Source organism: Gasterosteus aculeatus, chromosome 8 (assembly GCF_964276395.1).
Source record: "Gasterosteus aculeatus chromosome 8, fGasAcu3.hap1.1, whole genome shotgun sequence".
NCBI classification, from domain to species: domain Eukaryota; kingdom Metazoa; phylum Chordata; class Actinopteri; order Perciformes; family Gasterosteidae; genus Gasterosteus; species Gasterosteus aculeatus.
This window is the reverse complement of record NC_135695.1, coordinates 20,788,551-20,851,398: the sequence shown is the minus strand read 5'-3', so window position 1 is coordinate 20,851,398 and position 62,848 is coordinate 20,788,551. Positions and strand designations below refer to the sequence as shown.

General features: G+C 49.4%; 3 protein-coding genes and 2 long non-coding RNA genes across 5 annotated transcripts; 2 read left to right on the top strand and 3 right to left on the bottom strand.

Moving 5' to 3' along the window:
* Positions 1-6,091: 6,091 nt before the first annotated feature.
* zbtb11 (zinc finger and BTB domain containing 11) lies at positions 6,092-12,313 on the top strand. Its single transcript, XM_078108696.1, has 10 exons — positions 6,092-7,021; positions 7,825-8,069; positions 8,146-8,377; positions 8,459-9,411; positions 9,595-9,945; positions 10,033-10,453; positions 10,673-10,790; positions 10,892-11,050; positions 11,315-11,490; positions 11,627-12,313. Exons 1-10 carry the CDS (start codon positions 6,709-6,711, stop codon positions 12,172-12,174), a joined length of 3,516 nt encoding a protein of 1,171 aa, XP_077964822.1. The 5' UTR covers positions 6,092-6,708; the 3' UTR covers positions 12,175-12,313.
* A 331-nt stretch (positions 12,314-12,644) lies between these two features.
* On the bottom strand, positions 12,645-30,107 carry LOC120823898 (tumor protein 63). Its single transcript, XM_040184361.2, has 12 exons — positions 29,838-30,107; positions 27,029-27,286; positions 20,779-20,965; positions 20,570-20,685; positions 20,203-20,312; positions 19,986-20,110; positions 19,757-19,839; positions 19,531-19,655; positions 16,620-16,765; positions 16,093-16,237; positions 13,955-14,048; positions 12,645-13,806 (listed from the first exon to the last, which is right to left on the bottom strand). Exons 1-12 carry the CDS (start codon positions 29,880-29,882, stop codon positions 13,510-13,512), a joined length of 1,731 nt encoding a protein of 576 aa, XP_040040295.1. The 5' UTR covers positions 29,883-30,107; the 3' UTR covers positions 12,645-13,509.
* LOC144411494 (uncharacterized) lies at positions 25,844-27,128 on the top strand. Its single transcript, XR_013468681.1, has 2 exons — positions 25,844-26,364; positions 26,935-27,128. It is a non-coding gene; the product is annotated as an uncharacterized LOC144411494 (long non-coding RNA).
* Positions 30,108-33,424: 3,317 nt separating the features above from the next.
* Positions 33,425-38,910, bottom strand: LOC144411493 (tumor protein 63-like). Its single transcript, XM_078108697.1, has 3 exons — positions 38,705-38,910; positions 33,930-34,064; positions 33,425-33,844 (listed from the first exon to the last, which is right to left on the bottom strand). Exons 1-3 carry the CDS (start codon positions 38,788-38,790, stop codon positions 33,574-33,576), a joined length of 492 nt encoding a protein of 163 aa, XP_077964823.1. The 5' UTR covers positions 38,791-38,910; the 3' UTR covers positions 33,425-33,573.
* An 8,146-nt stretch (positions 38,911-47,056) lies between these two features.
* Positions 47,057-49,256, bottom strand: LOC144411344 (uncharacterized). Its single transcript, XR_013468490.1, has 3 exons — positions 49,118-49,256; positions 48,921-49,003; positions 47,057-47,938 (listed from the first exon to the last, which is right to left on the bottom strand). It is a non-coding gene; the product is annotated as an uncharacterized LOC144411344 (long non-coding RNA).
* Between the last annotated feature and the right edge of the window lie 13,592 nt (positions 49,257-62,848).

Sequence of the window (62,848 nt, the reverse complement as noted above, 5' to 3'; positions counted from 1 at the left end):
TTCTGTACCAACGCGTTACGGCACGGAAAAACAACACGTTTCTCTACAAAGTGCAGAAACAAGCCAAACTATATTTAGAGGCTCCTCCATGAACTTAGAACTGAACTACATTCGTAATTGTAATTAGAATCAATCACTTTCGTTTTTTTTGCTTTTTTCTTCTTCTGAGAACGACAAACAAAAGGCGTCCAGCAGCCTTGTTGTGCGTAACGGGTTGAGTTGTGTCTTTATTTATTTAACAACGACCCCGATGCTCTGTAATCTGAATAAGACAAAACCCTTCATCGCTCTTTTCACTTGAAACGAAGGCAGTGATCCGCTCAGTCGCCTTTCAGAATAAAAGCCTTTAAACATTGACAGGCAAGTATTTTGCATTCTTTAACCGTTATTAACACACATGATTGATTGATGTTACTGTGGCTATATTAATAATAGCGTTAATAACAAAAATGAGTCAGTGAGGTATGGGGGGGGGGGGCTCTGTATGCGATGGACTGTATTCTTTGCTGTATGGGGGCCGGTGGAGTCCCGCCCCGCCTTTGAACTGCCCCTCTGCATATGGTATGATACTAATAATACCACTGTAACCGGATCTGATCAACGTGCACACATACCAGCTCTAGACACACGAAAAAGACCTGAAATAAGAAGCTGTGCTGCAAATATTGATCTAGAAATGTCAAGTCAACATTATGAATAAAGCATGGAGCTCATGGCGCTTTTGTTTTACCGGAGCCGCAGTGTTTTCAAAGCCTCAATAAAACTTATTTATCTTTAAATAACTGCACCCTTCACGTCCCACGGTGGTCAGCACCGTCGCCTCACAGCAAGAAGGTCCTGGGTTCCACTCGGCCAGCGGCCTTTCTGTGTGGAGTCTGCGTGTTCCCCCCGTGTCTGCATGTTCTCCCTGTGTCTGCATGGTCTGCATGTTCTCCCCGTGTCTGCATGTTCTCCCTGTGTCTGCATGGTCTGCATGTTCTCCCCGTGTCTGCATGTTCTCCCCGTGTCTGCATGGTCTGCATGTTCTCCTCGTGTCTGCATGTTCTCCCCGTGTCTGCGTGTTGTCCCCGTGTCTGCGTGTTCTCCCCGTGTCTGCATGTTCTCCCCGTGTCTGCGTGTTGTCCCCGTGTCTGCATGTTCTCCCCGTGTCTGCATGTTCTCCCCGTGTCTGCATGTTCTCCCCGTGTCTGCGTGTTGTCCCCGTGTCTGCGTGTTCTCCCCGTGTCTGCATGTTCTCCCCGTGTCTGCGTGTTCTCCCCGTGTCTGCATGTTCTCCCCGTGTCTGCGTGTTGTCCCCGTGTCTGCATGTTCTCCCCGTGTCTGCATGTTCTCCCCGTGTCTGCATGTTCTCCCCGTGTCTGCGTGTTGTCCCCGTGTCTGCGTGTTCTCCCCGTGTCTGCATGTTCTCCCCGTGTCTGCGTGTTCTCCCCGTGTCTGCATGTTCTCCCCGTGTCTGCATGTTCTCCCCGTGTCTGCATGGTCTGCGTGTTCTCCCCGTGTCTGCGTGTTGAACACGTGTCTGCGTGTTCTCCCCGTGTCTGCATGTTCTCCCCGTGTCTGCGTGTTCTCCCCGTGTCTGCATGTTCTCCCCGTGTCTGCGTGTTCTCCCCGTGTCTGCGTGTTCTCCCCGTGTCTGCGCGGGTTCTTGGAGTTGGCGGATAGATTCTCTCTGCGACGCTGTGTGCAGGAAGTCTTTTGAAGATGGAAGGATGGACCCTTCACATCCTTTCTGGAAAGTTACAGCACTCTTCTTCTTCACTTCCAGTCCCGTATTAAAGTGTATTAACATAATAATAAATGATTTACCTCCAATGCAATGAGGTGGGAGTAAATGCAGTCAGTTCTTTCCAGCAGAGTCAATAAATCAGGAACCCTGAAAATACTTCTGTAAGAAACATTTTCCCGTTACGCTCCATAAATCAATTGTTTGGAGTCTCAACGAGGAGCATTTATTTTTCCTTTTAGAAGGTGATTTAAGTCAAAACTTTCAATTTGCGTGACCGTAAGCCACAAAGGGAAAATACATGTGCTTCTTATATTTCGTTGGTAAACCAAACTCCTTGAAGGCTGAAATCTGGCTTTTGGATTGAATTGGTTTTGTTCACGTTGATGGAAGCCTCCGGGTTCTCTGTGGATGATGGTGGTGATCAGTGAATTCCTCCAAGAATCTGTGGCTTTCAAACCTTCCTCAGGAACCCCGAATGACAACGAGATCACGTGACCTCCAGATGGAAACTGGTGAGGCTCAGCGATGTTTTAAAGGCTGTTAGCTGGCCAGGAGATCAGGGAAGAAGCTCCTCAGAGGATGCGTTGCAACGCGGGTCAGTTTCTGCCGGTTCCGTGGTGACTGGCCGTCGGGGCTGAGATCACCGCAGACGCGTCTTGGCGAGCGTGTGGCAGCGTGTTGGGCCGCTCTGTGTACAGTTTATGCATCTCTGCATGCAGGAGGGAGATCAGCAACCACAACGGCTTTTGGCTCAAGACAAAAAGGAAACATGTGGTAACCTGTGACCGAGAGGGAACGGCACAGATGAACTAACCCTCCGTCTCCTTTCACCCTCCCTGTCGTATTTTAAAGAACTCCTGTTCTTGGTTGCAGGATGTTCGTTGCCTCTCTGGCTCTTCGAGAAGCAACTGGACCTCACGCTCGCTCGTGCTTCCCACTGCGGTTTGAATGAAACTCGTTTTAAAACGCTCTGCTTTACGATGTAGTATTTCTCAGCCCACTTCAGCCCAATTAAAAAAAACGTTCCATTTGCCGCCAAACGAGATCCTTCCTTTTGACCTGCAAGGAGTCGTCCATGCCTTCATCTCCTCCAGGCTTGCACTTTAATCCGGCATCAGCAGGCGGAAACATTAACTGGTTCACCTTTTGAGTTGGAACTGATGAGAATGAGGTCCGGGCCCCTCGTGCCGTGGACCTCCCCTCTCCTTGAAGACTCACTTTACCCTCCTCCGGTAGAACTCCGCGGGGAGCCCTGCGCTGTGCTTACTCAGCCGACTCGTGATTACGGTGTCGGATAGTGGGCTCTGGTCGAGATTCGAAGCAAAGAACAACAGCCGACTGTCTTTCTCCCCTGCGGGTTCTGCGGGGGGGGGGGGAGGGGGGGGCGAGACGCTCAGCATTGTGGGAACCTGCCAGGTGTAAGGCGAGCTGAGGTCACCTGCTGCTTCCCGTTGGCTTTCTCACTTTCTCTGCTTGCAGGTGCGTCGCTCTCTGACTCTCCGCCTGGAACCGAACAGAATGTTTAATTTTGCTCACGGAGAGCCGGCGAGCTTAAAAACTCGCGGCCCCCCCTGTGGGATTTCTCGCGTCGGGCCGCGACGCGCTTGCGGCCGCCTTTTCGTTTCCTGGAGAACGAAAGGGGAGCCGGAGCCGGAGAGGGTCGTGGTGGATCTCCCCGGCGGAGCGAGGTCACGGTGTGAAGGATGAACAGAGGCTTGTCAGCGTGTTAATCCGCCTCTTGGCCGTCGGCCCGGCCTGGATTGAGTTTCCCCAAACAGGCTCTTCTCACACTATCGAACGCGTGTTCTTTTCTTAGTGGAAACCCAGCGTGCTCAGAGGCCTCTCGGGATGTAGGAAAGCACAGCACAACCCAATCACGTCTCTCATCTTCGCCCATTAACCGAACAAACTGTGTGTTGAGATGCGGCGATAAATCAACACCAGACGCGCTTCGTGCCCGATGGAGTATTTCGATCAACAGGTCGCTCTCGTGTCAGTGAACAAGAGCTGGAGGGATGTGTAGAGGCGGCGTGTGCTTTGTTGAGAGAGACCTGTCAATCAACACGTAGACCCGCCCTGCAGCACACCCTTGCTTCATGGTCTATTTGACTCCACGTTGACAATAATTTACTAAATGAACATCATGCTGCATTGAAGAAGACTTGAGACTGGAGATTGAGACCATGAACTCATGTTTACAATGTTTACTGAGGGGAAAAAAATCAATAGAGAAGTAAGTATTTTCTCATAGACGTCTATGGGACCAGAGGAGTCGCCCCCTGCTGGTCACTGCACAGAATGCAGCTTTAACACAGGACGTTTCGACCTCACTTGACTGAACCGGAGGTTTCCGTCTACCGCAAATCATTAAATTAGTCATATTTAATAGAACAGATGTAATGATGATAAAATACAGTGGGGGTCTGAGACCCGTTGGTTTATTCCTCAGACCCCTGAAAGCCCAGATAGCAAAATTTCATGCGACAATTATTGTCACTAAAATGTCGTTAAAGTGTATTAATGCCTGGTATTATTATCATTATTCGAACTATAAAACATTTGTAGAAGGAATAATGAGGGCGATGATCATTGTTTGAACGTAGCGTGCCATTCTAATAAATAAATCTTACTGTTGTATTATCGGCACAGGAGGAAGCTTTTAATAATGAATGATGTGATCAATAAAATCCGGGCACAAAGAGGTCTACAGTAAAAGCTTATTGTTTCCATTCTCTGGTAACTCGATTTGTAAGATCTCCTTCAGGCAAGAGTGAAAAGGGAAAACAGACTTTGCTCTGAACATAAACCTGTCTGGTTAAAATAAAAACAGAATCACAACGCAGCCAGAAACCATTAAAACGTGTACAATCTTGAAGCTATTACCTACGCAACAGAAAGGCCATCACAATTACTAAACAAAATTACTAAATACAAAACTGCTTTATATTTTTGTTAAATGTTTTAAAAGACAAACTAATCCATCACAACTGAATATAGCTCACTCCTATCAAAGTGTACTGCATTCTGTCTGATTTTGACCATAAATGTTCTTTTGATTTCCCCTCAGAAGTCCACCGGTCCCCCCCCCCCCACTCGGCCCTCTGCTCCCCCTGTGGCCCCCCACGGAGCTCATAATGGGCTTTCACAGTAAAATAAAATACCTGTGAGGTGTCAGCGTGTCTCAGACAGCATCGGCCCGGCGCGATGACGTCATTGTGCTCCCTGTTAAACGGCCCCTCTGTGCTCGGGGATGATGTCATTGGTGGCATGTGTCCAGCCGGGTGATGGAGAAGTGCTGCGTCTCGTCCTCTCCGAGGAGACAGCGGAGGACGAGACGAGTCTCTTGAGTTTGTCCTCCGACACTCAGGCAGCTTTTGTCTCCTGCGGGAGTCGGGCTCGACATCTCTCACGGCCTCCCGGCTCCGCCTCAGAGACGTTATGGCGAGATCACAGCGCTGACCTGACATGTGCACGGCTGATGAGCACGACTGGGTCTTAAAAAAGGACGGACAGTCCAACACTTTGCTTCTTTTCACTAATTAAACATGTTCTCGGGGTTTAAGGTCAGAGGCCTCCACAACAGAGATGCACGGAGACTCCAGTGAAGTGATATTTGAATTGGCATTCAGTGGAATGCAGCGGGGCGTTTGATGTCGTCTGTGGTATGTGGCACACAGACGCGCAGCAGATTGCGTGTCAGACCGAGGTACACGCAGAGTTTCGGTCAGGAAGTCTGTGGGAAACGTCGAGCTAACGGCCTCCGTATGCTGCACAGTACAACTCTGACCTCGAGATGCAAGAACGACTTTTGTGCAGAAGAGGAGACTTTCCGGGGATCGTTTAGTGAAAACAGATACCGCTGTGTGTTGGTATCTAGTTACAATGTGTTACCGTATTTGAATTGCAAAACAGACCAATTATTTTTTAGATTCAGCCGTGTATGGACGGTTTAATACAGATTTATTCTTTCCTCATACGAACACGAAGAAACAACCTCTAACATTGTGTATCACGTTACCCATTTTGTAACTGACAAAATGGGTAACTGAAAAAAATACTTTCACACAGGAAATTATTCAAAACATGTCTCACTTCACCCACGAGGTGAAAAAAAAAGCGTGTGCCAATGAAACGATGCCATCTTCATTTAATGTAGCGCTCTTTTAAAAACCGCTGTGGCACCAATGAGATCGATCTATAACATCTTCAAATGCTTTAAATAAAGAGAGGTGAAGATGTACAAAAAACAAATCCACTCTGTTAATAATCCTTAGTTTTTTTTGTTTGTGATATAATCCGCTTTATCTCTTTATAAGTAAATGGAGCCAACAAATAAACGTAGCATCTTAACCACTGCGGAAATGTTTTCATTGACTTTTTATTCTGAAAAAACTGTTGCCGGTTGAGATTTACATGCAGTTTGTCATCATTCTCAAACAAAGTCAAGATTAAAGTAATATAATAACAGCTAACAATCAACAAAATCCATTGAAAAAACTAAATAGGTAATGACGATAAAAATAAACTAATGAAAATCAAGACACGAAAAACCATAAAAATATAAAAATGAAGTTTAATGAACACATAAAAACAAATCTATGAAATACAGACATAACAAACAAAGAAATAACAAAGCAATAATATCGTGATCCGTTATGAGTAAAATCGTTCCTCTGTGGTTGAGTTTGCACGTGGCGCTCTCTCGTGGCGGACTGCCTGAAATACCCACTTCCGCCTCCGGTGACGCAGTTTCCGGTTGTGCAGCAGCCATTTTGTCTGTTCGGGCAAGTCTACCCTGACGGTTACGAACTGCAGTTCCACCTTTGGAAACCCTTTGAAATGTTGTTGTTGGCGGTTTTATTTCGCGATATCTTCCGTCACAACGCTTCCTAAATTACAATAAAAATTATAAACCGGTCCTCCGGCAGCCGAAGGGCCGCTGCACACGGAACCGGCGGAGGGAGCAGCGAAGCGGCGGTGACATGTCGAGCGGAGAGAGCTACCTGGCCATCATTCGCTATCTGACCGATGAACGGGAGCCGTACGCGCCGGGGACCCCCGGGAACACCAAGCGCAAGATCCGCAAAGCGGCCACCTGCTACGTGGTGCGGGACGGGACGCTGTTCTACCAGCGCCGGCTGAAGGGCCAGGACGACTTCACGGAGCTGCAGGTGGTGCTGCAGGACGGCCGGAGGACGGAGCTCATCAACGAGGCGCACACCGTCACCGAGGGAGGGGAGCACCTCAACCAGCAGCTCACCTGGGACACCATCTCCCGGAAGTACTGGTGGAGAGGTGGGTGACTGGGGGGGGGGGTCTTATTAACGGGGGTCATAGTTCATGTAGCAGCTCGTCGGCCTGGTGATTTGTGCAGATGTTCGACTCTAAACAAAAACATCTAATTACTTAGTATTATTACTTATTATTATTATCTATTGTAAACAACAGTGTCAAAAGTCCTACTCAACAACATGAAGCTAAAATCAAAGAGAATACCATACAAATATGTACATCTGGTAAATGTACTTAATTAAGGGCAATAAATATAGTGTAACAAACTTAAAGTCATATTTAAGCCTGTTGATCAGAGCATCTCTTTGCGTCACGCTGCCATTTAATAAAGACAATATTGCGCCTCCTGTAACTGCATTTTTTTTCTTGGAGTCAATTTTTTTTTTACGGTAATATTGCCTTAACAATATTTATATTATTTTAATATATTTATTATTAAGACTTTTTTTATTCATGGGCACATGAATAAACAATCATTATAAATTAATAAAATGTATTATTATTAATTATATAAATGATCTATGAATAATAATATTACTTGTGCACTGCTGTCTTGTTGTCTATTGTTACACTGTCTGCTGACACGCACCAACCGCCAAGACAAATTCCTTGTATGTTTGACATATTTTGGCAATAAATGTTTCCTGATTCCTGATTCCTGATAAATGATTCCTAAATGCAGACGTGGAAATCAACTTCACGATGGCTGATAAAAAAATCTGTGATTCCACAGGACGACTGCGATGTCGTCAGTTTGTGTTGTCATGGCGACTAACATGCGTCCTTTGCCCCCCCCTCCCCCCCAGGGATCCTGAAGAACGTCAAAGACCACATCAGAGAATGCCCACTGTGCCAGAGCCGCCGCGGCGCCGACGACGGCTCCGGACCACGGCCCTTCTCCAGGCCGGGGAGACGCAAGGCGGTCGCCGACGCTGAAGAGGAGGAGGAAGAAGAGGAAGAGGAGGAGGAGGGAGACGACGGCGCCTTGGTCTTCCCCGACTCGACCCGTCAGCTGAGGTCCAAGGCGAAGGCCAAGCACGAACTGGTCTTTGTACGTTTCCCTCGTCCCTTCCGCCTGTTGCAGATGTTGCCCCAGATGTGTTGTTGACGTGTGTTGACGTCTCCAGGTGGACAGTAAAGGTGAGGTCAACCAGTTCCTGCCCAAACACAGCCAGACCATGCTGGACAAACTCAACCAGCAGCGTCTCGGCAACCACTTCTGTGACATCACGCTGCTGATCGAAGGCGAGGAGCACCGCGCCCACAAGGCCGTGCTGGCGGCGTGCAGCGAGTACTTCAACGAGCTGTTTTTTGAGAAGGGCGCTGCCTCCACCCACGAGGCCGTGGTCGACCTCTCCGGTGAGGCCTCCCCCCCCCACACCCCCCAGTTCAGGAAACACAGGGCGCCGCCCCTCATTTTAACCTCCCGTCTCCCCGCAGGTTTCACCAAAGTCAGCTTCCTGCCGCTGCTCGACTTCGCCTACACGTCCGCGCTCACCTTCAACTTCTGCGTCATGGCGGACATCGCCAACCTGGCTCGCCACCTGCTGATGACGGAGGTGCTGCAGATCTGCGAGTCGGTGCACAAGCAGGTGGAGGAGCAGAAGCTGACGGTGTACCAGAGGGGCGACGTGCACACGGTGGTGTCCAGCCAGCCGGCGGCTCAGGACGGCCCGAAGGACGAGCCGGCCGCCTTCGTGGTCACCATCGAGAGCGACGGCCGGGCCTTGGTCACGCAGAGCGGCGAGCCCGTGGCCTTCCTGCCCGCGCCGGAGGAAGCCGACGGCCAGCAGCCCGTGACCGTTGTTGCCGAGGCGCAGCGCCGGGAGGCGGTGACTCTGATCGCTCACGAGCCGGGCGAGACGCTCACGCTGATCTCCGGTGGCTCGGAGGGCGACACGATGACCGTGGTCACGCACAGCGGACAGGCGGGCGCCAGCGAGTCCCTCGCCGTGGTGTCCGCCTGCCTGGCGATGGAGGAGCAGCAGCAGCAGCAGCAGCCGGCGCCGGGCTCCGACGCGGCGGTCTTCGTCATCAACGTGGACACGGACAAATCGAGTCCCTCGGAGGTCGTCAAGCTGTCGTCCCAAGCGTCGGCGACGCCCTCGGAGACGGCAGAAGCGGCTGCCGTCCCACAGAAACGTAAACGGGGACGTCCGGCTAAGGTGAAGCGGGAGGTGGAGGTGTACGTTCCTCTGGAGGAGGAAGAGCAGCCCTCTGCCGACGAAGGCCACGGAGACAAGCAGGACGCATCGGACGACCCCAAGAGGAGACGACTCCGACAGCGCTCCATCGCCGAGGGGGGCTACGCCCGTCTGCACATGGGCCTGGAGGAGGAGGAGGAGGAGGGGGGAAAGAAGGGGGCGACGTCTCCGCGAAATGCTGCTTCAAAGGTTCGTCTTCATGTTTAAATGCACAAGTCATGATAATTAGAATGAGGCCTGTTCTATTCTCACTGAGCCTGAATGCATCATAATGTAACTGAACCGCCACCGTTTAGCCGCTTGCTGCTAACGTTGCTAGCTCTCCTCATTGGTTTCTCCACACTGTGACACGTCTTCCCGTGATGTGTTCAGGCGCCTTTTAGGACGGGTAAAAGGGGACGACCTCCAAAGCAGCCGGCGGAGGCTCAAGGCGAAGCTCAGCCTGAGCCGGAGGCGGAGCCCGAACGGGGGGCGGAGCCCGAGTCCTGCGCGGCGGAAGGCGAGACGCCAGCAGAGATTGCTGCGAACGAAGCAGGACCAACGGGGGCGGAGCCAGAGACGGCCGGGGTCATGCTGCAGCAGCATCAGCAGCAGGAGGAGGCGGCGGCGGCGGACGGCGACGGAGAGCACAAGTGCGCGAGGTGCGGCGCGTCCTTCCAGCGACGCTTCTCCCTCATCATGCACATGCTCAAACACGAGAAGGCTCGCGGCTACAAGTGCAGCGTGAGTACCGGTGCTCAACGTCACACAAAACAACATTGCTTTGGAGAAATGGAGGATCTACATTTTATATTTTGTATGTTTTTATAGCTCTGCAGCAAGGAGTTCCAGTACGCCGCCTCGCTCCGAGCCCACCTGGCCCGGCACAAGCAGCAGAGCAGCCAGCGGCCGCCCGCAGCCGCCAAGGCCCCCGCCGGGCCCGGCGCCGAGAACCAGCCGCGCAGCGACCTGGACGGCAGGGCGACGGCGGCGGCGCAGACGAAGCGCGAGTTTGTGTGCGACATCTGCGGCAAGACGCTGCCGAAGCTCTACTCCCTGAGGATCCACATGCTGAACCACACGGGCGTCCGGCCGCACGCCTGCAAGGTCTGCGGGAAGACCTTCGCCCACAAGCACAGCCTGAAGATGCACCGCGCGCTGCACGACATCACCAAGCAGTTCCAGTGCGAGCACTGCGGCAAGTCCTTCGTGAGCAAGCGCAGCATGGAGGAGCACACCAGCCTGCACACAGGTCAGACCCGGCCTGGGGGGGGGGTCCAGTCCAAAGTCTCAGAGCTCATCCACGGTCTTACAAACGTGTCCGTGGGTTTGAAGTTTAGATCGAGTGGCCAATCAGATAACGTAGACCTCCTCCTCCCACGACTAGTGAGCATATATACATATATATATATATATGTATATATGTATATGTTTTTACTCGTCATGCTAACCCGTCACGATGCCTCCCCAGGTGAGTCGAAGTATCTCTGCAACACCTGCGGAGCGACTTTCCATCGAGCCTCGGCTCTGAGCAAACACCTGAAGAAGCACGTGCCCAAACCCGACGTCCGCCCGTTCGCCTGCACTCAGTGAGTAGCCCCCCCTCCCTCCCCTCTGCGTGTCCATTGCCATTCTAGCGTTGACACCCCCTCCCCCCTGTAACCTCCCCTCTCCCTCCCTCCCTCCGCAGGTGTGACAGGAGGTTCTACGAGGCCAAAGACCTGCAGCAGCACATGAACAAGCACATGGGTCTGAAGCCCTTCCAGTGCCAGGTGTGCGGGAAGTGCTACAGCTGGAAGAAGGACTGGTACTCGCACGTCAAGTCCCACAGCGTGGCCGAGCCCTTCAAGTGAGTCCCTGCGCTGCCGTTACCGCGGTGACCATTGGTTTGGTAAAGGGAAGGGGGGGGGGTTGTCACACCAATCAGTGTTTTGATCAACAGGAGGGAAAGCTAATAGCGCTAGCTGTAACGTTAGCTGTAACGATAGCAGCACCGCTAGCGGCTCAGCAACTGAGGTCCAGTTCAGTTACGTCATGATGCGTTCAGGCTCTGCTCTGTGCAAATGTCGAATGGACAAGGCGACAGCCCCCACGTCCCCCCGTGTGTCCTCAGGTGTAACGTGTGCGGGAAGGAGTTCTTCGAGAAGTCTCTGTTCCGGAGGCACGTGAAGAAGGCCACGCACGGCAAGAAGGGCCGCGTGAAGCAGAACCTGGAGCGGGAGTGCGAGCAGTGCGGCAGGAAGTTCACCCAGCTGAGGGAGTACCGGCGCCACGTCAACAACCACCAGGGTAAAGCCCCCTCGCCCGCTCACATTTCCTGAGTTGCCATAGCGACGGTTTGCAAAGTACGGTAATATTTATCACATTCAGAGAAGAACTGGATTGTTAAAGCGTCCCCCTCCCTCACTCCCCCCCCCCCCACCAGGAGTGAAGCCCTTCGAGTGCCTGACGTGCGGCGTGGCGTGGGCCGACGCCCGCTCCCTGAAGCGCCACGTGCGCACGCACACGGGCGAGCGCCCCTACGTGTGCCCCATGTGCCAGGAGGCGCACATCGACGCGCGCACGCTGCGCAAGCACATGGCCAAGTTCCACAGCGACAACCTGCCGGGGAAGATCATGCTGGAGAAGGACACGCTGCAGTTCCACAACCAGGGCACGCAGGTGGAGCACGCCGTCAGCATCATGGCCTCGGAGCTGCCGCCGGAGCTGCGCCCGGCCCAGCCGCCCGCCTCCACGGAGGAGATCGAGACGGTGCTGGTCACGGACGAGACGGTGGAGGCGATGCAGGCGGTGGCGGTGGAGGTGGCGGGCGACGGCTCGGCGGCGGCGGCGACGCTGTCGGACCAGGGCATCATGCAGGTGGTGAACTACGTCCTGGCTCAGCAGGGCCTCGCCGACCCCAAGGCGGAGGAAACCCACGAGGTCATCCAGACCATGGAGGTGGAGGTGGGCCACGTGGCCGAGGTCGAGTGAGAAACACGCTGACCGGCGTGTAAAATGTTACAGCATGTAAAAAAAAAAAAAAAAAAGACATTTCTCCCCTTCTGTGAATGTAAATATACGAGAATCACCGGAGGAGTTCTGAATAAATAAATAAATAGATTCAACAAAAGATTCATGATGACTCAGAGGAATAAAAAGCAAAAAATACTCAACTATTCTTTCTGGCTCGATGGGTTTACTGCGTACAATAAGCAGCTAACACGTATATGTACACTATATTTGTGTAAGTCTTTCATTTTATATATATTATATGAATACCATCGTAAAAAATGGTAATAGCAACAATTATAGAAATATAATTCCTGTCATTGCTGTATGCAATACGTTAATGTACTAATGATAATGACACCAGCTTATTAGACTCCATCCACACCATTCATGCATCGAAGTAATTAAATGAGACCACACATGAAAGGATTTGACACAAAGGACCATGAACATGCGATACAGCAATATGGATATTTATTCAGATCTATATCAAAACACCCTCAGCATATTGCGACATATTTACAAAACATTGTACAAAAATATGAAAATGCAGAAGGCCTCCGCCGCCAGTTGACCGATCGGTGATCAATACACTTATACACCGGGCAGACTCGAGTAATATTCACATCGGGGTGATTCGTTCATGTTCTTTAGGGAGACTTTAAAAACAAAAAAAGGATCTATACATATTTATATACATTTCTATCAGCGTTTGGCCAGTTATCAAATGAAACACGAACGTCAGTCAAACATTTTACTGTGGAACACTGGGTGAGCGTCAGGCCTTTATACACACATATATATACACACGTACACTCATATATGTATGTGTATATATGTAGAATCATCACATGAATGACCATCTGTCTCTGGGGAAAAAAAAGCAAAATATAGAAGCAGAAAAACAAGAACATAATACTTTGAACAGCAAACGTTTGAAATGTTTACAATCAATGGTGACTTTTTTTTTAAACCAGTGTGGTCGACCACCTGAGGCAGTGTCGCGCGTTAAAGAGGCCCATAGCAGAAATACAAGCCCGAATAACAACAAGTCAACAAAAAAAAAAGCCCTCCAGTCACGGGAATGGATCATTTCTTAAGTGCTCTCAAGAAACCGTTTTTAAGAGAACAACAATTTAAAAAATAAGTAAAATAAGTGCACTCCTCATCGGTATCTGCACTCATACCGGGGTGAGAGAAATGTTCCGACAGCAGGCGTGAAATGACAGACGGGGGAGGGGGGAGGGGCGTGGTTGGTGGTGGTGGTGGTGGGCGGGGTAAAGGGGGGGCGGTGGGTGGGTGGGTGGGGTCGTCCCGTCACTCCCCCTCCTCCTTGATGCGCTGCTGCTTGTTGCGGCGGGAATCCAGGTCGAAGGAGAAGTCGGACCACTCGTCGCGCGGCGGGAAGGAGATGGTCTGGCGCAGCGTGAAGCGCACGGCGTCGATGACGCGCTCGCCCCGCGCCTCGGAGGAGCCCATGCTGACGGTGGAGGCCCCGCTGGTGGTGCGCACTATGTGGGGAGGAGGGGAAAAGTCCATGGCCTGCCGGTGCTCCATGATGCCCTTCCAGATGACGTGCTGGAACTCGGCGGGGAGCTTCATCCTGGACAGGTCCTATTGGTGAGGGGGGGGGGGGGGGGGGGGGCGGAGCGTTAATATCGGCGAGTTGGGGTGGGTGGAGGTTGGGGCGGGGGTCGGGGGCCGGTGCCACTCTTCCTCCCTAACCCATCAAATGACTGTTGTTGGATAGGCAAGGGCTCACCTCCATGTTATAGTTCTCGATCTGGTAGATGTTGGTTAGGCCCTGTGCTGTGAAGTAGTCCAAGCAGCCTGCGCAGCCCAACCGTATAAGGAAGCTGCAGGAGGAAGAGGAGGAAGACGAAGGTCAGGACGGGCAGCCGGCAAACGCGCATCAACACGCATCAACGCGCCCCGCTTGAGAGGCTGCTCTCGCGGGACGGTTTGACCAGTAAAACACGAAATGTGCCGTCTGTTTGGAATCTGGTGGACATGTGATGGTATTAACGCACGCTAATTCCTGTCCAGCAAACAGGACTCTGGGATTGAAGGAGCAGTGTGTGGGATTTAGAGCCTGGGAAGCAGGAGTTAGCGAGGAGTTGGGTTGGTCCCTTCTGGGCTACGGTGGGAGCGCGTCGAATCCGACCGCTGCCTGTTCCTTCAGCCAGCTGACCAGCGTGTTGCCGGACTTGATTGAGGAAGATCCACTCAAATCTTTTAGTAGGACGAGCCAACGACTCTCAGCTGAGCACCAATGCAAACACGGCCCCCTTCATCCAACACGCTGGCCCTTTAAGTCGATCCCCCCTACATCCAACCGATCCCCCCTACATCCAACACGCTGGCCCTTTAAGTCGAGCCCCCTTCATCCAACACGCTGGCCCTTTAAGTCGAGCCCCCTTCATCCAACACGCTGGCCCTTTAAGTTGATCCCCCCTGCATCCAACACGCTGGCCCTTTAAGTCGATCCCCCCTTCATCCAACACGCTGGCCCTTTAAGTCGAGTCTCCCTACATCCAACAGCTGGCCCTTTAAGTCGAGCCCCCTTCATCCAACACGCTGGCCCTTTAAGTCGAGCCCCCTTCATCCAACACGCTGGCCCTTTAAGTCGAGCCCCCTTCATCCAACACGCTGGCCCTTTAAGTCAAGCCCCCTTCATCCAACATGCTGGCCCTTTAAGTCGAGCCCCCTTCATCCAACACGCTGGCCCTTTAAGTCGATCCCCCCTTCATCCAACACGCTGGCCCTTTAAGTCGAGTCTCCCTACATCCAACAGCTGGCCCTTTAAGTCGAGCCCCCTTCATCCAACACGCTGGCCCTTTAAGTCGAGCCCCCTTCATCCAACACGCTGGCCCTTTAAGTCGAGCCCCCTTCATCCAACACGCTGGCCCTTTAAGTCGATCCCCCCTTCATCCAACACGCTGGCCCTTTAAGTCGATCCCTCCTACATCCAACACGCTGGCCCTTTAAGTCGAGCCGCCCCTACATCCAACACGCCGGCCCTTTAAGTCGATCCCTCCTACTTCCAACACGCTGGCCCTTTAAGTCAAGCCCCCTTCATCCAACACGCTGGCCCTTTAAGTTGAGCCCCTCTACATCCAACACGCTGGCCCTTTAAGTTGAGCCCCCTTCATCCAACACGCTGGCCCTTTAAGTTGAGCCCCCTTCAACCAACACGCTGGCCCTTTATGTTGAGCCCCCCTACATTCAACACGCTGGCCTTTAAGCCGAGCCACCCCTAAATCCAACATGCTGGCCCTTTAAGTCGATCCCTTTTACGTCCAACACGCTGGCCCTTTAAGTTGAGCCACCCTACATCCAACACGCTGGCCCTTTAAGTCGATCCCTCCTACATCCAACATGCTGGCCCTTTAAGTTGAGCCCCCCTATATCCAACACACTGGCCCTTTAAGTCGATCCCTTTTACATCCAACAAGCTGGCCCTTTAAGTCGATGCCTTTTACATCCAACAAGCTGGCCCTTTAAGTCGATCCCTCCTACATCCAACACGCTGGCCCTTTAAGTCGAGCCGCCCCTACATCCAACATGCTGGCCCTTTAAGTTGAGCCCCCCTACATCCAACACACTGGCCCTTTAAGTCTATCCCTCCTACATCCAACACGCTGGCGCTTTAAGTTGAGCCCCCTTCATCCAACAAGCTGGCGCTTTAAGTTGAGCCCCCTTCATCCAACAAGCTGGCACTTTAAGTTGAGCCCCCTTCATCCAACAAGCTGGCGCTTTAAGTTGAGCCCCCTTCATCCAACACGCTGGCCCTTTAAGCCGCGTATATTTTAACCACATTTCCTTGACTCTCTGTAACCCTCTGGGTCGTGTGACTGCTCTGACGGGTGCGGATGTGTCCACTGTGGTTTGCTGAGGTACCTGGAGATGCTGCTGTCCATTGGGTATGGAGGAGGGGGGGTACAGTGGGAGGAAGGCACCAGGGGGAGCTGAGACTGCAGGGCGTGAGTGGGGCTCAGTGAACTCATGTCGTTCATGGGGATGTGAGAGCCCATCATGGGAGTCACTGAGGAGACAAGAGGAGCCTTCAGGTACCACTCGGGGGTTTAGAGAGCACGCAACGTCAACACATGGATGGGGGGGAGGTGTGTGTGTGTGTGGGGGGGAGTAGCGACATGCAGAGGTTACTCAGAACATGACACATGATGCATCACAACAGGTCCTGCAGGACAGTCAGAGAGTCTCACAGGGATCACATTCGTTTATAGGAGGTGCTCTATGTGTGTGTGTGTGAGGCGTTCAGGGTCCCCTCCTGCCTGCACGGACATGCAACCTTTAAGCGGACAAAATGAGCCCAGAAGGGACCAGGTGATGGTGAGGGGGAGGAGTGAGGGCTCAGGGGGCGTGGCCTAAGACAGACAGGAAGACGGAGGAAGCAGCTCACTTACTGTCAGTCAGACCTCCTCCCATGCTGGAGGGGGTCAGCGTGTTCCTCTGCTGGGGGTTGATCAGCTGACTGACCGACGGAAGCTTGTTCACCTTCCCGTGAGGAGGAGAGCAGGAGCCGTAGGAGGGCTGAGACTGCATGGAGGTCCTGCACCCAGAGAGGAGGGGGGAGGAGAGGAGGTCACGCGGCGTTAGCTCCGTAGTATCATCACGTTGAGTTATTAACAGATGAGAAGGAGGGGGGGGGGTGCAGATGAGGAGAGGAGGAGATGAGCAGGAGCCGTAAGAGGGCCGAGACTGCATGGAGGTTATGCGCCCACAGAGGAGGAGGAGGAGGAGGAGGAGGAGGAGGAGGAGGAGGAGGAGGAGGAGGAGGAGATAATGCTAATGCATTATTACGTCAGTGTGAGAGGAGGAGATGTGAGGAGAGGAAGAGGAGAGAGGGGGAAAGAGGAATAGAGAGGAAATGGGAGGAGAAATAACAGGACAGTGGAGGAAGAGGAGGAAGAGGAGGAGGTGACACTGCAATGTTTTATAAAATCAATGATTCATGAGTGAAAGTAGTAATAATAAATAAGAATAATGTGACGGTCAAACAGACTCATGTTTCAATAATGGGAAACTATAATAATAATTCATTGATTACGTTCTGACGGACGGGTTCGTCTATTCAACACTTTTTATTGAGAAAACAAAACACAAACTGTCCTGCAGTGACTTTTTATAAAGCATGACCCGCATGAAAAACAATAACAATCCACAATAATCAATCAGTCCAGGAGCAGATCCATCAAACTGATCAACGGCCGACGTCATCAATGAGAAACTGTTCTGTTCGTGGACAAAGAACTCATGCAGACGAAACCATAAACCAACGAAGAAGAGGTGTCCCTACAGTCTCTGACACCAACAAAGAAGAGTGTACAGTCTGACACCAGCGAAGAAGAGAAGGCCCAATCCCCCACAGACCCCTCTTGTTGGGCCCCAGTCTCTACGGTCCCCAGACACCAACGAAGAAGAGCCAGTCTTAGTCCCAGAAGGCAGGAATGGAGACGGGAAGAAGGGGAGCTGACTAAGGGGAGACATGGAGGAGGTCCATGTGGACTCAGAGGAGGAGGAGCAGGAGGAGGAATGTGGAGCAGAGATTCAGGAGGTGCTGCAGCGCCGCCTCGGTTCTCCTGCTGCTTCCACGGGATGACCAAGACGGACTTTTGTCAGACTGCAGGGAGGAAAGAGGAGGAGGTGAGGAGGGAGAAGGAGGAGGAAGCGGAGATGAGAGCAGTTGGAGGAGGGTGAGGATGACGATATGGACCGGAGGGGAGGAGGAAGTGGGAGAGGAGAGAGAAGAGGTGAAGAGAGGAGAGGAGGACGTGGAGCATGATGATACGAGGAGGAGGAGCAGAGGAGGAAGAGGAGGTGCGGGGTCCTCGCAGAGGGTCAGAGCAGAGATGAAGAGTCAGAGATGACGTCAGCGGTTTAGAATCCGTGTTGTTACCGATGAGGCCAGGAGGAGGCGCTGTCCTGCCACAGATCTCAGGTCAGTGTTTAAATGCGCTCATTCGTCATTTAGTTCTAGTTTTCCTCTGCAGATAAATCACATTTATTGACGACTTTGTCCATTTGAGTCTGTAGGTGTCTCCTAAATTCACCAAAGGTTACTGCTACATGATGCCTTATATTCATATTTAAATGTCAGTAATCAAAACGCTGATATCTACCAGTGACACGTTTCATTCGCAGTGTCTCCTGTTATCAGATCAACTAACCCACTGAAACCCGATTAATTAAATATCTGCTAAATGCTCGTTTACATCAACATTCGATGCTCGGCGGGAAACAAAACAGTAAATGAGACGCTGTGCCTCCTAATGGGAAACGCGAACATAACAACAATTATCATCACCGCCTGACAAACTATCACTTAAACACATCTCCTCCTCACAATGAAGTGGGCGTTTTAATTGGACGAGGATGAGGAGCGGACTTTGTGCTGTTGTTGTTCAAAAACCTGGCAAGGCACTCGAAGGCGTCGCCGTCGGCGTTTGAGAGCTTCACCTTAACAGAGCTGCGTCACCGCGGGAGAGAGAAAACACACCGCTCAAAACCTCCCAGCATGCACCAGCTCCGAGCTGTCCATCACTGAAGCACAAATCTCCTTTCAGAACCAGGAGATAACGTCCGGTTCTGAAGAGTGAGGTCAACGATTCGTGTCTTGGAAGCGGCATTCTGTGCAGTGACCAGCAGGGGGCGACTCCTCTGCTCCCATAGACGTCTATGAGGAAATGACTCTACTTCTCTGTAGTGACCAGCAGGGGGCGACTCCTCTGCTCCCATAGACGTCTATGAGGAAATGACTCTACTTCTCTGTAGTGACCAGCAGGGGGCGACTCCTCTGCTCCCATAGACGTCTATGAGGAAATGACTCTACTTCTCTGTAGTGACCAGCAGGGGGCGACTCCTCTGCTCCCATAGACGTCTATGAGGAAATGACTCTACTTCTCTGTAGTGACCAGCAGGGGGCGACTCCTCTGCTCCCATAGACGTCTATGAGGAAATGACTCTACTTCTCTCTTTATTGATTTATTGATTTACTCTCTCGATTTATTCCCTCAGTAAACATTGTAAACATGAGTTTATGGTCTCAGTCTCTAGTTTCACGTCTTCTTCAACACAGCGTGATGTTCATCTAGTAAATTATATCTACCAGAGACGTACACGGCGTCTCTACATCCCTCCTCATTCCTGCAAAAACACCACGATTCCAACGGCCAACATGCCGAGCTCGAGGCTTCAAAAGGTCCAACGAGAGACGCCGTGAAGACAACGACTATATGCTGGACCCAGGAGACGGACCTGGACGGGGGAACCTGGAGATGTCCCCCATGAAGACGATGAAGGATGAACCATACTCACTGTTTCTGAAGCAGGTTCTGCTGCTGCTGCCGGTACGACTCAATGGTGTGCTGAGGCAGGAACTGCATGAGCTCCAGAGACTCTTTGATCTTCACCAGGATCTCATAAATCTCCCGTCCTTTGATCTGGGGGAGGAGGAGACGGCGGCGCCGGGGTCAGCGGCGCTCAAACGTTTGGCGAGTGTTAAAAAACCCCCTAAAAAAACGTCGTCGGAGGGACAACTCACCGGGAGACAGAAGACCTCCTCGTCCGTGGAGCGTCTCTTCTTGATGGTGGACATCGGGATGCCGTGAGACACCTGGCGGAAGCCTGAGAGGAGGTGAGAGAGAGAGGGAGGAGGGTGAGTCCAGCCGGTCATGTGATCACAGGGGATCGGAAACCAGTGAGCGAGGGCGAGCGGGTGAGAGAAAGAGCCCACCGGCACCTTCACCACCGCCGCCGCCCCGGGGACGTACCGTCGCCGCCCTTGGTGGCGTCCGTCACGTGCTGCTTGCGGATGCCGTCCTCGTCGGCCTTGCGGTCTCGGCCGGGGCAGGCGCAGATCCGGGCCTCGAAGCACCGACGGCCGAGTACCTGTCCGCTTTGAGGACAGAAAGACAGGGAGGTAAGACGCAACCCAGGGATTAGAAACCCGCGGTGGGACGTGGGGTGCGAGGACGGCGCGTCTCTTACTCTCTGGTCTCCAGGGTGACGATGATGAGGATGGGGCGTCGGTTCATCCCGCCCACGCAGCTGGAGTTGCACATGAAGTTGTACAAGATGGTGGTGAACTCTGTCCCGACCTGAGGGAGGAGGACGGGGACGGTGAGACGCGTCAGCGGAGGGACGGACAGGCGACGGGTTGACCCCGGTTCAGATCCCGTTTTTTCTGTCTCTTTCATTGAGACAGAATACAAACACAACTACCAACTAACGTTCACTGGACCTCTTCCTCCCGCTGTGATTGGCTGAGCGGATGAAACCGCGAGGCCCCGCCCTCTAAAAGACGAGCAACTGAGCTGAAGCTAAAAGCGTCCTCAGGGGACAGCGGGACGCTCACCTGAGGCGGTTCATAGGGAACCAGGACACTCTGTCTCCCAGTGATGGAGTCCTCCACGTACTGGGCGTGGTTGTTTCCCTCCACGCGGATCAGGTGACTGGGAGGAGCAATCTGACCTGGAAGCAGCGACCGATGTCAATAAAAAAACGACCCCCACGATTCCCCCCCGGAGACACAACGCCGTCCTCCTTCCCAACAGTGACACTGACCGTCGTTGAACTCGCGGCTGAGCTCGTGGTTCGGGCAGCGCTTCACCACCTCCGTCACGTGCTCCGCCTTCTTGTAGACGGGCATGGCCCGGATGACGGCGCCCTGCGGCGGGTTGGTCAGCACTTTGATCTGGATGGGGCAGGTCTTGGCGATCTGGCAGTACAGCTTCTTGAGGTCCGTGGAGTACTGGGGGAGAGGGAGAAAGGCGTCAGACGCGGTGAACAGCTGCCGCCCGGAGCGCAGGGCTGTGATTAGCACGTCCGTAAAGACGCCGGCGTGGAACCGCGGCCTCTGGGGCTTCCTTTGAGGGCCGTAAAGTGGACCCTCCGGCCGCAATTACACCGGGGGCCTGGCTTTCATCTCCCGGCCTGCCTCTCATCACGGGGGGGCCCCCGCGGGGTCCGTCTCCAGCGCCCTTCTGTCCCCCCAAATAAACCCCTCGAATGACACCTTCTTCAGCTCGGGGCTCAACGAGCAGGAGACCACCTCAGGTTCTGGTTCTGAGATGAACCGGTGTTTCCTCTCCAGCTAACCCACGGACAGCAGGCGGAGAGCCGTGTCAACGCTCCATAGACGATCGAATTCGTGCTGTAGCTTTTGTCCACGTCGTGGAGAGACAAGACAAGTTCTTCATGTCCTGATCGAGGGTGAAGACCAGAAGAGATTTTCACTAAACTGAAGACTTGTTTTGTCTCCCAAACAAGTCTTCTTTCAGACCAAAATATAGAAGACGTTTACTTCAATAATTCCCATAAATTAACGGTAAAGTTTATACCGATTATCTTTTATAATAACTATAAAAGTCTTCGTCTTCACGTAGTGATGAATCTTTAATTCTTTGACCCTCTTCAGCTGAAGTGTCTTCAACATGTCGGTCGTGTGACTAAACTCACTAAAATGAGGAGCTCCTACTTTACATTACGTTACTTTACTTTACATTACATTACTTTACATTACATGACATGTCATTTAGCTGACCCTTTTATCATAAGCGACTTACAATAAGTGCATTTCAACCATACAGATACAAACCCAGAAGAACAAGAAACAAGAAAAGTGCCATTTCATTAAATAAGCAATAAACTTGCTATAGAAAGACACTCCTCGTGAAAAGAATTTTCCTTAATACAAGAGACCAACAGGGAGGTCCTGTGATTATATCGATGCGGTCATATGTTCTTTTGATCTGCACTGTGAAGGCGGCGGCCATGTTTAGATGCTTTAAGGACGCGTTCCCGTCACACGATGTGATGCTTTGAGACATTGAACTGACTGTTGTCTGAAATCAAAGCAGCTTCGGGAAAGAAAAGAAAAGCCTAAGATGGATGGTTGGAGCTGCTCCTAACCTGATACCCCGTGTGCCTCCGTCACTCAGCTAAATGAGGTGGAGACGAGCACAGAGAGGAGGAGGAGGAGGAGCAGGAGGAGGTGAAGACGCTCAGCAACAGGCTGCTTTAAGGCAGAATCAGAGATCTAATCAGAGAAGAGAGGTTTGTTTAGATCATAATCCTACAGTCACACACACACACACACACACACACACACACACACACACACGACTCCCTCCCAACCCTCGGGGTACAAACTTTAAACACACACTCAGCTATGCGCTGCTGGAGCGTTCAGGGCGGAGGACAGCGGGTTGACTGATGGGATTCAGTGGCTCACACAGGGCGCGGTGCGTTCAGGTGTTAACATGTAATTATGAGCCTTTCATTGGTCACAATGTGAACTGCAAACACTCGGCGGCACAATGCGGAGCCGCTCCATCACACAACCGCCCGAAAGCGTGTTTGCAGGGAAAACACGCACGTGACTAGGCGAGGGGGAGGAGGAGGCGAACCCCCGACCCCCCGACCCCCCCCACGGCTGCAGGACGTCCTCCTATTAATGCCTCCACTGCCGTGCATGTGTGCGTGGCCACTTTCCAACACGCACAAAACACACACACTTCCCGTGCGCCGCAGGTCGGGGCAGGCCCGGCGCTGTGGCGTTCCTCCGCGGCTGACAGGCGCTGCGGGCGCATGCTCCAGTCAAGTCCCGACAAACACGGAGGGCCTTAAACAAGCGCCGTTTGGCGCCTCCGGTCTTGTCCTCTTCATTCCTGGCGTGTCCCGTCACGCCCGGAGCTTCTCCCTGATCTGTCTCATTCAACAGTTGCTTCACTCGGAGGACGGAGGTGAGACACCTGCCCCTGGTGCAACGCCGAGGCGGAGGGGAGGAGCGCGACCTTTTCTGCGAGGGCGGTGACACCTGAACACCGACGGGCCGAGAGTCAAACACGCGGGTTTAACCCCCTGAATCCCCCCCCCCCGGCGAGGGTTTAGGGAGCGTTCTGTCTCTGTGACCTTGATTTTCACTGCAATGTAAAAGTGCTGCAGAAAAACGATTTTACAAACATCGGGAGACGATGGATTCTAACGTGTTTCACACACTGAGGAGAGTCTGTCTCAATGGATCCTCGCTCAGGAGCTCTTTTTTAACATAATCTGTCTTTATTTGGGGGCGGGATTTTAAACAAAACTTCACTCTCACAATCCGGGCTGCGTTTCGGTGACTTTCGGTCAGAAATCCCACGTGACGCGTTCGCGGATCGCCTGATAGGTGGATCTGTGATGAAGATGAAGGCTGTTAGAGCCCAGGATATTAGTTATTAGTTCAGCACCTGATGTCTGCACGCAAACATAACACGCGGTCGGTTTGAGAGCTGAGAGACGATGACGTTCTCACATCTTCGCTTCTCTATTTACACAACTGCAGCGCGTCGCGGTGAATCACTGCTGCTGCTCTCAGATCACACAGCTATTTTTTTTTTTTTTTCCACCTCGACGATGAAGATCTCCTCCTCAGCCCGGCTCATAAAAAAAAAAAAAAAAGAAGGAAAAGAAGGAGAATAAATTCCCCCGTGCGGCTCTCAGGGCTCCGTCTCCCGGGCGAGTCGGGACAGGCGCTCTGACACAAACAAGTCTCGGCTCCATCTCGTGAGGCGTGGGACGGGCCCGCAGATGTTCCAGCGACAAGCTGCGTCTTGCCGCCTTTCGCTGGAACACTCTTCTCTTTGAGCAATGCAAATGCTCTCCTCCTCCTCCTCCTCCTCCTCCACCTCCACCTCCACCTCCACCCCCTCCTGCGGCGCAATGTGAGATGCGACCACGGAGCTTAAGTCTGTGAAAAAGACGGAGCCCACTCTCAGAGCAACGGGTTCAGCCGAGAGCCACACGCTATTTACACGAGCATTATCTGCAGGCCCTCCATCCATTACTGTAATCCCTGCTGCTCTGACATTCCTCTGCACACACACACACACACACACACACACACACACAACTTCAGAAGCACAACAGAAGCATGGATGCATGCGCTGCGTTCAGAGGGAGTTCACAGAGAAGAAGGAGTGCCCACGAGGAAGCCGGGTGGGAGCAGCCTTCTGGGAAATGCTGAGCGTGTGCGTGTGTGTCACTCTCGTCCCAGACAGGAAGAGGTTAAGGTGTGGGCTGCAGATTAGGTGTGTCTCAATCTGAGACAGTCATCAGAAAAGCAACTGTCCACTAAGTCCTGAGGAGGATCCTGCAGGTCTCCAAAAAAGATCCGTGCACAGGGAGACGTCCGACCAGCTGACCGTCAGAACATTAGAACGCCAGAGAAGGAGACCACAAGTCCACCAGACCACCAGAGGACCAGACCACCAGAGGACCAGACCACCAGAGGACCAGACCACTAGAGGACCAGTCCACCAGAGGACCAGTCCACCAGAGGACCAGTCCACCAGAGGACCAGTCCACCAGCGGCTCACATCCTGGAGTTTTGGCACAGATCTGCACGGATTAGATGAGGGACCTTCTGAGTGGAACCCACAGAGGAGTCTTTCCGGGACAAAGTGAAATGTCTTCAGCGGGCGAAAGGACCGAAATAACAGTCAGATGTTGTTTGGCTTCTTTTGAATGTTTTTATAATATAATAAAAAACAGCTCCACCATTAACACAAAAGTCTAGAAGGCCGTGATTTCCAGATAATTTAAAACCAAATCAATAAGAGATGAAGAAGTTTCAACTAAAAAAAACCTGCATCAACATCCAATATAGATTTTATAACTTATATTTACTGTATATATTTACTGTGTATATATATATATATATATATATATATTTCTTCACTATTTCTTTCCTTTCAGACATGAATTCTTTTTGTAATCATGCAGAATTATTACCTCTGTTTAAGTTAATATCATAAACGTGCGACGCAGGTTCATTTACAACCACTTTAGGTGTTGTTGTGTTTGAACATGCAAATGAGGCCTGATGTTGTGGTAACTTTTTTGGCAAAGACCACAGAGGTGAGAAAGCACGCGTGGTAACGAATAGCCATCTACTGGTCTCCATGTGGAGTCGGACCCATCCAACCAGTCTTGCGTCATGTGTTGTGACGAGGCGTGCCGCTCACCCGCCCGCACTTCGCACAAACACTTTTGGGACGCTGCAAATGAGCGGGACGCGTGAGGCGGTGTGGGAAGTGAGCGAGTGTCACGATCCCACAGTCAGGGTGTCCCGGAGGAATCCGTTGGGACGGTCCATCACGCCCCGACTTCACCTCACCCGGCGTATGTCACTTTACTTCGCTTCGAGTCACTTGACTTCCCTTAACTCCACCCATTTCAACTCGACTTCACTTCCCTCCACCTCACTACGGTGGCTTCGTTCAATATGAATGAATCAAATATCAGATCTTCAGTGTTGAGCAATTTCTTTACATTTAAGAGTTTATTTTATTTCTTGATGTGGATATAAATCGTTTTTTTTTTTTACCGCTTTGTTTCTGCTAAATTACCGTTTTTATCTGTCTTTTTCGTTTTAATGCTTCTTTTTTTAATTATTTACTATTTGCTTGTTATCGTTTTTAAATGTTCTAGTAAATTTATACAGTTAGTCACCTGTCTTGAGTGGGCGTCGGCCTCCTGTGTGACATCTTATCTGGATTTTATGCAGATTTTATCTTAAGTTTGTAAAAAAAATATTTAAAGACGAGACCAGGTACTAAATAAATGAATAAATGACGTAATCAGCAGCATGTGAATCAAGAACGAAAGTGAACCTGTCCTCTTTGCCACGGCGACGGCTTTGATTGACACAACAACAGCAGCCTTGCTCTATTTAACGAGGCGGAGGAGGGGGAGGCGGAGGAGCCGGGTAACGGAGCGGCACGCGGTGACGTCTCCTCCGTCACCAACAGAACTCAGACGAGATCCCCGGCAGAGATTTCCACAGTCTGTCAGCACTCGGACACGCGAGACTCGGATGTGAGGTGAACTCATCCGTCACGCGGCCGGCCTGACGGAGCTCAGGTGTGCCACATCTGGAAAGAGTCCAGAGTCCACACGAGAAGACGTCTGTCGGGGGGACGGCGGCCCGAGGACCGCGTCCCGCTCTCTGAAGCCTCGCGGCTCAGGTGACGCCGCGAGGCCAAGTTGTGCAACCCGAAGGTTACTTCCTCCTCCCTTCCCTCCAAAACCGGCCAACGGGATTCTTGCATTGGATGTTGGATTACTACAGAAGACAATCTGCACATCAAACCAACGGTTATCTAACAGGTTCTGTTCACTCGTATTATGTTCACGGGTTAAAGGAACCCGAGCGCGGTCACACGACTTCACGTCCTCACTAAAGCCGCTAAAAACGCCACGTTAAAGGTCAAAGGCTTCGCATTCACCCACAACACAGTTGTTTGTGCACTTTATTTTTAACTTTTATTTTAAATTTTAATCAATTCATGAAAAAAATAGTAAATTGTCTATTCTATATCCCCCTCATTGGCTTATATTTTATTTAAATTGTACATTTGTAAACATTTTCTTGCACAATGTTGTCTTATCTGTCTTACTGTTTGATGTCACGCACCAACCACCATGTCAAATTCCTCGTATGTCTGACATATTTTGGAAATAAATGTTTCCTGAAAAGCCGGAGTTCATGAACAAACATGGCGGTTCACAGCGTGACGAGCCGTATTATTCACTAGTTCACAAGTTCCTTGCAGACCGTTAAAATGTCTCGTATTAGATTAAAAAACAACAACAATTTCCCTCGGATTCCCCAGTTTTTGTAAAGTTTTCCGATCTAAAACATCAGGCGGCTTCTGGCCGCCATCTTTTCCCACACAGACTGCACGTTGGGAGATTAACTAAAGACTCCTCGCATCCCACCGGAAAACACGCCGCCACTTCCTGCGGGACTCGGGCCGGCGGCCTTTCTTACCGTCCAGGTGGCCGACTTGGCCGTGCTCGACTGCTGGAAGGACACGTCGAAGGCGTGCGTCCCGGCGTAGTCGGTGTTGGACGGGATGGCCGGCGAGGGGGAGAGGGCGTCGAAGGTGGAGCTGGGCTGGGCGTAGGGCGAGGGGGCGGTCACGCTGTTCTGGGCGTGGTCGTTGTTGTAGGGGCTGGTGGAGGTGGAGCCTCCGTTCTGGATGCTTTGGTCCATGCTGTTCAGGAGCCCCAGGTTGGTGTACTGGGACTGTGGACAGAGATCGATAGACAGTTCTGTGTTGTTTAAAGGAAGGAAAAATGCCGCAAGCAACCGCATTTGATGATTGTTTCTGCTGTTTTCTGCATACGTGTGTTTGTCCCTTCAAAATAAACATGGACCGAAAAACAGGAGACTAATGTTTCATGTAAAATAACGGCCGTCACAGAAAGAACGTTTTTAGTTTGGGCCCGTGAGTATTACAGGAGAACTCATGAAAGCACGACAGGATATTGAAGACGGAACCAAAACAAAGGTCCACGTTTAGTGGTTGAAGGTCCAAATATTCAACTGTCGTCTGGAACTGTCAGACTTTTAGTTTGAAAAAGTTAAAAAAGTTAAAGTCGGTAAATCAGCACAAAATGAAACAAACCGTCATTAAAATAATGACTGAGCTTTAGATAAAAAAAGATGCATTTCTTTTTGTTTGACCACATCGAAACAGGATCCACCATCACGCTTCTCCATACAGGAAGTGAAAAGCTGCTGGTGTTTGAGGTCCAACGCGTCGACTCTCTTTTACGATTCCGTCTCTACAAAGGGATTTATTTACTTTTCCACGGCAGAGGCGTCACGTTTTGGACCTGGTCTCTTTATTAATTGCCATGTTCCTTCCTACAGAGCTCCCGCTCAGCTGTTACTGGCGTGACTGGTTTTACTGGCAGATCTCAATTTGTCTGTTTGCATATTCTATTGTAATTTACGAGTAATGCTTTTGCTTTGTGTTTATTGTAATGAACCAACCGGATTGACACATGCATGTAAACCCCGTGAACATGGTTTGTACATAGTTATAAATCTCATGGCTGCAGAGTCTCAGAGGAGGAAAACAGTTTAAAACATTTTACTGAAAATAACAGTTAAAACTGGTATTTGTTTATTCTGGCAGCGTGAATGAAAGACGTGAGTTCCTTATTGGTGGTATTTTCCTGTGTATGTGTGAGGCGTCGCCCCCCCGTCCCCCCACTACCTGATGTCGGTGACAGGCACCAATTATCAACGTAAACTTATCATGATAAAGACAGACAGCAGCACGAAGGCCTCTGGTGGGCTGAATGAATAAGAAAGAGGAGGGCGCCTGAACTCATCACGTCTCCGTGTTTAATTGAGTGGAAGTGGGATTTATCAGCTTTCAGTCTCCTTTCATCACGTCTCATTCTGCTGACTGTTCACCTTCTCCTGAAGTCACCGATAACCTTTCGCTTTGACACGTTCAAGTTGTTCTGAGGACTCAAAGCAAAGAAGCAGCGTTCAGTCCGAATGCAAAATATTATTTAAAAGTGAAAAAGTGAGAATCGCTGATGAATTAATTCACAATAATCCAAATATCCTCAGGTCTCCTGATCGAAACAACGCAGTCCTGATAGAACCTGGACTGAGGGGGCCACACACAACATCTGGTTGGGGGGGCACAGATCACCTTGTTGGGGGGGGCGCAGATCACCTTGTTGGGGGGGCCGCACTGCCTCTCTGGTGAGTGCCGAGAGGCCTGGAGGGTCTCTGGGGCTCATTGTCCACAGAGGAGCAGCGTGGGGGACTGATGAGTGACAATGGGGGTCGGGGGTGTATGTGGGAGCGGGTGGGGGTACACCCCCACCTTATCCCTGCTGGGGAGGGCAGCGGAGGTGATTGTATCTACATCAACACACCTTTAAAGCAATTAGGATCGAGGACTAAACAGCAGCGGCTCCCAGTAGACTGGGGAAGGGATGCGGGGGGGGGGGGTGAGGGGGGATAAGGGGGCAACCCGACACCACTTAAAGACCCCCCCCCTCCCCCCTCCCACCCCCAAACAACTTAAAAGACAGGGACCTGACACACCTGCTATCTGCAACCTGCAATCTATCAGCGCTCGGCCTCATTCATCCGTCGGTGAAAACACGAGACCACAAAGAAAAAACTTCCACCAAAGTCGAAACGTCAGTAAAATCCCGTGAAACGTTCCTGATTATTTAAACACGAAGGTCCAATGAGGAAGAACAAATCAATCCAAAGTCACAGCAGTTCAATGTTGACCAACAAAGGTTTCTTTTTAAATAAAGATCACGGAAACACAGCCTTTGTTTTCCAATATATGTGTTAGTACATTGAATGCAGATTAAGGGATTATAATTGTTCTTTTCATTATTTATAGATTATTTAGTGAGAAAATCTCCAACTTCCACGTCCATGAATCACTAAATGCTTATTTATCTAATCCTGCATACGATGCTTTTCATTCCTTAAATGTCTCGTCCACCAAAGGAAACAACGCTCAGCGCAGAGAATCAAAACCTTCCAAAGTCAGACGACAAATAAATCAGATTTTCTCCCTCGACAACAGTCAGAAAAAAAACAAATCACATCAGCTGACTCGGATCCAGAGGGACACTCGGGATTCGGATCCTCCAGATGTTTACATTCCCCTGCTTTCACACAGATGTTCACGCAACCACTCGGTTCTGCTCCTCAATCTGCGTCCGAGGCCCCTGAGTGGGGCGAGACCCGGGTCCCTGGGGTCGGGGGGCGGGGGGGGGGGGGGGGTGTCTGGTCCCGGTCTTACCTCGCTGTAGGACGTGGTGCTGGGCCCGGTCTCCAGGTACAACATGTTGGCGCTGAGGTTGAGCAGAGCTGCTGCTGTTTGCTCCACTGGCTCCAGGATTCCACAGATGTCTTCCCCTCGCTGAAGGACCGACGTGGACTACAGACACGGGGGGGGGGGACCAGCAGAAGCTTCTATGGGGATCTATGGGAGGCCCTATATACCTGGAGGAGAGGGGAGGGGACTAAGGAGCTACCTGTCTAACACTTGAGTCCACACCCTACTGCAGGAGAAGACGTCTCCTCGGCCGTCCTCTGGAGCAGCAGGCGTCCTCCTCCTCCTCCTCCTCCTCCTCCTCCTCCTCCACCTCCACCACCTCCTCCGAGGAGCAGCAGCAGCTACTGCGGCTCTTTGCTCTATTTTCTTTCTCTCGCGGCACGAAATACAAGGATGCAGACGGAGCATATCGAATCGATACGTATCTTCCTCTCGCGGCGGCGACCTTTCATCGCTTCACCTCTTTGTTTCTAATTAACGAGCGTTGGATTTCGGGCCGATTTTGTCTCCACGTGAGGCGCGACGTCTACATACATAAATAATTAGTCGTAAATGCAGAGAGAGAGAAACCCAGTAGTAGGAACCCTGGCTAGAGGACTAGCTGCTAGGTCGCATAACAATGCCCCCCCCCCCCCCCCCCCCCCGCCCTGCAGACACATTGTATCCATCAGAGATGAATGATGTCGCTCTGTTGTGGAAACACGCGCTGTGTGTAGCGAGCGTGACGGCGGCCGGCTCACAACACTCGTCGCGCTGATTCCGGCGCAGAGGAACCGGGATTTACGACAAATGACGGACGGCCTCCCGCGGACTTCCAGCGTGAACGTTGCTTCAGACACGAAGTGAAAGTAGATGGTCATGCAGGAGCTTTGCAGGCGTGAACCTGAAGGCACCACGCTCAGCTGCACCAGGAGCCCCCCCAAACGCGGGGCCAGGAGGGAGGGGGGGGGGGGGGGGGGATGCGACCCACGATAATGGGACCACACCCGGGTGAGGCCCCCGGGGGCCCCTGAAAAACCACGGGTTTGATAATCAACACTTTGAAGAGCAGTAATTAGTTCAATCAACAAGCCGCTCGCTGCGCTAAAACTACGGCGACATGAAGAAGAAGTTAGAGAGTCCGTGTGTCCCTCACCTGTCTGTCTGTCACCTGCCTGTCTGTGTGCCTGTCTGTCCTCCATCGGGACAGACGGGGCCTTAAGAGCTTCCAGAGGACAATGAGTGAACCGTGGTGTTTGTTTGTGAAACAACAATCATCCCTTGGCTTTAGTCCTATAAGTCCAGCGGTTACCGTGGGAACGGGTCTCAGCTTTATAAACCCGACGAAGCACTGAGTCCCCGAAAGAGGATTTACATAAGTTGTTCCCTTCAGAGAGAATGATTATTTAGTATCGAGTGTCAGGATGATGAAACTAAATCTACAGACGCAAACAGACAAAGTAGTGGAAAGAACATTGTCAGTTATTTTCTCCCACTTTTTGCTGATATGAATATTATGGGATGCATCATCACTGAGGATCAGGAAATGTCCTCAAACATACAATCGGATATAATTTGGTTGTTTCTTAAAAATAACAATAAATAACTTATACATTGTTAAGTGGTTCAAGTCCCGACTGCCCCATGTGGAAGTGTCCCTGAGCAAGACACCTCACCCCTAATTGCTCCCCGGGCAAAAATGTAAAATGCCATGTGTCAATAATACAATGTAAGTCGCTTTGGATAAAAAGGGTCAGCTAAATGACCTGAAATGTAATGTAATGTTTATTTCAAGCATTAACATATGCAATAAACGATTAAATTAGAGCCTTAAAAATAAAGACTTTATTTAGAACAATAACAAGAGGAATACGTTATTTTAACAGTAAATATCAATATTTGTTCTCTCGACTTTTTGAACAAATTAAATCTCAATCCTCCGTCTATTTTAAGCTGTTTTTCTGCATTCTTCCTCTTTGTCACGACCATTTGTTGGTGTAATTATAAATATATTTTGGTCAAAAATGTCGTGAGCAAAAGGTCCTATCGTGGAGTTTTGTGTGAAAGAATATTAATCTTCAAAAGACGTGCTGCTCACTTGGTAAGAAAACCCAACATATGTACATATCTTCACTAAATGTATTGTGTCGTTGTCGTTTAACTCATTTCAGCAAAGTCAGATGTTTAATTGAATCAATATCGTTGACTGACGAGACGAAAGCGGTCGGGCCTCCGCGTGGTGATCAATCCCTCCTCGCTACGCCTTAAATCACTCCTCGACCTGCTGGAGGCAAACGGGTGGAGCTCCGCACACAAAAGAACGCACGTTCGAATCTCACGTGTTTAATGACTCGACTTCAGATTAAATGCGGGCCGGTTCCTAGAAAATCATACAAGTCTTGCTTGTTTTTCCAAACTGTGTTTAACGCCTTCAGCTCCTTAAAGTCTCCGTGGAAACATCTAAAAAGATAAAAACTGAAAAAGAAGAAGAAAAAGGAAACTTTCCATGGTGATTCGCACCATTGAAGCTGACCCGTTGATGCAGAGGTTCTGGGATCCGACCCGCTCCTCGATCGGCTGAGTGTGTCAGTGTGTCTGTGTGAGCGGCGATGAAGATGAAGATGGCTGTGATTCTTTAACTCATGACCCGGGGGCATTGATCGGAGCGCGGATCAGCTGATCCCGTGTCTGTGGCCACCCTGTTTTTGGGTGGGTTATAGTGTTCCTGCTGCCTCTATTTCAGCTGCATTCCTCCATGTTACCCCCCCCCCCCCCCCCTCACGCCCCCCCACAGAGAGAGAGAGGATGGTTCTGATAGATGAGAGCAGGTGCTGCGTTCTGCAGCCGCCCTGCAGCTACAGGAAGAAAAAAAAAGGAATTTCAGATTAAACATAAACCCTCCACAATACAAACCAGCCCCTCGGGGCAGAAAACAGGGAGCTGCTTCCTAATGACTCATGAAAGAGGCACACCTCCACCTGGGTGGAGCAAGCGGGGGGGGGGGGGGGGGGGGATGATTCGCCCACCTTCTCTGTTCATCAACAGATTAATGATGGTGACTGGCAGCGAGGTCTTTGCGGCCCGAGCTGCTGGCGTGCCAATCGGTGACACGCCTCTCTGAGAGGGGGGGGGGGGGGGGCATTAATCACCCGGTTCACGAGAGCACCCCCCCCCCCCCCCCGCCCCCAGGGAAACACGCGTACTGATTCCTCTCTGGATGGACAGCAGCGTTCCATCGGCGGGAGGAGACTTCGTCCTGACGCTCGTTCGTTTTACTCAAATACACAAAGTACACAAAACTACACAAAATGAACTCCGCCCGCAGCACCTCCAGGTGCACTGGACGCCACGCGAGACGCCGGCAGCTTTTAAAATCACAGTCAGAGACAATTCAACGGCAAGGTTTTCTCCACCCGGGAGGAGCTTTCAACAGTCACGAGTCACACAAACAACCCGGTCGTGGTTTAAAAATCAGTGTTTTGTCAATAAGTATTTGAGAAGCGTCAAAAAAAACTCATCCGGGAGAAAAATACTCAAGTCGGCCCTTTTCTAAGTCCCGCCCCTAAATGGCAGACTGCCCAATCCCAGCTCCGCCCGGTTCTGCTCCTCATCGAGGTGAGGCTGCATTAACTGTTGCTAGCACGGCTATGCTACGCTAGCTGCTTTCAGGATCTCCAGCTGATTGGCTGGTTCATTTTTTTCACAGGTCTTCATGTTTTTTTCATGCAAATTCACCCGTCTGTCTTTTGTTTAGTTTGCCAGAAAATACGCCTACATGTCCATTCACGGTTTTCACTTGACGGCCGTATGAAGCGCGTGAGGACGCGAGCAGTTTCCCCCCCCCCCGACGCGGCGCCGTACTCACAGCGAGCGGGTCGTCCGGTTGGCGCATGAAGCAGTCCATGCTGATCTGGATGGTGTTCGCCGCCGAGCCGCCGGCCGCACCGTCCCTGAAGTTCAGCTCGATGGGCTGGACTGAGTGGAGGGAGGACCTGAAGACCGGCACATGGACACATGGTTACCCCTGTGTGTGTCTGGGGGGTGGAGGGGGTGGAGGGGGGCGGATGGGTCACTCACTGGTCCAGCATGTCGAACAGCTGGTTGAAGACGTCCTGGCTGAAGAGGTCGCCCGTCTGTGCCGACTGGTTCTGGGACGCTGCAGAGAGGAAGGAGCTGTCCCTGCGGGACAGACGAGACGAAGCGTCCCTCAGTCTGCAGGGGGACACACAGACACACACCCAGACCTTCGTTTGACCCCAGACATGATACTGTCGATCATTCATGCAGCTCGTGGTGAAAACAGGCTGGAAGTTGAAGCCGAGTGGTTTGATCCATTTGGAATTGCGCCGATCAATTAACGTTTTATTGTGGACGCACTGAGGAAGACGGCTGATGGAGGAATCAAAGCATCAGGACCTTCATCCAGGAGGCCAGGGTTCATGTCCTGCTCAGGCACACAGGATGTCTCATCTGAACGGAATGAAGGTTTTAATGCCAGAAGTGCATTTGTTTCCATAGCGACGATCACATTGTTCTATCAGAACAAAAACAAAAAAACTTTCTTCACGCGTGAAATGATCATTGAAATGCAAACATCTCGTGTCCTCAAACAGGACTCTTTTACCACCTTTTCATATAGTTTTTATAGAATTAGGTCCCAGGTGGTCCACCTGAAAGGGGCGGGACTTCACCTCCCTGTTGGCATTTTCAAAAAGCAGCAGAACTATTTTAATGGGCAGGTTCAAAAGTTGCCACGTCAGCAGACATTCAGCCGGCTAAGCTGTGGCCACCCAGCCGGATGAGGAGGAGAGGTGGAGGTGGTGGAGGTGGAGGAGGAGGAGTCCCGCCAGCAGCCATTCATGAAGAGCACCTCCATTGTGAAGAAGTCAGGCTGCATAATACCGATTATTTGTCCGACACGGAGAGGAGATTCTGCAGTCTGGGGGTGTGTGGTGCTGGGGGGGGGGGGGTCTGACCTGCTCCCCCCTGAAACCTGACGCCTCCTGCAGAGCCCGGCTATTGTTCCCGCTGAAGTGGCGCACGCTGCAGTCTGAGATGTGGAATTCCCCCCTCGGTCTACATGATACGCGGACTGCAGCTCCTGGTATGTGAGCAGCATCTGAAGCCGCCACTATTCTGGGGTCTGGAATTCCCCTCCTGCGTGTGATGAAGGGTATTAATACCTGACTTACAAACACATTTCTAGTGAAGTTATGGGGCAGGAAGTCGTGAGGGAGTGTCACTTCTAAGGATGTTAAATATTCAGCTCATGGAGCCGCCCCCCCCCCCCCCCCCCCGGCTCCCGACAACATCACACATGCAAACACACTCGGGGTGAACGGAAGTAGAAACTTGCATAAAGCGTCTTTCCTCCAGATGTGCCGCTCGATATCTCATTAAACGTTCAGGATCAAAAGAAAAAAAATGAATTCTTTGAATGAAGTCGAAGCGGTCGCATGAAAACAGCAGATGTGGCAGAATAAGTGGACAGATGTTCAGTTTTGACTGATTCAAAAGTCCATCGACGTTCAACTAATGAGAGACAAAGTGATTTAGGCATGTTTTTAAATCATAAAGGGGGGGTCGAAGTGTTTGCAATAAAGTGAAGAGATTAATTTTCATTCTTTGAGATCAAAGCAATTACATGAATAACGAAAAATTAAAATAAAAAATTAGATATGTAGAAGCTCAAGGGAGCAACGATGTGAAATGTTCTATAATTAGAAAAAGTATGTTTTTAAGTAGTTTCTCTCACAAAGGTTTTGCTTCACTATAAAGCGAAGAAACAACATTAAACCAAAGAAATGAACCAACTAAAAAGAAGCAGCACAGCGTGTGTACATCAATTAAAGGTGTAACAGAGAAAGGTTCTCAGTACTCATTAAGTATTCATAATATATTGTTTGTTTGATGCAATTCATGCACAAATAATAAGAAAAATAAATAAGGTTTATTAGACATTTTTCACACATTTTCTTCTGTCCCTTTTTAGATATCACACTAGTGTATCTAGTGTGACGTAGATATCACACGTCACACTAATATAAAAGTAAGTCTAAAAGTAAGCATCTCAGCAGAATGAAGATGGTCTGACAGATAATAACTAATTAATTAATTAAAACAAAGTAACGCAAACCAACACGGGGTAAAAGTGGTGAATGTGTAGCTGCTGTGTGTTTTTCTCACAAGTGTGTATTCGGCCTAAAGAAGAGACCTCTGGCCGCTTGTGTTTTATGATCTCCGCCCCGTGTTTGGTTACTCCGAGCTCCTCCGTCAGCCCGAGGCTGCTGCTCCACCTCCACTTAAGAGAGCGAGCAGCGCCTGCAGACGAGGGCCGGGGTCAGAGGTCAACTCTAAACAGGGAGGGCCATTGTCTCCCGGCAGGTTGGCCACGGCGGCCGATGAAAACGCGATCAAAACAAACAGGCGAGCCGATTTGCCGCTCGTCTCCGGTTTCACCAGCGAGTCACCTGTTCAGAGGCCGCACGCAGGCTCCGCCCCCTCCGCTCCTCCTTAACCATCACTCTACGGAACAAGGGTCCAGAGCCAAACCCCCCGGGGCGACACACACGCACACACCTACACACACACATTCTTCTGAGGAATGTGAAGAAAAACAAGCAAAAGATAATAAATAAAATCCAGAAGCAGAAGAGAAGGAATTCTTCCTCTCATCAATATATCTCACTATTTAGTCCTAGTTATTATTAGTTTACAATGATCAAACTACGAGGACGGCGTTACTTTAATATTATTTGATAGTAATGAGTAGAATATAATCAAGCAGGTAATAGTTGTTTGATTTAGTGAACCGGATAACGATCCCGTGTTATCTTTTGTCCTAATAAGAAATAAACTGAATGTATAATCTCCTCATCTTCATCAGATTATCAGATTCAGAATCCTTTTATGGTCACGTGTGTTACACATAGAGGAATTTGACTTGATTAATTGCTGCAATATAAGAATAAAATATAATAAAATAAGGTAAAATGAGATACAAATAATATGAAATTAAAACCATATGAACAGATACGATAAGTAGGTTAAAACTAGGGCTGTTAATAGATTAAAACAAATGAATTATTAATCACACATTTGGAAATTTGCGATTAATAAATGTTGTTGTTACAATGTTGATGTTAATGAATGGGTTTTTTTTCTAAAGACTAAATCTTAAAAATAATCACTTTTAGAATCTGTATTTTAGACACTGTTCTTTATTTGTTAATGTTATTTTAAACACAAAACTACACACATTTGATTATCTTGGAGGCAGAATTCCACCTGGTGGATCATGTTGAACTAGCGACTCTCCCTGTTGTCCTCGTGCACTTTGCTCTCAACTCTCCATCATTTAACGGCTGTGTTTGAAGAGCCAACAATCTCCCACATTTAGCCAGAACGCCTTCAAACCACCGTCTTTTAGGGACACAGTGGTGGTCCTCTGCAGACTGCAAGGTAACGTTAGATGTTGAGATGGACGTAGCATAGCAGCTAGCTTAGCCTAGCAGCGAGCTTAGCCTAGCAGTGCTTTAAGTGGTCAGTTGGCCACTCACCCCCCTTCTGTTTGACACGTGGAGGAATCCCTGAGCACAGTTCTCCGCTGTATGTTTTACTTGTAAAAATGTAAAAAGCTCTTTCCATCTTGAGCTACCGTCTTGCTCTGTTGTGTCTAACTGACTGCAGCTAGCGGCCGTTTCGTTTCCGCGATCAACTTCCGGTTTACTTCCGGTCTACCGGACGTTAACTACGCTAAAATATTTTGTCGCATTAATCTCAGCCACATTAATTGCATGGATTAACGCGTTTATATTGACAGCCCGAGCTCTAACGCGTACGTATGTTTTTCTCACCCTGTTTCCATGGTGAGAAAAAATACAAAGTATCAATGGACTCGGACAAGATCAGGACGGTTATTGATTTGCAGATATTATTTGACATTTCTGACTTTATCTGCATGAAACACTGTCTGTCTGCATTAAAAATGTTATTAGAGACTGCTTCATGATATATTAACCTATTAAATATGTTATTAGAGACTGCTTCATGCTTTATTAACCTATTAAAGATGTTATTAGAGACTGCTTCATGATATATTAACCTATTAAATATGTTATTAGAGACTGCTTCATGCTTTATTAACCTATTAAAGATGTTATTAGAGACTGCTTCATGATATATTAACCTATTAAATATGTTATTAGAGACTGCTTCATGCTTTATTAACCTATTAAAGATGTTATTAGAGACTGCTTCATGCTTTATTAACCTATTAAAGATGTTATTAGAGACTGCTTCATGATATATTAACCTATTAAAGATGTTATTAGAGACTGCTTCATGCTTTATTAACCTATTAAAGATGTTATTAGAGACTGGTTCATGATATATTAACCAATTAAAGATCTTATTAGAGACTGCTTCATGATATATTAACCTATTAAAGATGTTATTAGAGACTGCTTCATGCTTTATTAACCTATTAAAGATGTTATTAGAGACTGCTTCATGCTTTATTAACCTATTAAAGATGTTATTAGAGACTGCTTCATGATATATTAACCTATTAAAGATGTTATTAGAGACTCAGCTTCATGATTTCCTGTATTAAAGATGTTATTAGAGACTCAGCTTCATGCTTTATTAACCTATTAAAGATGTTATTAGAGACTCAGCATCATGATTTCCTAAATTAAAGATGTTATTAGACACTTTCCTTCACGGTTTATTAAATTATTAAAGATGTTATTAAAGGCTCAGCTGCATAATTGTATTTATTTAAGATGCTATTAAAGACACTGGCTCAGGCGTCAAATACAGCCCTCATGCATAACGTGGTCCTCACTCACCGGTGGAAGGGGAACTCGGGGTGACGCTGCACCGCTCGGTCAGGAGAATTCATGTTGTCACGGCGAGCTTCTCTCCCGCTTGTCATCAACCCACACGCGCGACAGTCACAGAGTAAATAAATAAATACATAAATAGAAATAAATAGAGGTGTGGGATAAAGTGACGGAGGCTGCAGAGTGGAGAATAGATGGATGGGACTTCTTCTTCTCCTTCTTCTGGCCTACAGGTGGGAGGAGCTTGTGTGGCGTTCTGACCAATCAGCTGCAGCTGAGCCAGGTGTCACTCTCTCTCTCTCAGTAACGGAGATATTGTACATCTACTACATGTGAGACCACGAGATGTTTAACACACCTACACACACACACACACACACACACACACACACCTAGAGCGCTCGGAGCCGGACTGCAGATGAATATCCTGGCTGAAATAAAGGCGGGGTCACAGCGGGGCGTGGGGGGGTCGGGGGGGTCATAAATAGCCGTGTTGTATCCAGGCAACAGGAGCCCACAAAGCTGCACTCCTGTACTCTTAATGAAGGCTTACAGCGGCCGACGGTTCGATTTCCCTCACACCCGTCTGCTCAAAGCCCTCACAGTTGTTTTCATGTTGAAACAAACATCTCTGGAGAGCTTGAATGTTAATTGAATTAATTGAATCCATTGAACCGTTCACTCATGCGTTTGTAAGGCACATTTAAAAACAGTTCCGGCGGGACATAAATCTCACGCCGACGGAGACGTGACGCGATGGATCAAACAGAGTAGGGGCACAAATGACGAAGTCGGAGGATTCATCCTCTGAAGTACATGAATGAGCAAAACCACCATGAAGTTCTGAGGTCTGAGGAAGCGGCGTGTCAATCTTTGATTGACAGAAGGTCATTTGGGACGACTAGTTCTGTCCCTGAGAGAGACGAGGACTCGTTTGACACGTCCAGCATTTGTTGCTGTTAAAGAAACGTTCAGTATGAGGTTCAAGATGACCGAACATCAAACGTATTCTTTGATTCTCGCGTTTATTCCACTTGAATCAAGATAAGCCGAAAAAGCTAGTGCGCTTTTAAAACCCTGACTTATTTTCATTTACAAACGCAACGTGAAATAAAACACACTTTTTCCAACATCGATGTTTCACTAAAACGTCACAGACTTGAGTTTCACACTAAATCTCATAATTTGCCGAATTTTCTGCTCAAAAACCGTGTTTAAAATATACACCTGTCCCTGTGAAAGTCACTTCTTAATCAACTCGCTCTCTGGAATAAAGTTCACCTGTAAAACACGAACTCAGCGCGTATTAAACGTAATTATCATGTAGTTGACACATCACAAAGGACAAAGTGACCTCAGGACGTCTTCATGCGAGACACTCGGGGAGACATCTGAAACCCTGACATCACTGATTACTGCTGTTACTTCACCGGACACGCATTTGTGTGTGTCTGCGTGTGTGTGTGTGTGTGTGTGTGTGTGTGTGTTAAAGAAAACTCTGCGCTGATTATTCTCACAATGCTCTGATTTAATATGTATTTATATATTTAACGTGTGTGTGAGTGACGGAACCAACGGCAGCTGGCGAAGAAAACGTTTTGTCGGTGTCACTCACCCTGTGTGTGTGTGTGTGTGTGTGTGTGTGTGTGTGTGTGTTAGTGTGTGTTCTACTTGGTGACTAATGCAGGGGAAATCCAGATGAGTCCAAGCTGCCCGTGTCCGGTGCAGCGTCCGTGTAATTTACAGCCTGAAACTGCCCGGCAACCGGACATTGTTCACAACACGCCGTCTATTTAAACCCCCCCCCTCTCCCTTCCACCCCCCCGTGACCCCCTCACCCCGATGGGTCGGGCGGGATCGTCCAGAGAACCAAAGAACGACGCCTCCCTGGAGGAGTCTCAAACCAGCCGAACCAGTATCTCCTGACTTTTTATTATAATATCTTCGCTCCCAGACAATTAGAGGACGGTTCCCACGCTGTGATTCAGCCTCGCGTCGGTTGTCGCGGTGACTTTTCCCGCCCCCCCCCAAAAAAATTGGCCCGCGGCCACAAGAAAAGAACACCGAGGCAGAAGACATTTATTCATCGTTAGTATGTAAGTTAACAATCGAGGCCTCCTGGTGAAAGTCCTGTTTGTTTGACCTCGTCCCTGCGTGGACTCTCAATTTACACCTCGTCTAACAAAGCCTTTGCGTCTAAATCCTCACGCAGACCCCTAAAGGTTCCTTTCCGGTATCGAACCTGTGAAAGCCGGCGGCGGGGGGGGAGGGTCGGGGGGCGCGCGAAGACGTCTGGACGCAGGTAAGCCGCGGGACACGTGGGATTTCAGACTAAACAAAAACATGAAAACCCGGTGGATTAAGTCCCGCCCCCGCGTCGCACCGGGAGCGTAAACACCAGCAAAGCCCCCCGACCAGCAGATCAGAGGAGACGGACCTCCAGACCCTCAATCACCGCTGAGCCGCCCTGCTTTCATGTCGACGTTAAAGCGCACAATAGAACCCGCCGACGATAACGACCAGATAACGATCGGGGGGGCTGAAGCGCTCGTCACGGCGGGGTCAGGAGGTGATGTCCTGATCGCTGTGATGACGTTTTATTCTGGAGGGGGGGGGGGGGGGGCAGCTGTTTCCTGCTTCAGCACTACGCCGAGGTAACACAATCTTTCACTTTCAGACTTTCACAGATATTTAGTTCATGATGTACAAGTTGTGGAGCGATGTTTTGGCAACCACACCGCCGGTATCCCGGCAACACGCCGACAGGGTGATTGGTCTGTCCCCCCCCCCCCCCACCCGTCAAAAAGCATGTGTGCGTGGGACGAGGTGAGGCCTGGGAGGGAAGCTCAAACCCCCCCCCCCCCCCCCCTCCCACTCTTGAGCTCCACGTGTAACCGAGGAGACGGCTGGACGTGTCTTTTGTCACCGGAGAGGCTTTAAAAATAAAACACGCCGTCCGTGTTCTGATGCTACGCTGAAAGAAGATATTCCAGGAACATTTCCACCGAGTCTCCGCTGAGAAGATGGAGTCGGCTCAAACAATTACAACAAACGCAGTGTTTCACCGAGGAGAGAAGACGGCGCACCTCCGCTTGAACCCTCCGAGAACGCAGCGCCGCCGCCACCGCCACCAATCGGGCCGCGACCTTGACTTTATTAGCCGCGAGGTGACGTGACGCCGCGCTTCTAATTGAGCGGCTTAGAGAATCGTCGCGGCGATGAGCGCATGCGAAAGCCGATCGGGGGTCGAGTGCCCGGTGTCGGGTGGACCGGGATCCAGAGGGGTCGCGTCACCGCAGGTCTCCGTGGCCTGGCGAGGTGTCGGGGTAGGGCGGAGGGGGCGTTGGCGTTAACGCCCTGGAGGTTCTCGTCTCTCTGCGGCTGTATCTGAGCAGAACCGGGTCCACGGCGTATGTAAACGACCCGATCCGGTCTGATGCCCTTCACACCTGATGATTAAATACATAGTTTAACCATCAAAGTGAAAGTTTCACTGACCATTGTTATCCACCAATTAACAGTAAAACATGAGATCATTTATTTCTTCTGGTAATGACACAATGTGAACAACCAGTTAGCATCTCGGTCAACAGGAAGAGAGCGGCTGCCAACGTTAGCAGTAACGTTACTGTTAACGTTACTGCTAACGTTAGCAGCAACACTCTTTTTCTCCCCTTATTATTTTAATTGTGTGTTATATGAAGAAAGAAACCCTGTGCATGACTGCAACAAAGTAGAAGTACACCATATTCTTTATTATAACCAGTGTTGGGAGTAACGCGTTACAAAGGAACGCATTACTGTAATTCCACTACTTTTAGCGGTAACGAGCATGTAGCATGAAGTATTTTTTTAAATAAATTAACGCAGTTACGATTACTGAAATTGAAATGAGTTTGTTACTCGCGTTACTCTGTTTTGTGACGTGAAGCGGAGGGCCAGCAAATAGTAAGTAAATAGCTGCCTGTCAGCACAAAATAGTTGTGGCCACCAAACGTTGTGCGTCACAGAATAGTCGCCGTACGTGCACGTAAACAGCATCGCGTCGCTCACGACGAAAGAGCGCAGGATGCTGCAGGCGCCGCTCCACGCAAACAACCACGGCGCCACTTTACACGGACTGCAGTGCAGCCGATGAACCGGGCAGAGCTGAATAGATCGATCGCTCGCTGTGTTGAAGATGAGATGCATCCTGTCAACTGTCGAGTCCGTTGCCTTCAGGCAAACGCCTGAAACAGTTATTTTGTATTACGTTAAGTATTAAAAAGGACTTTTGTACTACTGCTTGATTTGAAGGCCTGTTGCCCTGTTGATTACAATAAATGGGTCTAAAAAATATGTTTATTGTGTTTGACTGTTCAGTACTATTTATATTCATTACATTTAAAAAGCAGACATAAAAGTTACTTAAAAGTTACTTTCCAGAGTAACTCATTACTTTTGATACACAGTAACTGGTAAGTAATTCAATTACCGTTAAAAGAAGTAACTAGTAACTGTAATATATAATATAATAATACTCATTTTCAGTAACTTGCCCAACACTGATTATAACATATTTACTCGTTGTGTTAGACCTCAAACAGAAGGTGTGAGCGTCACACAATGAAGTCTGTGTCACAGTCAGTGTGATTGACAGCTGATTCAGCTGTATATTATTGTATATGTATATTATTGTATATGTGGATGTATATCATTGTGTTTGTGTATGTATATTATTGTATATGTGTCTGTATTATGAAGCGGTCCATTGGATCTCATAGTTTCACTTTATGGACATGCAGAGAACCAGGTGTACCTGGGAAAAAGTTACTCTCGTTTACAATCACATTTTCAATCACATAAATAATAGTCAGAAAAAAGAAAAAGAAAAAGTGTGTTTCTTTGCCTGCACGACACACACACACACACACACACACACACACACACACACACACACACACACACACACACACACACACTGTTGTTTTTACTTTGTAATGCAAGAAGTTCCTTTTTACCAAGCAGGGAAACAACCGTGCTGGAGGTGGCAGGACAGGTTTGCGGAGCCCCGGGGGCCTTCGGCTGCTGGTCCCTCCTCACTTGGCCCCCGCAGCCCTGCTGCTGCACATCAACCATGCAAGGTATGTTTAACCCCGAGGGACGTTCTCACGCTGCGGGCCCGATGTGGAAACCAAAACCCTCAAGTTTGAAGTGAATGCATCTGCATGTGATCTTTTATCAGTTTTACCCTCCATTGGTCTCCGGGAGCAGAAACAACAGTGGAATGGCTGGAAAATGTGATGGATGTGTCATCAGCTTTTCCATGTAACCCACAGACAGACGGCATATAAATCCTTTTTTCAGCCTCACCCCATTCTGACACACACGCACACACACACACACACACACACACACACACACACACACACCCTCAGGTACACTGCAGCGTGAGAGGACGGCAAAGAGCTCAACCGTGAGCTGAACTTGGATGATTCAAGTGCCAAATTTATTGTAAGGTGATTCTGTGGAGAACGCAACACACACACACACACACACACACGCACACACGCACACGCACTAACAGACACAAACACACACACGCACACACACAGTGTTCGTCACAGAGAGTCATGGACACAAAGGAGAGAAGCTCATCTTTCATCATGCGAGGCCACTGAAAACACGGAGCTATCAAAACAGTCAGAAGAGGAACGGACGGATTTCAGCGCCGAGAGGAAACTCAAACCGCTGTTAGACCGGGTCAGAGCCCAGTTAGACCGGGCTAGACCGGGTCAGACCCGGGTTAGACCGGGCTAGACCGGGTCAGATCCCAGTTAGACCGGGCTAGACCAGGTCAGACCCGGGTAAGAGCAGAGATAGCAGAAAGTGCCTCGGCCCAGTCAGTGGACTGAAGAATGAGTGACCAACAGGAAGTGTCACAGTGCCACCAGCAGGTCCTGAGACCAAAGGACAGAAACAACACACACTCACTGCAATTTTAGTCTTTAATAAAAAATATATATATACATTTGACAACTTTGTTTGTTTGCAGCTATATATTGTCATCCATAAATCTCCTGCAGGAGCTCTTACATCCACCAAACTTTACAAATGGATTTTTTTTTACATGTCTATTGGCAGTTGAACTCATCACCGTTTGCCATCGATTTGAGCCTCCTCCTCCTCCTCCTCCTCACGTTGAGTTTAAGGTCATGTTGGGTCCGTTGAAGGTCATCTGCTGAAACCGGACCCGACACTCACACCCACAGAAGAAGGACACAAGAAGAAGGGCGGGGGGGTGGGGGGGGTCCCGGACATCACATTCTTTCCGCTGGCTGGGGGCAGTGGGGGTCAGGCCGGGGGAGCGCTGACATCTCAACCCTTTCTCATACACGGGGCTCCGGGGGCCCCGCTCACACTGCTGTGATTAACATTCTCAGAGGATAATGACACTGTTTGGACACTCAGCTCATGAGCATGTCAAGTTCTGAAGAGCGGGTCGGTTCTAATGATCTGGTCGGTTCTAATGATCTGGTCGGTTGTAATGAGCGGGAGGTTTGGTTCTGGTGACGTAGAACAGACTTCGTAGAATATAATTACAAACCAATGTGAATTATATCTGGGACATAAATCAAACACTACGTGCTCAACTGCAGCAACAACTTTCTAATGATGGGCATCGGATTGCAGACACCTTCATGTGTGTGCGTATGGGATTTTAATATGAATGTTATTAGTGTGTGTGTGTGTTTGTGTACATGTCTGAGCCTCCAGCACGCAGACGCCCCTCGAGCCGCTTGTCATCAGCGATTAGTGCCGACCGCTCGACGGGCTGCCGGAAAACCGGGAGGGGGACGATTGACACGGCAACGCAGACTATCTAACGCGGCAATGCAGACTATCTAACGCAGACCATCTAAACACAGCAACGCAGACTATCTAACGCAGCAACGCAGACTATCTAACGCAGACTATCTAACGCACACTATCTAACACGGCAACGCAGACTATCTAAACAAGGCAACGCAGACGATCTAACGCAGCAACGCAGACTATCTAACGCAGCAACGCCGACAATCTAAACACGGCAACGCAGACTATCTAATGCAGCAACGCAGACCATCTAACACGGCAATGCAGGCCATCTAACGCAGACTATCTAACACGGCAATGCAGACTATTTAACGCAGACTAACACGGCAACGCAGACCATCTTACGCAGACTATCTAACGTGGCAATGCAGACTATCTAACGCAGCAACGCACATTATCTAACGCAGACTATCTAACACGGCAATGCAGACTATCTTGCAGACTATCTTACGCAGACTATCTAACGTAGCAATGCAGACTATCTAACGCAGACTATCTAACACGGAAACGCTGACTATCTAACGCAGACTCTCTAACACGGCAATGCAGACTATCTTACGCAGACTATCTAACGTGGCAATGCAGACTATCTAACGCAGACTATCTAACACGGAAACGCAGACTATCTTACGCAGACTATCTAACGTGGCAATGCAGACTATCTAACGCAGACTATCTAACGTGGCAACACAGACTATCTAACGCAGCAACGCACATTATCTAACGCAGACTATCTAACACGGCAATGCAGACTATCTTACGCAGACTATCTAACGTGGCAATGCAGACTATCTAACGCAGACTATCTAACACGGAAACGCAGACTATCTAACGCAGACTATCTAACACGGAAACGCAGACTATCTAACGCAGACTCTCTAACGCAGACTATTTAACACGGCAACGCGGAGCAACGTAGACTCACCCTCTCAAACTATCTGACATGTGCAGCGGAGAGTGACGCTCCTCCGGTGTTGAGTTCATGCCAGTTCGGGTGATTTTCATACTTAAAGAACGAGCTGCATGTCCGGACTGGAGCTCAATCAGCACACTTGACATTCGGAATGGAACATTGCTGGAGATGTTTATTGAAGTAATAATATAACACTCAGGGGCGAAGTCTGTATCAATGAGACCTTTTAACTCTGTGATTCATGTGATTAGACATTTAAATCAGGTTATATGAGTTTTACACCAAGTATTTATACTGTATAATACAAATAAACAAATATGTTTTATTTCCTGTAAATGCGGGAAATAAAACATATTTGTTTATTCGTCTTTTTTTTGTATTAACACAAGACACTGAAGGATTCACGGTACTCATAGTTTAATGTTTTCTGTTAGAATTTAACTTTAACATTAAAACTTACCAGGAGGAATCTGGTTAATCCGCCCGGGATGAGCCCGGGATTTGTGTTCTTTGAATACATGACAAAATAAAACTATCGATGGAAACAGTATTTATTGCTGCTCCGATTTAAAGTCAGATGAAGGTTGCACATTTCCTGGATGTCTCTCTCTCTTTCCTGGGTGTGTTTGAGTGTTCTGCATAGTTTGGGCCGAGGGGGCGGGTGGGGGGGGGTTTGGATCTGACCGATCTCCAAGTGCCCCAGAGAACACGGTCCAGACACAACAGTGACAGCTGGGAGGGGGGGGGGGGTGGGGGTAAATAAAAACACCATCTCTCAACCGGCCAGTAGCCAACACATCGGCAGAAAGTACACGTGAACACGCACACACACACACATGCACTCTGAAAGGGCAACAGATGCCACAGAATAAAATAAAAGCCCGTTAGCAACCAGCATTCCTCTGGCAGGTGGAACAGTGTTTACCAGACAAACACAGATGTGGCAGAGAGGAAAGTGGTGCCTTGAGGTGTCCCGTGGTCCAAGGCTGGCGCGTCTACGTGCGCTCTGAAGGTATTCCAGAGACAGATAAGGGGTCTGGGGGGGGCTCAGCGTGCCACACCGGGAGTGTCTCCTAGAATCTGTCTTATGTTACTCGCCCCGAGCATCCCAGGCAGCTCTGGTGGTTACCGGGGGACGACCGGGGGTCACAGAGGCTGATCCCTCTTTCCATCACATTCCACTCCGGGGCAGCGAGAGAGGCGTTGAGCAAAACAACCGCTTGGACCTGTCAAGCGCCACTTCCGGCGTGACCTTGACCTGCGACGGAACCGCTTGTGGCGAGAGGTCTCTCCCCGCCGGGGCTCCTCTCACAACTCCTCCAATACCAAAGAAAATACCCGGGGAGGAGACTTGATTTGCTGGCTAATCCATTTATCTTTCCACTACTGCATCGCAACTTGTTGTATCGCAGCGTTCTCGTCATCGCAGCGTGCACGTTGTGGTTGCCTAGTAACGACTGGGCAACCATGAACTGCGGAGGAAGTTCAGGAAGAGGCACCCTATTATCACGCTGGTAGACACCTGTCAATCACAAGCTAGCCCCGCCCTAAAGTATTCCCTTACTGTCTGTATGACTCTAAATGGACCAAAATGTATTAAATGAACATGAAACCGGAGACTGAGACCATACACTCATGTTTACAATGTTTACTGAGAGTCATTTCCTCATAGACGTCTATGGGAGCAGAGGAGTCGCCCCCTGCTGGTCACTACAGAGAAGTAGAGTCATTTCCTCATAGACGTCTATGGGAGCAGAGGAGTCGCCCCCTGCTGGTCACTACAGAGAAGTAGAGTCATTTCCTCATAGACGTCTATGGGAGCAGAGGAGTCGCCCCCTGCTGGTCACTACAGAGAAGTAGAGTCATTTCCTCATAGACGTCTATGGGAGCAGAGGAGTCGCCCCCTGCTGGTCACTACAGAGAAGTAGAGTCATTTCCTCATAGACGTCTATGGGAGCAGAGGAGTCGCCCCCTGCTGGTCACTACAGAGAAGTAGAGTCATTTCCTCATAGACGTCTATGGGAGCAGAGGAGTCGCCCCCTGCTGGTCACTACAGAGAAGTAGAGTCATTTCCTCATAGACGTCTATGGGAGCAGAGGAGTCGCCCCCTGCTGGTCACTACAGAGAAGTAGAGTCATTTCCTCATAGACGTCTATGGGAGCAGAGGAGTCGCCCCCTGCTGGTCACTACAGAGAAGTAGAGTCATTTCCTCATAGACGTCTATGGGAGCAGAGGAGTCGCCCCCTGCTGGTCACTACAGAGAATGCAGCTTCGGCACATGAAGCAATGAACTCACTTTAAAGAACAGGAGGTCACAGACTGGGCGGTTTGTATAAAACAATAAAAGAGTCAGGGCTGCAGTTTTCTAAGGGTCATTTGTCCACTTAAAATGTTCACCTACTTCACAAACATATTTATCTTCACTAAAACCTGAATATTTTTAACACTTCTTACCAGCAGCAGCCACTCAGTGTCAGATGTTTCACGTCGAAGTGTGTTTCCCCCACAAGCTTTCAGTCTGATTCTCACCGTGGAAGCTTTGGAGAGAAAACCTTTCTTCATGAATTCAAGGTGGAGAACGGCTGAAGCCCAGAAGGTTGTTATGTGCCGAATTATTCATTTAAAGAGGTGTCTTGTTGGTGTGTGTGTACCTGTCTCAGGCGTGTCTACTTTACGAGGACCAGTTGATCAGTTTGATCTCCTTCAGCATGCTGGATAATAATTGGAGTGAAGCACAGGCCGTATTTTCTAGCCCGCAGCGCTAACTTACCTGTGCAGAGAGGAATGCAATGATTAGCTGGGAGAGTCATTTATCTTCTGAGACCATGTGACCAGGAGAGTTCAGCCCTCTTATAACAAGTTAGGTGTGCTCACGATCAGCTTTACTCACTAAAGTAAATCCTAGAGCGGACAATACGCACCTTTAACAACGAACCAAAACCAGAGGGAAGACTTTATTAAATAAGACAAAGCACCAGAGAAGTCATTTGCCTTTGTTTGAGGAGCTTTTAAACTCTGTTTTCAGTGCTCCGTCACCTGCTCCTCCTCCATGATGAAGGTCACTGTGCTGAGACCGCTAAACATCTGGGCTTCACGAGAGGAGTTACATTCACTTGTCGAGTATCATGGCGCAAAACAAAGGGCGGCGCAAAACAAAAATACAGTTGTAGCCCGTTGGTGACACGACACGTGCGCGACACACTGAGCCCGAAGAAAACAACGGGACGACATTCCTGTGGCGGCTGCGTCGAGGTTGCATCGTCAGGAATGTAAACAGCCGCAAAAAAAAAAAAACGGTCCTCTGGGCAGAGAAAACACTGCGTCTGAGCTCCAAGCATCGCCATGGAAACGCATTCGTCCCGCCGTCCCATCGTCTCATGCACTCATGAACACATCTGGGACCAGACTCAGAGAGCTTCAGGAACGCTTCTGAGGTCGGCAGCACACCCGCTGGGCCTCGCGCACGTCCTGCAGCCTCGGACTGAAGTTCTGCTCCGACGGGACACGAACATCTCACGAGGTGCGGCGTTATTAGCGTATATAATCGGCCTTTCGTTCCGATTCGAGAATCAAAAAGATGACAAGGAAAGCGCTCGGCTTTGAGTCGGCGGGGCGACGTTCATGAGGTGCCTTCGGGGGGCCGTGGGGCTCATCTACACCCGTCCCCCTCAACGTCTCCCTACGAGCTGAAGAGCAGAAAGATGGAGGGGCCCGGCTGCTTCTCCCTTTGGCTGCAGGCCAGAGGAGCATCTTCATCCAGCACTGAAAACAAGTCCTCACTCTCGGGAGGAAGCATGTTAACCCCCCCTCACACCCCCGGGTCATGATACGCGATACCAAAGGTGCTGAACTTCACTACATACTTGAGCTGGTGGGATAACAGCTGCATGATTGCTACTTAACCCTGCTTCCTGAAGACAAGTCCTCAGAGGAGCCGAGGGAGCGAGGGCTGGGGGCTGATTTATAGGCCGAGTATAAAAAGGCTGCCGTGTGTGTGTGTGTGTGTGTGTGTGTCGCTCTGCAGGATCCTGGTACCACTGAGGAGGTAGAACCAGAACATCCGACGTGAATTAGTTCTGATAGTTTGTAAGGTCAGCTTTTGGTGTTGATGTTTTTATAATCTATTTAACGCATTGACTCTTTTTCACTAGACGGAGGGAAAAAGATCAGCGGAAAAAAATGTGTTTCCAGACAGCAGATATAAGCTCTGTAATATGTTTATGGAAACAGGATGTCGCGTAACTGTGGAGAGAGGAGGGGGAATTTCTTTTTGTCGTTATTTCTTTCACTTTGAACAGCTTCCTCCTTCAGTCTGCGGCGATCAACACCGATGAAGAGTCATCATCGTCTTCCTCAGCAGATGAGGATTGCTTCACTCCGTTTTCTCTTCCTGCTGACTCGTCTGTGATGAAATCCCTCTTTCGCAAACGCTCCATGTGCTCAGGTTATGAAACGCAGGTTGTAAAAGTCCTCTGAAGCCTGAAATAAAGACAAGACTTTGACATCTGTGCACTTTGACTGATGGGGATCCAGATGTGCGTGGGAGGATCTCATTGATTTCACCTCAAAGATATCTGCTCCGGTAAATCTCCATGACTCAGTTTGTGTTTCATTTAGTGATAATTGTGATAAAAGTGTGTCCGTGACCGTCAGAGAACACACCTCCACCTGACTCATCCGCCCGGGCGCAGCGTCAGATATTTCATCACAGTGGTTCTAATGAAAAGTTTTCCACAAGCACGGAGCTGTCGTTTAATGCGCAACGTCTCCAGGGGGGACGTTCTCGCTGAAGTAACATTAAGCCTCTCTGAAAAACAATATTTGAATATTCTGGCTGAACAGGAATTCACGACCGGTTTGAACTAAACGGGTAAACAACTCGCAGCCGGAAAAACCTGCAGGGACGCTTCGGTTTAACGACACAAACAATTCAGTTAGTAGTTTGATCGAAACATCGAAAACATTCAGGGCCTTCAGGCTGCATCGCACACACACACACACACACACACACACACACGCACACACTTCAGTCCTGCATCCGTCCATCTTCAAACCGCTTATCCTGCACACGGGGTCTCTGGGGGGGCTGCAGTCAATCCCAGCCACGGGGGGGAGAACATGGAGACGCCACACAGGAAGGCCGCCGGGCCGAGTGGAACCCGGGACCTCCTGCGCGGACCACCGCACCTCAGTCCTGCGTGTTTCAGTTCAAACGAAAAACTGAGCCGCGAACTGTAACTGTGAAACCTGTGACCTGCTCCAGATGTGTGGACGCACAAACATCTGGCCGTCAGGTGGGGCTTCGGAGACACGTGCAATCAGGAGGTATCAGAGTCTGGCAACGGCCGTGGGATAAATAATGCAAACAGGTGAGGTGGAGCATCAGAAGCATGAATCAGGATGTCCCACCGGGCCGCGTGTCACCGCGTGTCACCGTGTGTCACCTTGTGCGCCACCAACCGGGTCCGAGAGCGCTTCCCGCCGAGCGGAATCGAACCCCCGGGGCTAAACATTAGCGGCGCGGCTGTCGGTGTGTGCCGGCGGCAGCGATTGGGTGTCTTCACAACACTTCCCGTCCGGCCCTGTTTACACAATCCTGCAGGACCACAATGCTGCCGCACAACCGCCTCCCGACACACACACACACACACACACGCACACGCACACAAACAGCGGGCACAAAGAGAGTAAAAGAGTGATTATGTTTCAGCGGGGTTACGTTTGTACACACTGCCCTTTGTGCCCGCGCTGGGTGTATAAACGGGGATAAAAAAACAGCTTTGGTGAATTCCTCAGGTAAGCTGTCGCTGCGAGAGGGACCGGCCCAAACAGGCACGCGGGGCTGGGCCCGGCCGCCAGAGGCCCTCGAAGCCTTCAGAGGTGTGAGCCGTGGGTTTGGACTTTCACTGCACCTCCACGGAGAGAAACGCCTCGGTGTGCGTGTGTGCCTTTCATTCGCTTGTGTCAAAGGAAAAGAAAACGTCCCACAAAGGAAGACGGAGGGAGTCCTGACCTTCACACACGCACACACACACACACACACACACACGCACACGCACACGCATGAAAGACTGTAGTCTGAGCAGGAAAAAGAGAATTCCTCTCCGGGCTTTCAGGCACTTATAAGTCAACACACAAGACAAATATGGAGGCCGGGTCCAGTTGTCACGGCGAGTGTCCCACATTGTCTCCTGGAGCGAACAAACAGATGTGGTCCGATTGCTCAATAGAGCCGGCGGGTTTGTCAGCCATCCATCCGTGGATCCATCCCGCCGGTGAAAGGGCAGGAACAGGGTGGAGCAACACAAAGGACGGAGCTGGTTATTCACCCACTGGCTCGCTCTCTTGGCAGAGTATCGGGCCTCCATCTTCTTTTTGCCGGTCTGGCAAATGAGGTTCAGCATTCGGTGAAATACTTATCTGGTTTTAGCACACTGAAACATGCAAGTTAAGAGACAAATACATCGATAAGAAGAATCCTCTAGTTGGTTGTGATCCGGGGGTCATGTGATCACGTCTCCAGGTCTGCGTGAAAGAATCGTGCAAATCAAACCCGTTTTTCCCGTCATCCAATCAGACAAAACAAAGCGATGACATCGATTGTCTGGCTGAAGATAATAAACTCATAGTAGCAAAAATAAATCTCACTTCAAGATCACAAAACAACAACGTTTTTAATTCCGCGTTCCATAGTTTCTCAAAAAAGCGCCGGAGGAGGCTCCTCCCTCTCGTTGAGGCACTTCCTGTCCAAGTTGGTTGCTCTTCAGTTGTGGAGACAGGTCCTAAAGTGAAGAATCCTTCCTGTCTTCTGCGCTTCAGGTGCATCATGGGAAACCCAAGATCTGGTCAGGTCCTTGTAGAACTCCGTGATGGATTTATGAAACCTGCAGGAAACAAAACGCTCCTATTCACACTTCAGATTTCCTCTGTGGGCTTTTTGTGAGATTTGTTGAAGGAGGGAAAACATCTCAAGAGGATCCATGGTGGCCAGAGGAGGAAGATGAAGAGGATGAAGAGGATGACGAGGACGATGTGTGACTGCCCTCTGCTGTGTGATTGGGAGCAGCTGTAGCTTTTCTGGAGGTGTGGTCACAAAGCAAAAGACCGAAACATCAAATCACTGATAAACAAGAAGAAGTGAGATCATGATGAAGGTTTCAAAGTGGTTGCATCCAGAATTCATACATATTTCTGAAAATTGCTGCTGTAAAAAGCTCATTATTCATATTTCCTTTCTCATCTCCTTATGAGGACAAACCTGTCACATCTTATCACATCACAAGACACGTTTCTCATCTAATCACAAGGACACACTTGTCTCATCTCATGAAGACACAATAAAATATTAATCCTTCACCGAACAACAGTGTAAATACAATTCCAACCACAAATCAATGAAAAAAGTGATCAATAACTGATGACAGTGTGAGAGCAGAGGAGCTCTGCTGCCCCCTGGTGGACAGAGCGCCTCATCGCAGCTAGTGTGCAGAGAACGAGACACACAATAATTTAGCTGACGCTTTTATCCAAAGTGACTTGGACAAGTTACAATAAGTGCATTTCAACCATAAATACACAAGCTCAAAAGAACAAGAAACAAGAAAGTGCAATTTCTTCAAGTAAGTCAATTTACAACTTGCTATAGATAAGAGACATTAGAATGGAGTCAATCCCAGACAACTTCAGGCGAGAGACAAGAGTACAGCCAATCCCAGGGCTGCCACACGACACACAACCTTTCACACTCACCTACAGGCAATTCAGAGTCCCCAATCAACCCAGAACACGTCTTTGGACTGTGGGAGGAAGCCGGAGAACCCGGACAGAACCCTCCACACAGAGAGGCTGCTGGGCGGAGTGGAACCCGGGACCTGCCTGCCGGGAGGCCACGGTGCTGAGCACCACCACACCACCGCGCCAGACAGTTATGCAACTATAAAATAAACAATAACCACAACAAACAAACATCATAAAGCAAAAAGAAACAATGACGAGCTAGTAAATACACAACACGTAATCTGTCATATTTGACAGATTTATGTTAAATCAAATATCACTGACATATTAACATACTGAATGGAGTCCTCTAATTGAATCAGAGGTTCTAATGAGGGAAATGATCTTCTCCTTGTAGCAACGCTCTCTAGACAGTTTACAGGCGTTTCCATGGCGACAGAGTGAGTCAGTTGTTGCCGGTGAAGCGTCTTAAAGACCAGGGGTCCGTTTAAGTGAAAACAGGGTAAACCAACTCAGACATTAGGGTTTGACTCGGAGTTTGTTAAACCTCCTACTTGAAATGGACCCCTGCTGCATGTGTGTGTGTGTGTGTGTGTGTGTGTGTGTGTGTGTGTGTGTGTGTGTGTGTGTGTGTGTGTGTGTTTGTGTACTGTGGGGACTGATACATATTAGTCTATAAAGGGTTTGTGTTTGATCTGAGTCCATGCTGAACACACACATACACTCAATACACACACACACACACACCTCTACATTACACACAAACAATGTGTAATGTTTGTCTCATCAAAGAGACTTTGAGTATGAAATAAATGTAGTGAGTCTGAGAGGAAGCGTAAGCGAGCAGGCCAACAGGTCATCCCCCCCTTCACCCCCTCAGGTAAACACCGTCAGGCCAGAAGGAATATGTACAGTATATGTGCACAGCATATGTATGTCTATGTGTTTGTGTGTTTCATCAGATCAAAACACAAACCCCTAATATCCATCAGCCCCACAGTACACACACACACACACACACACACACACACACAAACTGCGTCCTCCCTCTCCAACTGTTTCCTTTCTGTCCTTTCGTCTCCTCTGCGTCTCATTGGTCCGATCGGTCTCGCTGGCAGCCAATCAGCTCTCAGCGTGGGGATGGTGCGCTTCATCCCGGGAGGGGTCCACTGCCGGGAAGAGACGGGAGGAGACGAGCATCACCTCCTCCTTCCCCTCCGCTCGATGTTTCCCGGAAGTGTGTGTGTGTGTGTGTGTGTGTGTGTGTGTGCGTGTGTGCGTGTGTGTGTGTGTGTGCGTGTGTGTGTGAGTGTTTTGTGTGTTTTTCTATTGGAAGTGTCCGTGCACTGATCCTCTCTCTGCAGACCTTTGACCCCCCTGATGTATTTAACTGTGATTTAGTTGAAGAAGGTGAGACAGGTGAGACAGGTGAGACAGGCGAGGGAGAAGCCGACCAATCAGAGGAGGTTTTGTTCGACACGAGGCCCTGGAGGAGGTTGGGGAAGTGGGTCAAACACACCTTTACCTTTGCTGGTTGTTTAATCGATTGATTCACAAAACAGGTCTATATGTGTTCACATGTTTCTATTATAGTACGTAGATCTATAGAACTAGAGGCTGGCTGAGGCGCTGCAGTGCACCAGCAGGTGGCGCTGTAACCTCCCAGGTCAACTGGTTGTTATGAAGACGAGCAGACATGAGTCACAGACAGACAGAGGGACGGACAGCTGTCTCCTGACTCATCTCTCGTCTCAGACACTTTCTCCTCACTCGGGTCTTTTTTCTGCTGAGTTCAGAGTGACTCGTCACAACACGACTGAGGACTTTTTCCTGCCTCGCGACCTTCACACGCTTTTGTTTAACGGTTTTCATTTGGATCTTTTTTCCGTTGACTCCAAACTTTTTACGACGATCACTTTTTTATTTTATCGTTTACTTCAGACTGAAACTAAAACGACATCAACCACCACTACTGCTAAAAACGCAGTTATCATCCTCCTGCTGTTTTTAATCTGCATAACTACAACCACTACGACCTCAGCGCTGTGAGGTCACGCGGCCTCTCCTCGCGTCGTCCGTCTCTCGTCTCTCGTCTTACTGGAATCGTTCTGTTATCAACTTTCAGTGCGTTTTCTGCACTTTTTGCATTTCGTGGCGTCTCCCGTTTCCCCCTCGTTCCTCCGCCTCAGCACCTTCTCCTTTCACCATCTGTGCTTTGTGCCCCGACAGCAGAGACGCAGGAGACGCTCTGTTTGTCCGTCCAGCACTCTGTCCCACGTCTCGCGGAGGGAAAGGAGTGCACTTGTACAATAGAGTGTTAGAAAGATATGAACAGGTGCAAAGAGAATGTAAAATGTGCAAGAAAGATACTTAAATGCACTAAAAAAAAAAGTGAAGTTGGACAAAAGATATTAAAATGTGCTAACGCGCCCTTGTCCCCAGAGGTTGAACCGTTGTTGTCTCCCTGTTCCCGTCAGCCACGTCCCTCTCAGCTGAGAGAAGAGGAAGTGGCGGCGCGGAGGCCTGAAGGAGGTCACGCTGTTCCTGGCGGAGGAGCTGTCATCTCGCCACATTCCTGAGGGAGGGGGGAAGAGAAAGTGAGAGTCTTCTGATCACACGGACGGGTTCCTGGTCTCCGATCTGATCCCAGGCCAGTGGTTCCGTGCTCACCGGGCCGTTTGACAAGGGTTTTTGACGAGGGACACATCCACATGAGGACAAAAGTCCTGATGCACATGGGGACAAAAGTCCTGATGCACATGTAAAAAGTACAACACTGGTATAACAGGTTGTCTTCGTCCTCTTCTTATTTTCTGTTTTGATAAAACAGCAGTCATGGCCATCACATGACATCCATACTCACACACACACACACACACACACTCACACTCAAACACATGGTGATGGCATGCTTAGTCATCAGCATTAGATACCACATGGCAGCCTGGCGGGCGATGATGATGATGATGATGATCTCCATCAGGTTCAGGCCTCTCAGGAGGCTGCAGGGCTCCTTCACCTGCTGCCAGGGGTCCGTTTCAAGAAGCGGGTTTAGTGGAAACTCAGAGTTTGTGAACCCTGAGATGATGGAAACTCTGGCTTGTCTGTTTCACAAAGGGAGGTGAATAAAGCTCAGGCTCTGTCTCCATGGTAACTAAAGCTCAGGCTCAGTCTCCATGGTAACTGAAGCTCAGGCTCAGTCTTCATGGTAACTGAAGCTCAGGCTCAGTCTTCATGGTAACTGAAGCTCAGGCTCAGTCTCCATGGTGACTAAAGCTCAGGCTCAGTCTCCATGGTGACTAAAGCTCAGGCTCAGTCTCCATGGTAACTGAAGCTCAGGCTCAGTCTTCATGGTAACTGAAGCTCAGGCTCAGTCTCCATGGTAACTGAAGCTCAGGCTCAGTCTTCATGGTAACTGAAGCTCAGGCTCAGTCTTCATGGTAACTGAAGCTCAGGCTCAGTCTCCATGGTGACTAAAGCTCAGGCTCAGTCTCCATGGTAACTAAAGCTCAGGCTCAGTCTCCATGGTAACTGAAGCTCAGGCTCAGTCTCCATGGTAACTGAAGCTCAGGCTCAGTCTCCATGGTAACTGAGCCTGTGAACATCATCTGGTCGGGAGCAGGTTTTAGTTAGTCTGTATCCGGCGGATTTTAGTGCAGTTTCCACATATGGACAAGATAAGGTTACGTTAAAGTCTAGTGTTTAGTGTTTTCTGGGACATGTCACGTCCTTTTCTGGACGATCCTGTTGATGAAGAAGCGGTTTTACTTCGCAGGAGAGAATATTGAGGCCCTGATTAGATGTATTGTCATTTCCAGATAACTGCTTGTTTGAACGGTATCGTTTTTCTTCACAGTCCATCAAATATGTACATGACCTCACCCGTCCTCATATGAGTAACGTCCCCCATCGTGGACATGCTCTCACATACGGGCACATTCTTCGTGTAGTATTACGTTTTTTTCCTTTACAACATTCTAATATCAGTAAAGCTGCTGCATGCAGAGCCGTGAGGAACGTGTGCGTCGCTCTGAAACGTCTTTTAAACCTTTTTGTTCCCTGGACACAAACCAAATTAAAGTTCCACAGGATGCACCTGAATAAAACACATTATAGGTCCAATACCAGTGAACCAGTTTTTACCAGCAATATTATTCTAAATATGAGGGGGAATCACTAAAACGTATGGATTAGGATTATCATTAAATATTAACTAACAACACTGTGTTGGAACATACACAGTTTTTTTTCATTCTAATTACGGGTTCAGACTCGCCTTACTTGCTTGCATTAATATTCTCAGCTCAATAGGGGTGAATATGTTGTTCGTGGTGGTTGCCGTGGTGAATCGCAGTATCGTGGCTCCATTCATGCTGCCTTCACACTGTGGTGCTGCACGCGCTCAACTCAGCGTCGGCCTACTCCGACCGGACCACCTGTAAACCCAACTCTTCTGACTCTGACCCTGGTGAGCACGCGAGTCGCCGTTGATCAACACAACGACTAAACAACAACAACAACAAATAATGCATCCCACCCTGCGATGTCACGTGCGGCTCACCTGCGCCTCCGGTGCGACGGGCGCCGTGTGCCTGACGTGGGTCGCGACCTCGCGGGTCGCCGTGTGCCAGGCAGGCCGAGTGCACGGGTGTGGGGAATGGTATGTTCTCGGGGGTTAATTACACGCGTGTGATTCTGCAGAGCCGCCAGAGGAGCGTCGGGGACGTGAGGTGAGGAATGTCCGCAGAGGAACCGGAGGAGCCGGTTTCCTTCTAACCTCCTCCTGGCGGAACGTGGTCTGGGTCACAGTGAAGACCGGCAGACTATTTATGTGGAGCAATGAGCCGTGAATGAAATATGGAACAAGCAGAAAGTAGAACGATGTCAGCGAAACCTGCTGCACCCTCTGTAATACGCCGTAATACACACTCACCACACAATGATTTGCTAAAGACAACAAAGTTTAATTTCATCACGAGAGGGAGGAAATACTTTGATTATTTATTTCAGTGATTGAAGTATTGAAACCAGCCAATAAAAGTCGTAAAGTGGAGTTACTTCGTTGAAAGTTACTTCAGTAAAAGTTACTTGAACGTAAAAGTGTCAAACTGTATCAAAGGTACTTCTAATAAAACCTCTTTTAATATTTGATACATTAATGTGTTCATCACCTTAATATTGAATTTGAATGACAGATCATACCTTCACATGTATGTCAGCGTGTCCTCGCTCTCTGTGGGCGTGTCCTCGCTCTCTGTGGGCGTGTCCTCATACAGCGACGTCCGTCATTACAGTTAATGACGTTTAATCGTCTCACCGTTCCACACAAAACATACCGATCTATTCTGGGGACGAGGAGGAAGCTGAAGAGAGACACACTTGGCTGCTGCACAGAGACACGCGTCTGGCATGTGGACGATGTAGTGCAACAGGGACGGGGGACACCGTGTATTATAGGTCAGGACGCTTCGCCACAGGAGCCGAGAGCTGAGAGCCATGAGAGACAGATCTAAGAGGGACACGAGAGACATGAGAAAGACATGAAAGGACATGAAACCAGCCGATTAAAAGTCTTAAATTCACCAAGTTACTTAAACGAAAAAGTGTCAAATTTGATCAAAAGTTCTTCTACTGCAGAACAAAACCTCTTATAATAATTGATACATTAACGTGTTCATCACCTTATTATTGAATTTGAATGACATCATATGATCTTCACATGTGGGTCAGCGTGTCCTCGTACAGTGACGTCTTCCCAACCATCCGCACTGTTAATGACTTTTAATCGTCTCACCCTTCCACAGAAAACAAAATGATCTCTTCCGAGACGAGAAGGAAGACACGTGTCTGGTATGTGGACGATGTAGTGCAACGGGGACGGAGGACACCGTGTATTATAGGTCAGGACGCTTCACGGGAAACTGTCTCTGCCAGAGCGATGCACCGCGTCACCTGACCTAAAAAAAGGATTCGTCACCACGGAATTTCCCGTCAAACAAAGACATATGAGAGACATGAGGGGACATGAGAGACCACGCTCGCATGCTGATCCCAGGTCAGTCTGAACTGTCCGGGGGCCAAGACACTTTACCAAAAGCAGAATCACACACAGACATGGATGCTGAATCAGCAGAAGGCCGTCAAGGAGGAGGACTAATGATGACGAAGACGGGAGGAGGAGGAGGAGGAGGTCAGGGCTCCGCAGGAGGTCACAGCAGGAGTCAGACTGTGGGAACAGGACACACACACACACACACACACTTACGCACTCAGAGGTGTGAAGTCTGGTTTTGGGGTTTGGGTGCGTTCAGGTGCTGCTGGAGTTTGTAGCTGTTGGTTTTAACACTCTAGGTGTTCCTCCAGCTCTCACCCACCTGCTGCTCGCTGGTTTTACTGAGAGACACTCTGCTCCCACCATTGATACGACACAAGTTGTTTCAAGTAAGCTGCCGCTGACGATGAGGATGACGAAGAGCGGACGCGAGGACGAAACTGGACTCTAAAAGAGTGTGGCTCAACTTTGAAGGGTTGGAAGACATATCAGAGAGGGTCTGTCTCCCTGTGGGGACACCGCGTCCCTGGTGTGTCGGCTCAGATCGTCCCACACTGTGAGACGTCGCGGACGACGTTGGGACACAATAACGAGACACATTCTGTCCTTGAGGTGTTTTTAACATCACAATATCATTTTAATCATGGACCACTAGAAGGTCACATGGCCTCCATGACCCAGTCAGACACGTCTGTGTGTGTGTGTGTGTGTGTGTGTGTGTGTGTTTTAGAGGTGTGAAGCTGCAGGAGGACAGTGTGAGAACTTTGTGCTTGACCAGTTCCTCATCAGCCGTGGGGTCAAAGGTGACACGTCCTTGTTTTCATTCGTCACCTCATTTAATGGCGCACGCAGACACACACACACACACACACACACACACGCACGCACACACACACACACACACACTGAATCGACGCGCTGACTGAAGATCCTCTCACGCTGAAGACCTGCAGGTGTCAACGCTGGGCGATTAGACTCCTGGTGGATTCGGGTGATATCGGTAGACGTTAATGGGTGGAGGTGGAGGTGAATGGATGACAGGAGCTCTGAGGAGAAAAGAGGAACTTTAAAGTCTCCAACAAGCAGCTGCAGCGTCTGAAACGCTCATTAGCAGCAGGACGACCCAGAATGCACTGCTCTTCTGACTATGAGAATTCATGCACCAGTTAGATCCAAAGTTCTGCAGCACACACACACACACACACACACACACACACACACAGACTATAGGACTATGCAAGACTTTTATATTAGATTTAGAGAAAATGTTCTTATTTATTTACAGTTTTTTTCTCTTCTGTCTGAATCTCAGCTGCTGAGGTGTTAAAACCTGACACGTCTCCCCTCAACACCCCCCCCCACCTCCCTGGTATACAACCCAGCGGGGTGGGGGAATTACACCTAACTATATTTAAAGTTAAAAAAACACTGAATCAACTTTCATTATTTTAGAAAAAGATGAATGGTCACTAAATGAACGTAATAATATTTTTTATCTATAAAGCTCCTAAAGTGCCACCGTCCCAGCAGTGGTGAGTTCACTGTCACCACGAATGTGGAGAAAAAGGTGAAACCCCAGAGGTCAATGTGTGCAGATATAAATATAATTATAACAGAAAACACCCAACACAACCTACTTTAATAAAATCCAATCTTCATTTTGTTGGTTTAGTGCACTTTGCTTCTATGTGACGTCGTGTGTGTGGTTGTGGACTTTCCTTTGTGGTGGTTTGATGGACAGCTGCTGGCGGTCGAGGGTTTGAGTCCGTCCTGCGGCAGGTGCGAAAAAGTGACACGTCGGACTGTGAGAACGCCTCGGCCTGCTGGTCAGACACCTGGAGGTCAAAGTTCAACTTCCTGCACCGCGACCTGTGAGCCGGAAGGACGCTCAGAGAGACATCAGCTGTCGAGAGCAGGAGGACTAAAAGCAACGTTAGCATGCTAACAGCCTTTTGAGAACACATTAGCATTACTCTGTTAGCTCGATAGCATGCTAGCATGTGTTAGCATTTTTGGACTGTACAAAATCAACTGAATTTTTGTTTTCTTATACATTTATGTCGCTGTGATGAAGACACACCGACTTGTTAAAAGAACACGTTATGACATCACTGGTGTTTCCCGGGGGATGACGTCAGCAGCGTCACGGCAACCAGTGACGGCCCTTTTGCTGTGGGAGGTGTGTGTGTGTGTGTGTGAGTGTGTGTTACGTGCAGTGCATGTTTCATCAGCAAGCACTTAAGAATGACACTTACTGCTATTAATCCTACTGCTACTACCAATACTACGTACTACTACCACTACTACTACGTACTACTACTACTACTACTACGTACTACTACTACTACACCAGTCCTGCAGTCTTCACTGAAGCTGGTCTTATTTAATGATCTCTGCGTCCCTCATTGATGCTGACCTCCCACACCGTTACCGTGACGACCAGCATCTCGCCGGCCGGGTGTGTGACTGATTGTGTGTGTGTGTGTGTGTGTGTGTGTGTGTGTGTGTGTGTGAGGCCGGGGGGGCGGCTTTCTGCAGCTTCTTTCTATTCACTATGCAGCAGAATAGCTTAAAGTGACATTTCACTATATTT

Excerpts from the sequence above, each read along its gene's own strand:
- zbtb11 (XM_078108696.1), top strand. The coding sequence starts at position 6,709 with ATGTCGAGCGGAGAGAGCTACCTGGCCATCATTCGCTATCTGACCGAT. Across the intron at positions 8,070-8,145 it reads CCAAGCACGAACTGGTCTTT|GTGGACAGTAAAGGTGAGGT; the intron begins GTACGTTTCCCT and ends TGACGTCTCCAG. Across the intron at positions 11,491-11,626 it reads CCACGTCAACAACCACCAGG|GAGTGAAGCCCTTCGAGTGC; the intron begins GTAAAGCCCCCT and ends CCCCCCCACCAG.
- LOC144411493 (XM_078108697.1), bottom strand. The coding sequence starts at position 38,790 with ATGACAAGCGGGAGAGAAGCTCGCCGTGACAACATGAATTCTCCTGAC. Across the intron at positions 34,065-38,704 it reads CCCGAGTTCCCCTTCCACCG|ACTGAGGGACGCTTCGTCTC; the intron begins GTGAGTGAGGAC and ends GTCCCCCTGCAG. Across the intron at positions 33,845-33,929 it reads CTGTTCGACATGCTGGACCA|GTCCTCCCTCCACTCAGTCC; the intron begins GTGAGTGACCCA and ends GCCGGTCTTCAG.
- LOC120823898 (XM_040184361.2), bottom strand. The coding sequence starts at position 29,882 with ATGTTGTACCTGGAGACCGGGCCCAGCACCACGTCCTACAGCGAG. Across the intron at positions 16,766-19,530 it reads CAGAACCTGCTTCAGAAACA|GACCTCCATGCAGTCTCAGC; the intron begins GTGAGTATGGTT and ends CTCTGGGTGCAG. Across the intron at positions 14,049-16,092 it reads ATGGACAGCAGCATCTCCAG|CTTCCTTATACGGTTGGGCT; the intron begins GTACCTCAGCAA and ends TTCCTCCTGCAG.